Source organism: Buteo buteo, chromosome 1, assembly GCF_964188355.1.
Source record: "Buteo buteo chromosome 1, bButBut1.hap1.1, whole genome shotgun sequence".
Classification (NCBI taxonomy): Eukaryota; Metazoa; Chordata; class Aves; order Accipitriformes; family Accipitridae; genus Buteo; species Buteo buteo.
In genome coordinates this window covers 58,260,128-58,332,216 of record NC_134171.1, presented here as the reverse complement: position 1 = coordinate 58,332,216, position 72,089 = coordinate 58,260,128, and the positions used below count along the sequence as shown (strand labels likewise).

The 72,089-nt window shown below is 40.6% G+C and overlaps 1 protein-coding gene across 2 annotated transcripts; it reads left to right on the top strand.

Moving 5' to 3' along the window:
• Positions 1-22,990: 22,990 nt before the first annotated feature.
• Positions 22,991-71,101, top strand: DKK2 (dickkopf Wnt signaling pathway inhibitor 2). Of its 2 annotated transcripts, XM_075032514.1 has the most exons (5): positions 22,991-23,163; positions 24,185-24,393; positions 64,953-65,103; positions 65,765-65,914; positions 66,446-71,101. In XM_075032514.1, the coding sequence occupies exons 2-5, from the start codon at positions 24,259-24,261 to the stop codon at positions 66,694-66,696; spliced, it is 687 nt and encodes a 228-aa protein (XP_074888615.1). In that variant the 5' UTR covers positions 22,991-23,163; positions 24,185-24,258; the 3' UTR covers positions 66,697-71,101. The 2 variants fall into 2 exon arrangements, with proteins under 2 accessions (XP_074888615.1, XP_074888607.1); XM_075032506.1 differs by lacking the exon at positions 22,991-23,163 and having other exon boundaries at positions 23,680-24,393.
• The last annotated feature ends 988 nt before the right edge of the window (positions 71,102-72,089 follow it).

Here is a 72,089-nt window from a genome sequence, read left to right as displayed (position 1 = left end):
CTCCAGTCTACATCTGAGAGTAATCCTCTTGTCTCAGGTATTAAGCATGAGGCATCACTTGATACCCAAGATATTTCAAGCAGTAAAAAAATATGTTCCTTGTTTCTCTCCCCATTCCGCTAGAGTGTTAGATTTTGAGGTTACTGAGTTTGGGGAGGATGGTAGGAACGGAACATGCCATCTGTTGCTTTGTTTGGTTAAAGAGATGGCTCATGCATTTTACCTCCAATTGCTGAAGAGATGAGTTGCTGCAGTTGCGAACATCCTGTCATAAGCTGGCGCTAAGCTCTGGGCAAAATTGCTGGTATTGTTAGTGTTGCAACTTCACAAATCATGAGACAAATTCATTTTTTGGTTTCTTTTCTGATACTTGAAATTACAGAGGCAGTTGCTGTGCTGTTTTTCTGTTTGTACATTAAGAAACAACCAGTTTGCCTACACGCATCGTAGAACATGTCATGTGGTGTCACTTCTGGTTTTCCTCCTCCCTGTTAGGAAAGATGGTATGTTCCCCAGCTGTCTCCTGCTTTCCTCTCTACAAGAGCACTCAGCTCCCATCCTATACCTTGGAGCAGGATGTGGCTGAGGCCAAAACCACCAGGGGTGATTTTGCACCTTGGAATTTCCCCATGGCTGTTGTGTCCGTCTCCTAAGTATAGCAGAAGAAAAGTGTTTGTCTCAGCAATTGCTTTTGTTAAGGGCTGATTTTAAATGGTGAACGCTGCTGCTGTGAACTCAGTTTCATGACATTGAAATGATGCACCGTGGTTTGATTACTGAGCAACTGCTAGCTTTGTTGCCTTTTGCCAGGAGTTTTTTGTCACATGTGTCTTCAGAAGAATAAGATGCTGCTGTATGCTATCCTTCAATCTTCCGTGGCAAATAAAATGCTTGTTAAGCCACAAGTGCCTCTGTTAGAATGAAGTTACACGTGGAGTTATGAGGCAGCATTTACATGATTTCTTAATGTGAATGAATCTGTTGGTGACTTTATTCCAATACCAAATAAAGTCAAGACCTCTCAAGTGTCAGTCTTTGCACAGAAACAGACCTTTTTACATTAGATTGTAGAGGCTTCAGTGTTAAATTCTTGTAAGTAACAAGGCAAAAGCATTTTCAAGAAGATAAGAAGAAACCTGCGTCTTTTTTTCAAGCCTCTGTTTAAGTAGGATTCTTACTAAGAGAAATTATATAATTCTTGGCTTCATTAGAAGAAAGTCTAGTCAAGTAATTTTATTTTAGTAGCCAAGTGAAAAAAACCCAAAGTTAATGCTCAGTATTTAAATAATGTGCTTACTGTTGGTGAAATTGTTCCTGCACTGCAGCAGGCTCCAAAATTGTTCACAATGCCAACCTGGCAAATGATAGCACCTGGGTATGGTCAGTTCTGGTGCAAGTCTAACACACCTTAAGAAATGCATTTAAACCTTTTTCCTGCCTTGATTTTTCTTCTGTAATGGATTAAATGTAGTACTGGTCTATACATGCAGCTATGACTGGGATGTGATACAGCAAAGTGTGTAATCAGAGTTGCTACCAGCATGAGGAACCATCACCTCTTAAAGTTAGAGCTGTGAATTTTCATCTTTCAAGGTATCTTGAGTTTTTCCTAAGCAGTGCTAAACATCAGACCTTAACAGCACCCCCAGCTCTGCTTTCAGTGGTATTCATGGGACTTGATTTATCAATGGGAAACAAGTATTAATCTTGCTGAGAGCCTGTGATTGCAGACAGCCTTCCCTGTGCCATCCATTGCTTGTCCTTCTGACTCTAGCAGTTTGTTCCAGTCCTGTGCTGGCCCACAGTATTGCTGATGCTGCTGTCGTGTCGCATGGCAAATGAGATCATTGGCCAGCTCTGTGTTAAAATAACCCTTTTTGCTTTCATTTGTGTAAGATTATGTTTGTAAACATTTGTGCATGTTTATGCTTGTGTAAGATTAATTCCTTCCCCTGGTTTTCCACACTAGCTCAGCTGAGAGGTGGCATGGGAAGAAGGGAGCAAGAGGAAAGAATTGTCTAAGCTGGCCCTGATGCTAACAAATGAAAGGCTGGAATTGGAGCTTTGGTGTATAGGTCTACAGCACATTGGCTTTGGTCACAAAGCCAATTTCCTTGTTCCTGCTTTGTCCCACCAACGTTCAGTGACTTCCTGTATCTCATGTCCAATCTGAGCTTATTTCCTAGTTAGTAATGACATTGCTACTGTGCTTGTAGAATTTTAAGTAGAGCATATAAAACATATAAAATTGGTCTACATTCTTATAACTTTTAATATGTGAATTCCCTGTCTTAAATGAAACTTTTATAAGTATTGGAATTCAAGGGGGATAATACTGGAGTTTCCTGGATATTATGTGTCTAGCAGTCATCTTTCTAGCTCTATTTATTTTACATATCAATGATTTTACATCAGAAACTTGAAAACAAATGTATGCTTTGACTGCACTAAGGAGAGCAGCAGAACGTACCTGAGCTATAAGAAGCTGTTTAGCCGTTGCTGTGTGGAGCCCTCAAGGAACTGATTTACCCTTCACTGCCCCAAGAAATTTGCACTCTCCTACCTACACCCTATGCTTACCTTGTACTACAGGACTAAATATTGACCTTATTCATTTCTGCTTTTTGTCAGGCTTTGTTTATGGCTCAGAAGCAGCACATGGAGGTTGGAGGAGCTTACGTTTCTTTATGCTTGTATTAGCCATTGGCTCTAGATGAAGAAATATGTGAGCAACATTTATTAAACATGATCAATTGCAGATCTGTAAGTTCATGTCACTTCCATGAACATTTTTCCATTTAAACTCTTAATTCTCCCTCTTGTGACCTCAAAATGGTAATTTATCACAATCTGCTAGCATTTGAACATTTCTGATGTTATAGACAGAGATTTGTGAATGTCCAGGGCCTAGATGATCTCAAGCCAGGTCAGCAGATCCCAGACTCCCAGATCCTTGAACATGAACTTCAGGGACTTTTTTTACAAAAGGGAGCATTCAGTTCAATAAAAGCTGACTATTTTCAGGGTTAGAGGCTGGAATTGGTGCCTTTATTGAGCTGAGTAGGAAACAGAGGGTGTGGAAACTCCTATTGAATAAGCCAGAGTGAAGGGCAAGGGAGGCCTCTGCTCTAGCACGCAGACAGAATGCTGATCCAGCACAGCCAGTTCTCTCTCCTGTGCCTATTTTATAATAACATGAACCATATTATGCCTGGTGATTTGTTAAATTTGCATTCAGATTTGAGTCCAAAGCTGAAACTGTGGCCAGGCTAAAGTCATCTGGAGTTTTTGCCTTTGATTTCAAAGGGCCATGCTTTTTATCCAGGTTTACAATTGCATGAGTGATTCGAAGGAGCACTTTTTTCAGCTCCTCTGCAGACACAGGGGTCTATTTGATATACAGCTCTCTGCCATGGCAGCAGAATCTTTTCTCTATGAGGTTTCTGGTTTCTGTGCTCCCCTTGCTTATTCCTTCTCCTGAAGTCATAAATCTCTGTTTAGGGCACCAAAATCCTTCTCCACAACAGCTGGTATTGATTTTAAAGATGCTCCAGGTAAAGAAAAAAAGTCAGTGGAAGGAATATAATTTCTGTTGGCAGACATTTTTCCCTAGATATTAAAATAAGAGAAATGGATCTTTTTCTCTCTGTCATGCTTGTTTGTTAGAAGAAAAAGCATGCAAGAAATCTCACCTCCATCCCCAGAGCAGTGACCAGAGGCACTTGCCATCACCGCTCCATCCTGCAGTGCAAGAGCCCCTCTAGGGGAACGTAGGAGAGGTAGGAGAACTGCAGAAAAAGGTAGCGGGAGAGGGATGCAGGACTCTCATAAGGAGTGATGGGGGAGATCCCTTTTTATGTAAGTTTTAAAAGTCACTTACAGTAACTTTTAGAACCATGTGATCTCCCCGCAATCTCTGTGGCTGAAATACCCAACTGTGCAAATAGGCAGGACATCTAACAGCTTTCCTTCTTCCTTCCTCCACTCCCCAAATTATTCTGGAGGCCCTGGCTGTTCTCTTAGCTCAAATAATGTTTGACAGTTCAGTAATAAGACAAAAGCCAACCTTCTTTTTTTTGTCTTTTTTAATCCAGATAATTTAATACAATAAAGAAGCAGAGACATCAAAGCTAAGAAACTATATACATTGTACAAAGCATTGGGAATCTGTTCTCTTTTCAGAATTTTGACATGTGCTATGTAGTGTGGTTACAGCTATTAAGAAAATACAGACATCTTTCCATGCAGTCCTCCTGCTATTTAAAACAATCATGTGAAATCTGTTTTGATGCTGCACAGAGACACATACAGCTTTATTACTAGCTTTCAGTGAAGGTGGGTAGAATATGTTGGCCTTGTACTTCATTAGAGCAAGAACACGGCAGTTAATTCTGAATGAGAGATGTAGATTAGATTTATGACACAGTATAAGTTTTGTGTATGTAGACTGCTTTCTTGTTCCATCTTCAGAGCTGTGCTTAACTTCTTTTGAAGCACATTTGATTATCGTTTATTGCCTGGGAGGGTGTTTTCAGAGGCTTTCCTGTCCTACACTGTAAGACTTAGGTAGGACTGCTATTGAGACCTACTACAGAAATACTCAGGATCTGCCCTTACAAACTTTCTTATCTAGAGGGTAGAGTGTGAGCCTGCGCCAGCATCACCTCTAATCAGCACAACAGTTCATGAAAGAGTTGATGGAGGGGACAAAGGTTCTAACATTGCTTTTAATTTTTCAGGAGATGTCTCTTTTATGGACCAGGTGATGGTCCATAAGACCCCAAAACCCCTATGTACCTTCAAGCAGTTAAAGTACATACAGAATTGAATGCAGGAGGTGACATAATTTAGTGATCTCAGGCGGAGAGGATGAGCTGTAAGCTATGTCTTCTACTGGGACTCCAAATGTAACATTAACTCAGGTTTGCTGTTATTATTGCTCTCCTCCAATGTGTTTATGTTAGAGCTATAGAAAGACCTTCTTGAAGGCAGGGTGAGCTGCAGGGGCTCAGTAGCTCGGACACCTACATGCACAGTTCTTTAAGTTGGGACGTGGACAAACAAAAAGAATTGAAAAAAAAATAACACAATCATTCAGAGAAAACTGTCTAGCTTGGGTTTTTTTGAAAGTTGAGTCCAAGTTATGTTAGTTACCAAGATGATTATGCTTATTAGGCTCAGGGTATTTTGATAATTATCATCCCTAAAAGTGTTTTACAACAGTGGGGAGACAGTGCTAGAAGATTACTAAACATTAAATTAATGAGGAGGGCTGGGATACAAGGTTTTAGATGGGGGAGAGATGAATGGTAATTGCCGTGCTGTTTTATTTAGCAGTTTATAAACAAGTTATTTTGCCATATTATGTTGCCTGTTTGCAGGTTTAGGTGAGACTATTGTCCTGAGTAAAGCCTTAAGAGCATGGGAAGAACATTTTCATGTAGAGTTAATAAGGAGACAGAGATAAATTCCAAAGCTCTGCTTCTCGCTTAGGTGGGAAGGTGAGACAGCAAGACTGATGTTAAAAACAAATACAAATTTGTAAAAATGATGTGTGCACACACCAGGTCAAGGGTCTCTTGGCAAGATTTCCAAATGCACTGAGATATCTTAGGATCATGAACTTTCTAGTTTGGTAGAGATACCTGGTAGGTAGGGAAATTCAGCAAACCATTGTCAATACAGAAGAGATGGTATTCCTTCCTCTCACATACAAATGTAGTTGTACCTCCCCCAAACACGTTCTGATCTCTACTTCTGGGTGAAGGCTTTGGAAATAAACATTCATCCATTACGAAGGCTTCTAATGGGAATAGCAAAACTTTGTGGTTTTTTTTCCTTTGGTTATGACCCATGATGTGCTACACAAAGAAAGGACACTATATTTGATCAGAATCAGACTTTGTTGCTAACAAATAAATTTTATTCATACAAATAATGTATTTTGTTGCTATAAAGTATTGGCTAAAAAGTCAGGCTAGACATTGGCTAAGGAGATAGGCATCCAACAACAACAAAACTGTGAACCAGACCAAGGGTATATAAGCAAAGGAATGGGCTTGTTTTCATCTTGAATCTTTAGATGGATTCCTGAGATTATTTAGTGCTCTTTTAGCCACTGAAGTTCCCACTGGATTCTGATTTGTCTTGATCTGGTCCAGTCCAGACATTATTACTTAATCTGTTACATATTCCAAGATGTCACTTGGATTACTAACCAGACTTAGTTATGCTGTCAGCCATAATTTCCCCTGCAATAACTACCTTGCTGTACCCAGATAACTATCTTCATATGAAGATCATTTGTTGTTGCCCAACATGGAGAAATTCCAATTACTACTCCAGTTGGGATGACGAGGTTTTCAGACAGCAGTAGTAACTCCTACGTAAATGCCTACGTAGAGGAGATAGACTTACATTAAAAACATATTTATAATCTGCAGCTATTCCCTGTGGAAAGGGCATTTTGGGACTGATGCATCTCTTTAAGTAGGTGAGCCCATAAAATCAGGCTGAAGTACGTTAAAGCCACCAGCCAAGTGCACAGCTGAAGCTAGCATAGCTGAAGAAGGACTTCATGGAAGTGTACAGGTCAAGAATTAAGGCTGGAAAATATGCCTGAGCCTAACGATTGGAAAATATATTTGCTATGCTGCTTTTTGGTATAAAGCTGGTAACATGGCAAAGTAGTGAGTGGCAGTTACTTGTACTGCATAACTTAAATATAACAGTTCCTCATTTGTCACAAAACATTTCAAAAAGGCATTTTATACTTTTCAGATGAGACTGACATTCCAAATGTAATATTTAATCTGTATGTCAGCAGCTAATTTTCCTGATGTATTACATCACTTTCTGAGCATATATAGAGAAACAGGATTAATACTAAACTTCTATTTTTGTTGTTGCTTTAGGAATAATTATAGTGCAATACTTATTAATTGTGGAGAATGATAATCATTATCATAAAATAGGAATCACATGTTCTGTGCATCTGTAGCTTGTATGAAGTGAATAGGACACGTTGTTATTACCATTGGCATATAGCAACAGAAATGCTTATTCTTTTCATATGAATCAGGCTTTATTAGTATCAGGCCAACTATTATGTATTATGACAGAGTAAGACTCTTTAAGGATGTGGGTAATGATGCATTGCGGGGGCACAAATGAACGAAAAGGAGCTGTGGCAAGCTTTGGGTAATCCTGTGTTTTAATCCAATCCTGCAAACTTTTAAGCACATGTTAAACTTTACTCATGTGAATGGCGAAGCTGCTGATTGAGACCTGAATTATCTAGCCAGAATGAGAGCATCGCTTTAAAGTGGGCGCTGCCAGCCTGTGGCGTAGAAGGCACATGTGGCCCATGAAACATCTTGATGTATTTAATGAGAGCCTAGTGAAGAGGAAGACTAAATAGCCTCTAGCCAAGCATTAGCATGGTATAAACCTCCTGCGAGCACTGATTCCTCAGCACCAGCAGGGCTCCATTTCCAACTGGCTGCTGCCTGAAAGTGGACAGATAATCCAGTCCAAAAGGGCATGATACAGAAGATCCTTGCCCAGGGCCTCATGCTAGGAGATGTTCAGAGACGCATCTCAGTCCACTCAGTGGTGTGTGGATAGAAAGAGCTTATTTCCAAAACACAAAAAAGCACATTCAAGCTGTAACAGTACTGTGTGCATTAGGACAATTATTACAGCTTCTGGATCAGTATCATCCCATGCATTTATTTCTTAGGTTAGGATTTTTTTTTCCCCCAAGAGATACGAAAACTTTTATGAAGATGTTCTTGATACACTGAGCCTTTGATATTTAGCTGGACCAACAGGACTTCTATAGTTCCAAAGTCTAGCTTTGCTTTAAATGTTGCTCGCTGGATTAAGTATTTGTGTTCCTTAATTCAGGACATTTTGTTTCCTGTCCTCAAATAGGGACTCGCAGAGAACTACGTGATTCAGAAGGCTTGAGCTCAAAACATGCTGAATACCTTTGAGAGATAAGTAGCACGTGGCACTGTGAAGAAGCATCTCTTAAATGATATGACAATTCTCCACCTAGCACGGTGCAGTTGCTGTGTAGCTCGCTAGAGGGCATGTGACCATGCTTTATAAGCCCGAAGATAAAGGAGTTCTGATTTAAGGGTGGGGGCGCGCTATAAATCAGATATAGCTGCGTTGCAAATAGAAAATGTTAGACTTGCACCCACTTATTTCAGTTGCTCATTCGAGTACGTTGTTTGGAAAGGAAGTTTAGGTTAGTCTTGTAGTAGGTGTATGGTGCCTTTTCATTACCAGGGAACTGAGGCAGAGGTATGCTCTGCAATTTAGTCTGAATTCATTTTATTCACTTTGTTCTTACTGGTTTTTTCTTAATGTTTCTTTGGAAAAAAAGATGTAGATATCATCTGATCCCTTCTTATGGAAGCTGCCAGAATAAGCAACTCAGATATTCACTATAAATATTTCAGAATAACTAACATTTCTATTTGTAACCACTTAATCTTGTACACATGTTAAAGGAAATCAATTTTTAAAAGCAATTATTTTAGATTTAAGTTTTCTGTAGGCAATAGAACCTAGAGGACCTGGTTATTTTTAATATATAAACTATGCCCCTACCTTGAAGCTTTAAAATATAGAGGCATTTGGGTCAGTTGTTTTTATCTGCTGTATAAACAACCCCTAAATCTCCTGAATTTCCTAAGCATTTCCAGTTGCTTTCAGTTTTGGGGGTACAAAAAGGCATAATCCAAATAAGTCTAGCAAAACTGGTTTCCCCCTCATTTTTCTGTCATGTCTCGTATTACGCCTGAGTGCAAAGCCATTTATGTCATTTACAACTGTACAACTTTGCTGAAGTGAGAGGACACAGGTTATAGTACTGGTTGGTTAAGAATAGGTGATGAATGAAATATGGGAGAGGACATTGCTTTGGGCGTCCTGGGCCAAATTCCAGACTTCTTCACTTAGGTTTACTTTTAGTTCAAACTCTTGCTGGTACAAAGGGAACGTCATTGAGTGGTAGCCTGTGTTTTTCCAAAGCATTGCTCCTCTTCGTCTCCTAGCTCCAAGAGCTACATCTAAAAGCAAGCAAACAAAGTCCAGCAATCCTCTTGGACTTGGCAGTGAGGAGCCCTGCGTAGAGACTCTAACTTCATTGTTTGCTGAGGTTGGTTGTTGCAGCCCCCTTCCATGTCTAAAGAGGCAAGAGGTGAAATGTTTGTGTGGTCCACGAGTGGCCTCTGAAACTGGCCAGCTCCTCTCTGGAATGCAGTTCAGTTGAAACATATCTGCTAAGTTTTTCTCCCTGACCCATGTCACCAATCGTGGCGTTGCTCTCTCTCTGTTTTTCATTTGTGTTCTCTGAGTACCAGTGTCTGGTCAACATCCAGCCTCACCTGAACTTCCAAAGCTCTTCACTTTGGCTTCTGCCCATGATGTATGCACTCTTATTTCTCTGAGCTTGCTCCTCTGCTCAGTCACTGAGTTACCCTGGATCTGCCTTCACGCAGCTCACGTGGCTTTTCCTCCGGCACTGCTAGTATTCCCTGCGTGAACTGACAACCATACGGTTTATGGGGGAAAAATTGTAGTCCATCTGTGCAGAGAATGTTAAAAACAGAGGGGAGATAAAAAGCAGCACTTTGGACATGTAATAGCTAAAAATTAAAATAAGTTATCCTCCTTAATTATTCCTCGAGGTTCTCTTTTGCAACAGTGCCTATAAAAAGCTTCTGAAAGATGATATGGCTGAGTCACAGAGAAGACTAGATAACGCTGTGGCTTTAATTATAGTGCAAAAAGATGTAAAACATAAGTATATGAAAACTAAACATCGGTGGCTATATACTCCTCTCATGCTGTTTGCATGACATTTTAAATGGTCTGCTGTTTGGGCCAGAACCTCTGGTGATATCTGCGTTGCAGGCTGCAGCCTAGTATGCAGGGGTGGCTTTGAAACGGCGAGCGTGAGCATCGGTCTGGTGCTGGTAGCAGTCTGGTCGGGCAGCTGTCAGCCCAGGGCAAACCACGAAACCACTTGAATAGCAGGGCAGGTTAACCTGCTGTCTTCTGCAGCCAGCACCCAGCCAACTTGATTAAAAATAGCTCTTGTAGCTTCATATGACGCTACTGTGTGTTTGCTTGGTCACATCCACTGTCCGGAGAAGGGACGCGAAGCTGGCCGGTGCTGCCGAGTGGCATAGCCACAGCATCATTAAATAAAAATCTGCTCTGGGAGATGGGGACAGTTGTTGCAGAGCCTCTACAAAGCTCATTTGTCAAGTAACAAAAGTCCTTGGATACATTCTCTGTCTCATCTGCATTAAGATGGAAAACAGCTGGGGTTAAGCTGACACACTTCAAAACTGTATTTTAAGTCAAATAATTACATTAATAAGGGACTGATACCAACCGTCCCCCTGCATTACCTTACATTCTGACTCAGTAAACACAACAAACTTAAGTCTGTTCAGCCATAATTAGGAAAAAAAAAAAGGGGGGGGAGTAAAAAAGCCAGCAGCAGGCTCTTTACCGAAAAAACAAGCTTGATGTATCAAACTAGCAAGAAACTTTTTTTCAATATTGTTTTCCTTATTAAAGAAGAACTCCATTCTGCATCTGCCATGAAGATTTGGATGGTGGGTTGAGATCACACTGAAAGTCAGGGTGGCCTACATCAGAAAAGTTGCATTTCACAGAACATTTGCTATTGATATGTTGGGAAAGTGTCAGACTTGCGGGAGGACTGGAGAGTATTTGCATGATACATTAATAAGAAACAGTTTAGTATGCTGGATTACTAAAGCATGGTTAATTTTGAAGCCAAAGCCCACACATTTTTAACTTTGTTTCCCAGCTGAAGAGCCAGTATACTCATGTATTGTACAGGAACCGGGGCGTTATTCTTTGAAAGCAAACCCAGTGTTTAGAAAATCCAAAACTGAGCTAACAGCACAGCATATAGGCATCACACAGGATGTTATTTTAAGCTGTAATGCAGAAATGTCAGCACACTTGATATCTTTATTTGCAGTACGTGTGTTTTGAGAAAGCAGCTTACATACATTCTTGCTTTACAAGTCTGTGAAATGAAGATAGTTTCATTTGTCTTGGGAAGCTCAGTATCTGACAGACTCACAGGAGGTCTATTCAACAATTCTGAGAGCTTTTAAAAGATGCAGGGACATATGCCTCTCTCCTTCAGTTTTGAGAGGGAGCTGCTTTTTGAGACTGCTCTCCTCATCCCAGAAGCATTTTGAAAAACAAGTTCATTTCTGAACTGAAGACTTTAACTGTATTTAACTCAGTTTAACTGAGCTTGCTGTACAACATCCCCAGCTACCGCACTTGTCTGCTGAAAGCATTGATCACCTTCCCCACCTTGAAAAGAGCAATGGACCTATAGGAATATATGTTCTGTAGAGCTAGTTTTAAACATAGTATTAACAAAGTAGTCCTATACCTAAAATCATATGAAGAATTAGAGTAGATTAAGTATATTCTCAGTTTAATTAATCAAAAAGTAATACAACCTCCAAGTCAAAACCAGGCATGGCATCTGTGTTGCTGCAGAATGAAAAAGCTATCAAATGCTGCTGTAATTGGCTGCTCATCTGTAAATTCAATGTTTAGGAACTGAGCAGTAATTTTTATAATATTAAAGCCAGAGTGACAGAGAGTGTGTGTACATGCAAGTGAGATTCTAATCATCTTGATCTTTTTTTGGGGGAGGGTATTTTCTCTCTGTGATAATGAATGCATGGTAACAGGCAGTGGCTTTCACTGAAGCAGCAGAGCTCCACATCTCAGCCACTTTGGGTTGGCCACTTGCCTTACGGTTAATTTCACCATTGCTCCAGTGAGAAACTCCTGAGTTGTAGATGGTGTCCTCTGAAAAGTGCCCTAGATTCTCACTCTTTTTTTTTTTTTTTTTTTTTTCCTCCTTTCTGAAAAATACCTAGCTCTGACAGTAACCATCTGGATTGCTTTGATGGTTTGTTACTGACAATGTGGGTTGTGTGTGGTAGCAAATAAAAAGAGTAGTCTTTTAGCCTTTAACTGGGTCACAAAATAGTACCATGAAATTGGGAGGGGGTTATTTCCAAAAAGATACTGCCAGCTCCTGCCCCAGTGATGCTGAGTTGATGATCATCTGTAAACCAGTGGGGACAGAAATAACAAAAAAGACATGTAGTTAGCAATATGTATGTTAAAAACATTAAAACAGATATTGTAACAGTAAACCCATATTAATTTCCCTTTAATTACTTATAGAATTCCCATGAAGAATCTTCCCTTGCTCAGAGTTTTAGGTAAAGTATTATGGTTTTATCACAATAGTATGCTTGTAATGTATGGAGACATGGATATAAAAGATTTTTTCAGTGAATTTATACAGAGTTTAAAAATGAATATCAGAATTGATGCTTTGCTTCAATAAGCAGTACACAGAAGTTAGCACTTTATTTTTCTTTCTTCTTCACTCCCCCCATTTCAATATTGCAGACTATTTGCTGTTATTTTGTGAAAAGTTTCTGAAAAAGAAAGATTAAGATTTAGCATGTATCAGTAACAACTTGTTTTTGCTTGGTACGTAAAATTAGGAAGATTCCATGGCTCAGACGTGAAGTATGGGGTAGAAGTGAGGTATTTTTTGCACATTGGCATTCAGAGCCAAGTCAGGCAGATACATAGAAGTAAAAAATTTGAGATTTTAAAATACAAATGAATGTTCAAAATCAATCAGACTGGTGAATGAAAAAAGAGTCAATATATTAAGTTGCAGATTTGAAACCTTGGGTTGAAACCTATGAAAAAACACCCCATAAAACGTTCCTATATTACTATCTGATTTACTTCTTCCTATTGACTCTCATAGTATTTGTTCCCTTGCCCTATTAGATTTTACTCTCCTCCTCATAATGTGAATTCCACTGTTTTAATAATTTAATCGTTCATTCTCTCACTACTGGTACTTTATACAATTTTGAGGTGGCTAGCAGAACCTTTTGTTGCAGTCAAGTACTGCTATGTGGATTCAAAATCCATCATTATTGAACTGAGCAATATGAGTGATTTCAGTATCTACTATGTCAGGATACAAGTTAATATTTTGGACTATGAACTAATGCTTCAAGCCTTTAGGGAGGCCTAAAAGATCTAGCCTGGGCTGAAAGAATCAAAAGCATGAAATGAGAATCATTCTAAAACCTAACATTTCCATGTTTCCATTAATTCATTATGTTTTGCTTTGAAAAAAATGGAAAATCAAATTCAAAGATCAAAGTCCACATAGCTTTCTACACACAAACCAGCATTTCATCTAGCTTATACATGTAAATAAAGTTGCAGCTTGCTCCTAAGACATAAAAAGCAAAGGTCAGATGATGGAAATAAAGGGAAAAACATGCAAGTCTGTTTGTTCTGCATTTCTTGGCAGCCAATACATTCAGTATTCTGGTACTTGTTATGCAGAAAAATAGAGCTGCCTATTGTGGATAACAGCAAAAAAGGCAAAGGACCAGTTCTGTTCCTCTTCTAACTCCATTGGTGTCAATGGACTTAAACCAGGAATTCTTTTGGCAGGGGTCTTCGAGTCACCACTTGAGGTTCAAGCGCTAACTTCTTCTAAGACCCAGAAAAGTTATGCTGAGTGAGGCTGGCAAAAAGGTTCCATTAACTCTTTCAGCTGGAAAAATCTGAGACAGAGCAGGCCCTGGAGCATAGTGCAGGAAGAGCCAAGCTTTGGGAAGGAAGCTTAGGCTGAGGTTTACATAGTTATTGTCTTTGAATTACCAAAGGCCAGAGTGGGGCTGAGTTACCAAATGCCAGAATGGGAGTAAATTTAGATGCTCCCTCGGGTATTTGTGTTTGATCAGTGAAGCAAGCTCCCTTCTCTCTATCGCGCTGGGCTGCACACCAAAGAGAAGAGGCTCCCCTTCCTTCCCCTTCTGATCATTTTTATGCCTTCTAATGCTGAGAGAAAAATGGGGAAATGACTGCAACCAGGGAATGGAGTGTAAACATACATGCAGAAGAGGAAAACTGCAACATGTTGTTCTTACCTGTGACTATTGAGCTTCACAGTTGCTCTCCATCAGCTGTGCAACTAGCCAGGAATGCAGCCTGCATAGTCTGTTGAATGGCTATCCTAATTTTACCCTCTTCAAAGATATTAGGGGGAAAAAAATTCCAGATTTTGCTGCTATTTTATTTAGCAGCCATATAAGCAGTGTCTTTAAAACAGTATGGATTGAACCTCTTTTTTTCTGTCCACTTTCAACAACAGGTATAGCAAAGAGATGGGATATCTTCACTGCTAGCTTGAGGTTCTTCTCTGCTATGCAAATGTGGAATACTAATTTGTTCTTTTCCCACATTTGCAAAAATTGCATATGGAATGTTATTTTTCTTCTTTCACAACAAACTTCATGTCCCCTGCAAAGTACACCTTTGTAGGTGGTCAGAAAGCAGTCATTAAGCTGGCATTTCAATGGAAAAACTGTTTCAATTGAAACAAATCAAAATTAAAAAAAAAAAATCCCAGAAATGAAATCCATTTGCAAACAAAATAAATGTTGCAATTTTTTTTTCAAAATTACTTTTTATTTAGACATTTACTTTTTTTATGTATCGCTATTTATTGCAAGCATATTGGAATGAAAAGACTGAGGTGATCAGGAATGACATTTAAACCATTATTTCATTAAGAGAAGTGTGATGTCCCTTTTTTTGACAATTATTTATAAAGTTTACATTTTCTTAAGAACATAACCCAATTGGAGAGGCAGCTCATAAGAATCACCAGATTCTTAATTTATCAAATGAAGTCATATAAGCCTGTTAGTAGGACAGATTTTGACTCTATTTAATGAACTAACCATTCAGCATAAATTCTTATATTGCAGATAAGGAATTTTTGCCATGTCTCTTTATTTCCTGATTCTACAGCAGTATACTTGTGCTAAAAAAAACTGCATAGAGGTTTATGTTGTAGAGCTTATCTGTTTATCTTTTAGTTGTTTGCTCAATTTTACTCCCTATCTTTATTTAAGAAATCACACAGAGAAGGAAGCAACCTCCCTAACTCCTTTTTTTTGCAAAGCAGAGGCTCTGCTCTTTCTCTGAGAGTGGGATATTTATTACAGCCTGTAGATACACCATCCTAGCCCCAAAAACATTTGTTTAAGGTAGGTTTGCAAGCTGAAGCAAATGATTGAAACTATTTTTACATTTGCTGTTTTATACAGTCTTCAGATGTGACTGCATTTATCAGAAAACACGAGATAGATGTAATAAACAGCAATCAGCTTTTTCAGTACTTATTATAGCTAAGGTTGCACAATGGTTTCCATTCTAACCCCCTTTTCAGCCTCATAATTTTCTGCTGCTTTCATTCCTGAGAAGGGAATTTTCCTTACGGTTATTTTTCTTTGGAAAGTTTGAGTAACTTGGCTCCAATATTGCCAAGAATATTGCAAAGAAAATGGGTGTATGTAGACTTGCTAATTATAAGTATTTTTATTGTTTTAACAACTCTTCAACATAGGCAGCTGAAGGAGGGAGGCTGAGATTCCAGCTATTTCCATATCAAGTGAGCCGTCTTTCTGGGCTGCCGCGGATCTGTGTTTTGGTTTGTGCATTGCGATCCTCTGGAAAACCACGTGTTGTGCACACACAGCGTACCTCGCGTACGTCTTCCTTGTGGTGCTTTGTGCTGGGGAGGGCTCCGGTGGGGCCAGCAGCAGTCCTGCATACGGACACGGGAGGAGAACGACCAAATACTGCCTGACCATCGCTGCTCCTCTCGCTCTGCACGTGCGGCTCGCTCCCGTCAGGGACACCAGAGGGTTTAACTTGTGGCCTCCCGGCCATGAGACCCACACCTCTGCTGCATTTTGCTGAAACCTTTCCTTTTGGAAAGTACTTCTTTCTCTGATTAACACTGAAACGTATACCACTTCGAGAGCATGGTCAGGCTGGGTTCAGTTCAGTGACGCAGTGAAGATGTTTTAGAGAAAATAATGAAGTGGCTTAAAATAATTTACATTGACTGGTTATTACATTTGGCTTTTGAAGCAACGTTTGTTGACAGTTATTAATTTTGGTGGGCTGGGAGTGTTTCCCTTTGCTGCTGTCGTCCTCCCGAGAAATCGGTGATTCCCGCTCCGAAGGGTTAATTGTGGTCAGAGGGGCTGATTCAAATCCTGAACTGTGAGTAACCAAGCCAGTCGCAGCACGCTGTGTCGTTAATTAACTGTGACACCATCCTGGGCTGTTTTAATCAGGAAAAGGAGTTATTTATGAGGAATAACAGTAACATTCAGTACTTGTCTTTTTGAAAAAAAAGTCAGCAGGAGAAAAATTGTAAGTATGGATTTCAAAACAGTTCTATTGCATCATTTGCATTCCTGCTCACGAGGAGCATGGCATTAGGAACTAGATCCAAAAACACAGAAATCAAAGGACGAGATATTTCTTCTCCTGTTTCCGTGACCGGGGTTGCACGCTGTGAGCCTGCCTCTCTCTGGGCTGCGGTCGTGCCTCCTGCTCCGGCTGCAGCCGGGGCCGCCCGTCGCGGCTCAGCTGGGCCAGGCAGCAATTACACCAGCGGCTGGGCCTGCTGACAGTTTTGGGGCGAGGGTAACCTTTAGAGGGAGAGGTGAGCCGGGACCTCTTGATGTGGCCTGGCTAGGCGGGCGCGACGTCAGCGTGGGGATGCTCTGCAGCCGGCGTCGAACCCCTGCCAGGGGTTGTTTGCGGCGGCAGCCCCCACAAGCGCAACGCTGGCTTCTTCCAATTGCTGGCTATGCCGGCCGGCCTGAGGAGCAACGCTGAGCCGCTGCTGCCGGCACCTCGCTACGCCATCCCCGCACTGCACCGGCAGCGTGTCCGTACCCCGCAGAGCGGTCAGGGATGAAGGCTGAGGAGGAGGAAGAGCTTTAGCCACCTGGCAGCCTCTCTCAGCGGCCGCAGAAGGGGGTCCCCGGGCACTTTTGGGTCGCGGGGTACGGCTGCGGCTTTCACACGTCCTCTGTCAAGAGGGAAAGAGGAGGAGGAGCGGGCCAGCTCTCGGGGCAGTGGTCACACCTACGGACTTCAATGCTGGTAGAAACACAGCATAAGCTCTAATGAGTGGTTCCCGTAATGCTAATATAGAAATATTATCTATGGAGCAGAGTTCTGTGGTGGCCACAGACTGCATTAGCGTGGATTTCTGGAGCTGACACCCACCTGTCATGCTTGCAGGTATCTCACTCCCCAACCTGTTCTCTTGGGTGCTTTGCTGGGGCCACAGTCCCAGGACACAAAGCATTTGGTGAAAATGTTGGAGCGAGGGGATCCCCTTGCCCTTTGTCCCCATCCTACAACCAGTGCCTGCACTCTCTTGCCCTTGTACTGCCATGCAAAGCCTCCACTACGGAGGGGGGAAAAATTGGTTGAGGGGGGTTGTTGTGAGCTGAATAGAAAAATGGTGAAAAAGGGAAGAAACAAACCTAAACCACTTCCCCATAGAGAGCTGGATGACAGAGAGGAAGAATGAGCTCCTTAAAAATGCTTTTTTAAAAGAAAATGTATTGTTGAGCTGCAGCTTAACAAAACTAGGTATTGCTCGACACTGATTGAATTTTTTTAGTCAGAAGTTAAATAAAAGACAGAGTAGGCCCCAGGGGCAGTGCTAAGGGAGATTTGGCCATATCCAAGTTGTGAGAGTTGCTGTAAGGGGCAATGGAAATTCAGTGCAGCTGGTGAACCTAAAAAATAATAACAAAAAACAATACACCTCTCTGTTATAGAATGTCTTTCATACGACAAGGATCCCAAATTGCTTTGTATAGAATTAAAAACAGATTTAATTTGAAGAACAGGTAATTTTGTTTATTTAAGGGAAAGAAAAACATAGGATATTAGACTGAACTAAAGCTGGTGTAAATCAAAAACGGTTCAATTGAAGTCAAGTGGCTTAAAATATAGGTGCTGTAAAATACATAAGATTATAATCTGGCCCATAATATTTTGCATTTACAGTGTGTAATTTTGGCCCATTGGAGGAGGTCAGGTAAAGGATCTCCCCATTTTCATTGTATTTCCTTTTTGTCCTTAAACTGAATATATTAATTTCTTAATTTCCTTTATTTCTTGCTTTTGTCTTGATTTCTGCTAGACTCTGCTTTTCCCAAATATTTCCTCTTTTAAAAAGTTTCAGAGACAAAAGGGGAAAAAAAGGCAAGAGGAAAAAAGGTTACTCTTTTCTATGTCTTTCCTGCCCTCCTAAAATCCTCTTCTCCCCCATGAAAAATGAAAAAAAAGGCTACAATGAATCTAATGCAACTCCCTGGCAAAGAATGTAAAGGGGGGAGTTCATACAGAAAAATAGAGATAGTAGAAAAGCAATTAAAATGTTGGTATTTTTCAATGAAAATACCAACAAATTCAACTTTAATTTTTTTTGCCATTTTTTTATTTTGGCAAGACTAAGTAGCGAAACTGGAAAAATTCTACAAAACCTTTGTTTGTTTAAGGCCACTCAGTTTTTTCATTAAATTTATAAACAAGTGTAATTAAAAGAAACACCAAAGCATTTGTAGAACAGAAATATGTGTTTGGAACATTTAAACCTCCAACATTTGTTCAGGGTATGAATATGATTTAAAAATAAATGCAAGCTCTGTGGCGTGTCTCCTCTCTAAGGGAACAAATAAGGCAAAAGAAAAACCTACTTTTTAGAAAGCATGCTAATTTAGCCCAAAGGAGATACAAATGCATATTTCTATATTGAAATACATATTTTTAACATTAAATGAGAACTAAGTACTTGTGGCTCACTGATGTAGTTCTCAGTGTTTGCAGCTGGAGGTCTCACTGGTGTTTAATGAACATTTGCCCTCTTGACTGCGGAGCTTTTGTGCCTGGGTTGTAACCAGCATAGCCTCTCCTTCTGCCTACTGGAAATCTGCAGGAAGAATTAGCAGTTAAAACTGAGCATGGGGGTCTTTGCAGAATCTGCCCCCCGTGCTAGGGCATAAGTGGAGGATTCCAGGGAGATTCGTGGTTATGTATGCAATGGTCAGGAGCGGGTTCGGTCTCTGCAATATGATACTTGATGAGAGATTCCTAGTGACCATCCCACATGTTACGTAGCATTTTTGCCACTGACTGTGGTTTTCAGGGTAAGGCTTCTTCCATTACTCTGCATGGTTAGCTGCAAAACGCCATTCTGGGCAAAAGACTGTATTGCTCTGAAATGTTTGACTAACCACACATACATACACAAAGTATGTGGGCCTTAGCTTCTCCAAACCAGGCATCCAAACTTAGTGGTGAACTCAGTAGTAAACTCTGCCTGATCTTCAGTGGTGTGACAGCCTCTGCTTAGTGCACTTCATGCACTTAACAACCATTGGGGTTTTTAGCTGGTTCCTCTGGTAGATCCCCCATGGCACTTAAATGTTTTAGAAGTTCTTGGTATCTCTCAAAATCTAGGTTGTAGTGGCACAGACATAAATCTGCTTTTTGGTATTTTTGCCTCCATACCATGTTACTTGAGCAGATATTGCGAAGTAAATCTGTCTTCAAAGGACATAAGAGTTGCTGCAATGAGAAGCATAGGAAATCCACACCTAAGTTTGGAAGTTTGTATTTGACCAGTTTGAAGTACACAAGACGTGGGCTGAATGCTAGTTAAAAGTAAAATACCAACTAACTTGTTTGTCTCTAAGTATATCTATATATTATGCTTCTGTTAAGAAGGAAAAAAAAAAAGGCTTCTCCCCAACACAGGTTTAGTGTTCTGTCCATCTACTTCTCATTTCTTTGGTCTTGAGCAGCATGTCGGTCTGGCAGCAACTGCCCTGCCGTGAAGTGGGTTGTTGCTTGCTCTGGAGGGAACTGTCTGTCAGGGTAGCAAAGCAAAACCTGTTTCCATTTCCTCAGAGATGCTGCAAACTATCTTCCTTTCAGAGCAGTGAGTTACAAGATAGGTCTTGCTCTGTTGGAAAGATACCCATTTCCATTCCCACTAAATTTAACTTAATGTCTGGAAGCTTAGTTGAATCCAGCTGACTGATGAACTTCATACTTAGCTGAATCCAGACTGATTTGAAAAAATGAGTTTGGGCACCTGTTCTTAAATATCTGAAAAGTTTTGAGCATTCCTCCCTAGTTTTCTTCAAATTTCTAGAGGTTATGAATATAGGGGGACTTTGTTATTTACATTGAAGGACTTGGAATGTGGCTTGCTTTTTACATTTATTAATTTAAGTGATATTTCTAATAAGATATTAATATATATATATTAATTTAGACAGAGTCTACTTACAGTCTGGTCCTTTAGGTGCTGCGTGCCTCTCTTTAATACCACGCATGTCCTTTTATTTCAAGAAGAGCTGAATGATCCTCGAATGAAGTCATCGTATTGTGTTTCTTATTGTCATGGATTCTCTTTGCGTGCCTCATCAGTTTATTTTGTTCTCTTTGTAATCTTCCCTTATTCAAAGCAACTCTGGTGGAGAATACTTTACCACTGACTTATGAATTTCTCTTCCTTCCTGGTTAAGAGAAACACAGGTAAGATAACATCCAAAAAAAGTTATAAATTGAGGGGGGTTGTTATTGCTGTCACCAAAGTTAAACAAGTCAGGTAATAGATTCAGAGCCTAGTTAAATATACCATAAATTCTCAGTTGTGTAAAGCATTTTGGAGAAGGGGGCTGTTTGAAGTGTGAATTAACACAGCCTCCCATATATTTTGATCAATAGCCCAGACACACCACATATATCAAATGTCTTAGAGGTAGGAAAATCACATTTTGCTTGTCCAAGTTTTGTGGTAGTCTCCCAAAACCTGTTGACTTGATATTTTTACAAATTTGGTACCATCCACGTAGCAGGACAGATCAGGGCTAAGGCTCCATGGTGGCATATATGGGGAATACTGGGAAAACAGATGTGAATTGGAACTTAAGTGTATTTATCCCCAGCAAGAAAACAAAATGTGACTAGGGCAGTCCATGGTAATAGGATGAGGAAATGCAGGACTTGTTATTAGAAATCAGGGAACTGTTACGAGGTTGTGTTTCTCCATCTCAGCTTGATCCTACGTGAATGGGTGGGTGGATGTCAGCCCTCCTCTGTTTGTGGCATGAGGCTGTCTATGCACATGTGTATATACACTGTATATGTCTGCTGGAGTGGATTGTGTGTTTCTCTGTGGCTGTGATTTTACTCATTTTGTGTGTGTGTGGTGTTTATGTGGCTCTCTGCCAACTTTCTATGAAATTTTCTGTTAGAGCTTTTCCTGTGGCCCTGATAGCTCTTTGGTTTTGGGTTTGGGAGGGATGGATGAAACACCAGGAGGGCTGGGTGTTGAAAGTCAAGTCAAAAATGATCAAAAAGGACTGGCTTTTATCACTTTCTTGTGAAATTGCAAATTGCTTTCCGATCTTTTAGAAATATTTCCTTACAAATGTCTTCAAGAATTATCAGGGATGAGGACAGAAATGTAATTTTAGTTTATTTAAGGCTGCACAAAGACAGAAAAAAGGAAATGCTGTGAAGAAGGCAAACTTTTATTTTCATTCCTTACTCCTTACAAAGCTGAATGCAGAAAAAAAGTGAAATTTTAATTCTGAACTTAGTTTTCTGAAATCAAGCACTAATAAAATTGCTCCCAGCTTCAAAACCAGTAAATGTGAGCTCATCTGAAGCCCGAGTCAGAGCAAATGTCACGCTCTGTAGAACAGTTCAAAATCCAGTCTTGGGGGCTGATATGTCATTTCAGTTGTTACTTAAAAAAAATAAAATAAAAATTAAAAGATCAGTAGTAATCCCCTGAAGTGAGAGGTCATTAGATAAGAAAAAAAAAAAAAAAATCTGCCCTGTGAGATAGGATTAAACCTATGAAACAATTCTAAGGTTTGAGCTGTGGAAAAAGACGTAAATTAAGCTACTCTTCATAAGATGCTCTGTTTAATATAATACAAGCCCTAACATTAGGACACACTGCTAGCAGTCACACGTCAATAGGCAGACAACATTTTGAAAAACTTACCCAAGGTGGTGTGGTTCATGGAGTATTCCCTGCAGAGAGCTCCTGAGCCCCCAGGAGGGCTTCCGCTCACTGAGAGGGAGCAGGAGCACTGGGGGCCAAAAGAGAGCCTGACTCCTCCTTGGTATTTCTTGCCTTAGCAACTTTTTTTTTTCACAGCTGTTAATTTAGAAGAAATGAAATTTCAGGTGAGCATTTCTTCTTCTTCATGTCTTCTGCCGTGGAAAGAGGTAACCAGAAAGGATTGATAGCTCAGAGAAGGGGAGGGGGGAAAACATGAAAATTCTCTGTACTGTTCCCAGACAAGGTAGTGTTTGTGCATGAACATATGGGACAGCAAGAAGGCTGCTCCTCTCACCATCTTCTGTTCCCTCCACCCCACTTTCACATGTCCAGGGGAAAGACAAGGGCTTGCAGCTCTCCACTGCAGTACACAAGTGCCCCATGGTGGTGTTCTCTGCACTAAGCCTTTTGCAGGTAACTGGGAAAAGTTAAGAGCTGGGTTTACCCCAGTTCTGCTAATTTTTGCACTCTGTGCCCCTGTTTACCTTCCGCTTTCTGAAACGCAGTGTTTTGGTGCAGCGGCGGGGGGATGCAAGGGCCTTGGAGCGTGTGGGTGTAGTTAGTAGCACCTGGATGCTCCACAGCACTCGGGCGTGTGCTCATGCCAAGGAAACTGAGCAGATGAATGCAAATCCAGTCTCTCGAGTTGCCAGTGGCACTGAGAAGCGTCACGTTTAGGAGTAGTGCAGCGCACCGTTAGCGGCTGGACATGCCCTTTACCTGGGCAGTGGGCTTTGCAGGCTCGGGCATAAGATTTGGCAGGATTCGCGTGCCGGCCCCATACTTCCACAGCACTGCAGGACTAACGCGCTTTGCGCTTCTGAGCGTTTCAGGGAGCCGGAGCACGCTTCGGGTTCGGCAGCGCAATTTGGGGACCCCGCGCGGAAAGCCTGCCGGCACACGTCCCCTTCGGCGAGACTTCACCTCCACCTCGGGGCTGGATCACGGAGCGGCAACGAGGTGCCACTGAGAGCGTAGCACGCGTGTCCGGGGCTGTGCGTGGGAGAGGGGGAACCCCCCAGGCTGGGGAGAAGGTGGACTCCGGAGAGGTGAGGACCGGGGAGGGGGGGAGGACGGACAGACGACACGGAGGGGTCGCAAGTCGCTGCGCGGCGTGTCCCTCCTCCGGGCTGGGGGGGGACAGGGGGCAGGGATACCCGCTGCCAGCGGCTGTAATGATAAGGGGGGGGGGCAGCGAGAGCCTGCCGGAGACCCCCGAGTGCGAGGGGCAGCAGCGCAGGAAGCCCGCCCGGGGGGTCTGCCCCTCTGGCCGTGTGCTGGCGTTCCCGCGGGGCTGTGGGGGGGTCAGCCCCGGGGCTCCCTCCCCCGGCCCGGCCCGGCCCGGCCCGGCCCGCCGCCGGATGCCCAGAGCCCCTCGGCCCGCACTGGCCGGGCTGGAGGAGGAGGAGGAGGAGACGGGGCGCTTTCACTCCTGCTGGCTGCAGAGGCTGAGGCAAAAGACAGAAAAAGGAGGAGGGGAATAAAAAGTAAAGGGGGGGGGGGGGGGAGAGAGAGCAAGAAAACTAAGCCCAGCTTTTGCCGGTGCTGCTTGGATTGGATCTGGTTTGAGTTTCCTCTCTGCTGGCTTGTGCAGCAAGGGAGGAGGAGTGGGGGGAAGTCACTCTCTCACTCTGCCTCTGAAGCTTAAGCAAACGTGCTGGTGCCTGCACTGGTGGGGAGCTGCCCTGGGTGCAGTTGCCTCGTAGCTTATTGCTCTCAGTTACTAAAGAATTGCCTGGACTTCTCGAGGACCTGGAGGAAAAAGCCATCACTTCACAGACCCGATAGTTGCTCAGTGCCTATAGACTTGACACGGTTTTTTCCTAGGGGATTCTTTTTAAAATTATTTTTCTCCCGTATCTCTCAGAACAGCAGTTCCTTGAGTGTGTGGCGTTGAAATCCATTGCTTTGTTAACAACTTTGGGAGATATTTTTAAAAACTTTTTTTCCCTCTCTTTTGTTTTCTTTGCTTTAAAAAAAAAAAAAAGAAAAAAGAAATAATCCTTTTGGGGGGAGGGGAGATGATCGTGCTGATGTGGAATAAGTGCTCCTGCTGTCTCCTCTTACTAGCCGCGGTCCTGATCGTGGAGAGCTCCCAGCTAGACAGCTCCAGCTCCAAGGTGAACTCCATCAAATCCACCCTGATGGGGGAGGCTCCAACTCAGGCAACCAACAGATCTGCAGGCATCCACCAGGGACTGACGCTTGCTAGCAGTAAGAAGGGCAAAATGCTAGAGCAGATGGGAAAACCTCCCAAGCACTATCACCGGCAAGGAGAGGTAGGACATCGCTTCATTGCTCGAGTGTCTGTCCGTCTGTGTGCTATATGCAAATAATGGCTAGTCTTCCCCTCACGTTGTTTTCGAAGCTTTACTGTGTTAAATTAATTAATTTATTTCATTGGGGATGTCTAGGACGATATAATCTCATAATTGGTGTTAAGAACTGTACAAGTGGGATTTGGAAGGTTTTAAACATTTCATTTTTCTCTGTAGGAGTAATAACTGATGGAAGAAAGAGTTATCTAAAAATATATCTTCAGCATTTCTTTGTTTGACTCCTTCAAAGGGCTGCTAGAAGTAAAGGAAGAAATTTCTTAAGTCTCAGATAGTAAATGAATTGAACTCAAATAAGTGAGGAAAATTTGAGCATGAAGTGAAAACTGTGTTTACGGCAGTGAAACAAACTTGGTTTTAAAAATCACACCTAGCAAGCTGATGTCTGATATCTTTCTCCATGCTGAGAATAAAAAAGCATACTGTCCTGGAGCTGTAGTTTAAGGCACATTTATTTGCTTAATATGACAGAAAAGAAATTCTAGGTTTCTTGTCCAGAATTCGCTCCAGTGGTTGTGGAAGTTTTGTTTGGTTATGTCCAGTTGAGATAAGCAGGGATTGAAAGCCCTGAATAGGAAATTTGAGTGTTAGGAGAAAGAAAAGGTTATAGAAACTTTATGGGGAAAAAAAAAAAAAAAAAGACCTTGACTTGCGTATGCAGTCTTCTTTCTTCTATACCCTGCTTGGAAGCTTGGAAGCCTGATAGAAAATTATCTTTGCTCAACTAGCCATCAGTTCTCTACTTCCCTGTCAAGTCTCCATGTGGATGGTATGAATGTTGCGCATTGTGGCATTGAAGGAGGTAGACTTCTTCAGAAAATCCTGATTTTATACCACTGGGTATTATTAGTACCTCCAAATACAGCTGCTTTTCATAAGCAACAAACACTGTAGCAGCAAGGGAGCTGCCAACATTCAGGACTAAAAAGGCAAAATACTCAAAGCCTGAAGGGTCTGTATCTTGCCTGCATTTTCCTTAAAACAGCAGAGAAACTGCAAATTCAAGCAATCCACTGAATTTGCTAAAGTGTTTTACATCAGCTTCCTAATAATTGAATGTTATCATTTGGGTTTGTGTGCAGGCGTAATAACAGTGGTGGTAGTTTTGGTTTTGTGTGTCAGAAATTTGTTTTTAACCTCTTCTAAACTTTCTTTCCCTAGCCACTCAATTGTTTTATAATTTACCCAGAATTTGGTCGCCTCTCCTTACCTCTGAACAAAGTTTAGTAACAGATGCTGTGCTGAAGTTTCATGTTACTAAAGTACTGTGCTCTTTCCTAGTGCACATTGTAATAATTACTATGTTAAATCACCTTGAGGAAATACAGGAGCATGATACGCTTTCTTACATGTTCTCCTTGGGTTTTCTTTTGTTTTCTGTGTTCTCAAAAAGTCAATATATAGGACCTATTTTCCCACTGAGTGTTATCTCAGTCTCATGAGTTTCAGTGTGGGTACTTGCAGGGCTGTGCTGTACAGCTCCAACCATGATATATAATTTTTGCCTTTTGGCGAAATCTTGCCACCTTTCCCTGTGTACAACATCCTTAGCACTTCAATGTGTATTTAGCGCAATGTTGAGAATGATTGATTATAATTCACCCAGTTCCTGGAAAACAAGTTGCACTGTCCACCAGTTGTATTTGCAAGATTTGCCCCTTACTTGCCAACCCCAGTTGTTGGCTGGGGGCTTCTAGTTACTGGCATGAACTCACAAGGTACACTTCAAGTCAGAGACAACTCCGTAAGTATCTGTAATGGTAGAAGAGGTGGCATGCTTTTTAAGGTGTCCCGTTTGTATCACAAGCAAAGACCCCTGGAGAATCGGTGACTTTGGCTCCCAGGGAGCAAAGCCTGACCTCCTTTCAAGGGTTGTGGGTCCTGATTTCACCCTTTCTCCCTGGGACTCCGTCCCCGGCTCCTGCGCGGTCTCACGCAGATGTAGTCTGTGCAAATGACTCAGATTTGCTGCCAAGAATTGTAGATGCTACTTTTGGCCATCCACCTGAAGCAACACAATTAACACAGAATTGCAATAAAAAGAAGGGGGAAAAGAAAAAAAGAAAAAAAAAGTAGTACCTTTTGTGATAATGCTTTATCTTTGGTGATACTTCTAGTTGCAGGGCTGGTGAGCTGCTGCATTTTTTAACAGCAATGTCACACATCTCAACCAATTAAGACATGACATTTTCATAATTTGTTTTAAAGTACTCTCTTATTAGGTTAGTACTTGATTTGTTTAGATTATGGGACTTTGTGCTTAAGTTCTGGATGCCATTTGCTAAAAGAACAGACCTATGCTTTTCTTTCTAAAACATTCTGTTGCATTAGTGGTATTTTTAATGTGTCAAAAGTAGGAGTACCTTTTATATCTTGGTAACGTTAAATGGTGAGTTGAGTGTCTTGTTTAAAACTAGGAAATAGTTTTAGTAAGGACCAAGGATATGCAGCTTAAGGGAAAATTAATAGAATGTTGCTGCTATGACAGCTCGAAGCTGTGCATTCAACTCTCTGCAGATATATGTAGCGGAAATCAGAGGACTCTCACCGAAACTGATGAAAGGACCATCAACCAGCAACCTATGTGCTTATTCAGCTTGGTAGACTAATGCACTTTCAGAATGTTTCTCTAATATGTTAACGTAACATTTTCAGTTCTGTTAATTCTCAGGACTAGGAGCAACTTGGGAGTCTTTAATCAGCAATAAATCAACGGACACAATAGTTCATGGCTTATCTAGAGTGCTGATGTATTTCAGCTGGTAGTTATAATGCTTCTGCCCAGAAAGGGAAGATCCAATGCTCCTTCGTCAGGCAAAGTTCCCATTCAAATTAATGAAAATACTCGCATGAGCAAAGCAAGCTGATCTATTTTGCTGGAGGGACTGGCAGGGCAAATGTGTTTTTTAGTAAGACTTACACTTTTATGTTTTTCTGAGGAATATTGTTTATTTTCTGTTCTTATTCCCTTTACTGCCTTGGATCAGCAAAGAATGAGGAGCACTAATGTGCTAAATGGGTGAGATTTCACTGTCTTCACTGTTCTTCACTGTCACTCCTGTTTTCCCCTTTGCAAACTGTTAATGTTTTCCAAATTTCACAAGGAAACAGAATGTATCTATAGCATTTGCACAAGGGAAAAATATGCTCAGAAATAGGACTGTACAGTGCATGTTAGACTAGGTTACTTTTGGGGGGGGGTCAGTACTATATACGGTCTGCCATCAATTTCCTTTCAAAACTTGATTTAGAGAAATGGCTTCTAGAACAGCCAACACCTCAGTAGGGTAGCCTCTCTGGGAAACCGTTCTGGATATGTCATCTCTAAATAAGTACAATACAGTGAATAGAGTCATAAATGAAAAAGGCCAGATTAACAATGATGGTGGATTAATTTTTCTGCATGTTAGCTATAGCTTCCACTGTGTTAGGACAAGCTGTCCCACCAGAGTGCTCTCACTCAACTATAGAGATGCAGCTTGAAAGGGAAAATCCCATGTATCGTAGCTGTGATTGAAAGGCATAGCCATTCCATAGATTCCTGGATGATGGCTCTGTAGCCTCTTCAATTCAGCATATTTTTGATTTCTTGTCTCAGGGTTATGGTCCTTGCTCTCCTCTGAGGCTTATCCCCTCCATCAGTGCTGGGGTTTGCAATCCTTCACACTCAAACACTTTTAATGATCTGGTAGGCTGAGACCTACCAAACTTTATTTCCAGCTGTTTTCCTTCTTTAATCCGCAGGCGCTATTATCTTCTGCCCTTTCTGAGTCCTGGCCGCAAGCTATTGTTTCGGCTCTTTCCCCAGCAAGTTGTGTGTCTCATTCCCTTAGCTGCTGCGTAGCTGGTTGGGTTTGCGCTTCCCGCTGGGACTGTCCCTCCCACTTCCCTCACGCGCACGACGGGAGCAGCAGCAATGAAGGGAAGAACTGGGATGGCCAAGAGAGGGGACCAGCACAACTGTGGGTCTGAATCAGAGATAACGAGGCCTGGAAAAGCGAGAGAGGAGTGAAAAGCTGGGACAAGTTTTAACAGTGCAGAGGCACAACACTCAGATACCAGATAAGCCTTTGTATTCCAAATGTACTTGGTTTAATTTTTAAAATGTTTTGGGGTTTGGTGTTTTGTTTTGTTTTTTTTTTTTTTTTTTTAAAAAAAACTCTATCACAGCTTGAGCTAAGAGGCTTGAGGCCACAGAAGCCAAACCAAAAGGCATTAATCCAAATGGCTAAGCTGACGCTGATCTCATACCTATCAGCGCATAGACATACATGTGTTTCCTGAACAGGACATAGTTACCCACAAGGACTTGCTAGAAAATGCTTGGATGATGCTTTGTAGCAAGTAAAACAGCATGAGATGTAGTAATTGACTGCAGTGCCCTGAGAATGTTACAATAAAATGTACCAAAGACACCAAAAATGTAACCACAATATCTTGAATAGCTAGCAACCAAAGCAGTATAAATTATTTCTCCATGGGATTAAAAATAAATTAATTACAATACCTAGAAATTACATCCAGCAACAGCTGCTTTATTTTTTTTTTTTTAAATAAAAAAATAAATACAGAATTGCTAAATCCACAGAGGTCACCAGAGAACGTATTCTTTGCTCTTGCTGTTTGCTGTTAGGAATCTGGGAGACATACTGGTTTACTGGCAGCAGTCTTGCTAAATAGTCGAGTGGCTTGTCTCTTGATTGCAAAAATGGGATGCAGAGTATTATCTCCTTCCTGGGTCATGCTTGGTGTCCCCTTCAATTTGTTATTATTATTTGACTTCTTAATATAGAGCAAAAGCTTCTATAAAGTGGCTTTACTACAACTATTTCCTATTAACGTTGCAATAATACCTATAAAACTTCCTGGACTCTGCTGTGCTATTGGGTGTGCAAATACTCAAGAAGAGTTAGTTTCTGTCTGGAAGGTCTGTCAGAGTCTAAGGACAACACAAAAGATGATGAAGCATGATTACATTTTGCCGTCAGAAAAATGAGTCTGATTAACTCATTATGTTTGATTAACTGATGCTTTGCAGATGCAAATATAGCACAAGTTTAATTTTGATTTTAATTATCTCAACACCGGATATATTTTGCAAGCACTTCGTATCTCATGGTTTGTCAGTTGAGCCTTTGGTCCTTTTACAGTTGTACTTACAAATGTCTCACCCTGGAAATGTCACTTAGGAGGAATTTAACTCTGCAAAGGAGGAGTCCCATGAAGCTCCTGCTTCTGTTTGTTTTTCAAGCATTGCATTCCTTTTCAGGTTTTGTGTATCTGAGAATTTTTTTAAGTATATCCAATGAAGCTTTACATATACGTAAAAATGTTAATTTGGAGAACACCTTCAAAGCAGAGACCTTCCCTTCCTGCTTGGGTTGCTGAAGTCCCTGCCAAGCTCATGCTGCCCCCACATGCACACACTGGTCGTGGCTGGGAAGAGTCAGGATGCAATGGGCCAGACATGGAGCCAGCAGCCCCCACCTGGCCCATCACTGGCACATGGCTTGTCACCATGTCCCACCACTGTGGGAGCTTTGTGTTGGTTTCGGCACTGCAGTCGTTATGATAGATTTGAGGAGCTGAAGTTTGTATGGCGCTGCACAAATGGAGAAGAAAACCAGAAGCCACCTCTCTGCTTTTCCTGCATTGGTGAAACTCCAAGTGTGTTTAGACTTTTTAAATTTATTTTTTTTAATTTTTATTTTTTTTTCAGAACTGAGGATAATTCTTTGGAAATCCTTGTCTTTCAGTGCTATGTTCTAGGCTGTGTTTCTGGTACCTTTAGGTTCAAACCAGCTTCTATAAGCTTCATGTCCATGAATGTGAAAGGCCATACAAAAGCCAAGAAGATCAGAAGGTTTGTTCTGTTACTTTTTAAAAATTAATTTTGCCTGCAAAAGTCTTTATTTTCATTGGAGAACATGAACATTCTTCTCTTCTTTTTTGATCAAGCATAGGATGTGCAATGACCATATGTGTCCCCAAACCATCACTTTTATTCAGTATAATTTTTTTCCCTTTTTGTTTGAAGGACAGATTTATTTTAATGGAAAATTTCAAGAACATAAAGCAATTTTCAAATTACAATGAAATGTGAAAATAGGTGAATTTGTGATACTTGCAAGCTCATTGCAGAATCCTTTGCTCTAGAATGAGCTACAGAAAGTAGTGTTGGAGAGAGAGAGATGGTGTAAAAGGATACATATGGTCATACTAAATGACTAAAGCACAGCAGTTTTCAAATAAAATAATGAGGTTTGTTCATCTTAGTTACAGTTTTCTTGGGATCGGCCCTAAATCCATCTATGATTTATACATTTGTGTTCACACAAACAGAACTTGAGTTATGAAAATGAATGGATATAAACACACAGCGGGAATGTGGAGTTCACTCATTCAGCAGCTATTTTGTCCTTACAAAAGGAAAGACCGGGGCAATGCTACAAAAAGCTTAAGAATTGTTGGTTTTTTCCCCCTCAAAGCACATAAGTACACGGTTCAGCCCCCTGAGACTCTCTTAAAGCTAAGCTTTGATATGATTGAATTTTCATATGCACAGTAATGAATCTCGGAGACATGCATGTTGCACATATGTAGTGCAAATGGCACTGGTTTAGCATTTTTAGCAGTAAGCGAAGGTGGACTGTTCTGCACATGCTCGGGAATGAGGTGTTGCTTCACTCTGCAAGCCCTTTGCCTCATTCTCTGTGCATCATGTAAGTGTGAACCAGTCTGTGCATGCTCTTAAAAGCATATTTATCGGTCCAGTGAATGAGAGGACAGGGTTCAGTTCTATGCGTTTTGGCAGCCTGCATTAAGTGAAGCAGTGACTTGCTGTTAGTGTGATCTCTTCCCTGAAAGTCTGAAATGCCTAAAGCAGAGATCTCTTAAAAGGGATTGCAAACAGAATATGTTATGTTGCATCAGGAAACTTTTATTCTTGGAATCTCATTCTTAACTAGAACAGCATCAAGAAAAGTAATGCATCTGGTGGGGGAAAAGCTCCTTTATTTTCCCTTTTGCACAGAGTGGGGTAGTTTCCAGAATTGTTTCTTTTGCTAGGTGTTCCTATGGAAAATGGTGCACCTCTTCTTGACAGCCTGCAGAGATCCTAAAGCTGGACATTTTGCTGTAAAACAAGGTCTCTGGAAGCAGGGGAGAGAGCTGTATGTAAAGCCACTAGCAGAAATGCAAAATGCTAAGTCTAACTAATGTAGTCGGCATTAACTTAGTTCAATTCATTTTCAGAAGTATCAGAAAGATTTAGGCTGTGTCAAAAAAAAGAAGGTACTGACAGATGTGCTACCATCTTGTGTTTAACCTTTTTACTTTCATATAACTTTCTCCCCTCCTTTTAGTGTTTGGTTGGGTTTTTTTTGTTTTTTTGTTTTTTTTTTTTAACAGAAGAACTCTAGTGTTTCATGGAGGTACAGCCATGGTACTCTGGATGGCCAGTGTCAAGTATTCATGTCAACTCAAAAGAGCCATAGAAATCTAGGTCCTATGTTTAACTGGGGCTTGGGTCCCATCTCAAATAGCTTACGTTGTTTTCAGAAATCACTACAGAAAATTGATTTTGGCCTTCCCAGTGCTGCAAGTTCTAAGGAAGACTCCACCTGCCACTCGCTCTTACAGCTAGATTTGCTGGTGTGCCCGAGTGTTTTCCCTGATTTTCTTACTGTGGCTGTGTTCATGTGGAGTATAACACAGAGGTGCTTTAACTTATATGGTCTCTGTTCAGGGTGAGTTTTCACAGAGCATGGATTTAAAAGGAGAAAAACCTCTGTCCAGTAAGACAGAGAGCTGCAAGCAAGAGATGGTGTTAGGGAGCCTTGGGCTTGGCAGGCAGTTTGTCTTTGTAGTGTGTCTTCAGCAGCAGCTGAGTGAAAAATGGCCAAATGAAGTTTCTGTTGGCCTGACCTGGCAGGGCTAGTACAGACTGCAGAACTTGCCATATTTCTTTGTTTCTTCTCTTTTGGCTTGAAAATGAGAGAGCAGAGCCTGCCTCCCATCCAGTCCATTGTGAATTTCCTGGGACACTCAGGATCCTGTTTTCTGTCTTAAAAAAGAAAAGTTTGTGTTTTGCTCTATCTTATGGGGCATTAGCCTGTTCAGGACACAGAGCCTGAGCTGTGTGTCTCCTACTTCTCCTCTTTGGTAGGAGGAGTACTGGGTGGGTACTTAACTTTCTTTTTCATACATGATCTCCCCTGTCATTCTTCACACGGGAAAGAAGGAGAGAGGAGATGTCAAATGGCCATTTTGTCTTTTAGAGGTAGACAGGAGAATGGCATTCCTTACCAAAGAAAAGAGTTGCAAATTGTGATTAAATAGTTAACATATCGCTTTCACAGAGAGAGAGACCGTCTGGTGAGTAACGTGAAGGGATAATAATAATGGAAGAAGCAGAAGGGAAGAAAAAGCTGGCTACGATCCTGTGTTTCCATCAAGGAAAAGGGTAACCATTTGGCAGGCTAGAGAAGGTGGCATGGGTGGGGTGTTTTCTGATGATAAATTCATGAGCATTTACAGAGATAAACAGCTTGTCATCATTAGACTTCTCTTTGCGGGGGGATTATTTCATTAACTCCCTGGGATGATGGGAGCCACCAAGTAATGTGAAGACTGTTTCATGTATTTAGTATAGGCTGAAAGTTTTACCAGACTTGTCATTCTTAACTTTCAGTTTGTCACCCACTCAGGTAGTAATAGGGATACCATCTGACCCGCATAACCAACTACATGCCATAATGTGTGAGCTGAACACTATGGGGTTGCCCAGTGAGACTGCAAGTTGTTCTTCCAGACCCTCTCAGTTCCTGTTACTCCCAACAAAGCTAAATTTGCAATGTATATTATTCATAACCAAGTAGTTCAACCAGCTCCTGTGATGGGGAGAGAGTGGGTGTGGGTCAGAACTGAAGAATGGAGATCCTGGGAGCCGTGGAAGGACTGGGAAACCAGGAGGTTGCCATCCTCTCTCCACACCTTCTCCAGGGTGGAGCCAAGTGTTTATGCTGCCTCACGCGTTGTCTGTGTTGTCTTAGCGGTAATGAGGAAATCTGCCTATCAAAGGTTAGGTTTAAAAGTCTACTTTATAGTTTGGTGGAGGGGCTAAACTACTTAGCTGCATAAAATGTTTTTGTAATTGTTTGAATAAATACAGGGTTTTTTAAATGCTCTTCAGGAACGCTTGTAAACTTCTGTGCTTGGTTTTGTCCCTGTTGCTATCTTCCAGACATCCCACTCCTCGCCAAGGAAATGGCTTTTTAACAAGAAGAATCCTCTGGAAATTACTTTCTGAGGGGGTCCTTGCCACAGCAGCTGCAACAAATTGCAACTGAATTTCAGTCCCAATTGTTTTTTATTGCTAAAAGGATAAGTGACCAAGTGAATACTTGTATTATAGCTCCACGACAATTTATTAAGTATCAAATTGTAGTGTGTGGTGTTGTCTAACCAGAAGATTAAGGTTTTCTCTGTGGAGGGAAATTTCTCTCAGACTTTGTACCAGTGCCTAAGCTGAAAGAGGTTGGGAAAGTCTTGCTGATCCCAAACTGTCCTGTGGTTAGGCTGACTTAGGGTTTTCCTTCCACTGAGACCTGGGCGCTGGCGCCCAGCCAGTGATGTCAGCGCAAGCAGAGTATAACCATCACGAGGCAGCCGAAAAGAGGAGTCATGGCACTGCAGTCTAATGCGTGCTGATCCGCTCCTTGCTGTGTAAACAAGTCTCCAGGGGGCATTTTCTGAGCAAGTTGTTTTTGAGTAGCAGCATAGCTTTAGCATAGCTCAGATTATGCTAATTGGGAAGCATTTTCGGCACAGTTTTCCAAATAAGCAACGCAGAGTCCGGGGAGGTCAAGGAATGAAGTAGCAGAACCTTGGGATGGTGCAGGCTGCTTCCTTGTGTCTTTGAGCAGGGTTTCCCAGCTGGAAAGGAGTCACAGGTCTGCTTGCCTTCCCCTCAGCCTTTCCGCTCCAACTTCGGGGCCAGCAGGGAGGATAAAGACTGTCCCTTCGTAACTCTAGAGGACTCTAGAGTCCCTCTAGGGACTAGAATGGGAAAGAAGATGCATCTTTTATTACATGGGAAGTAGGAGGTTCTAAGTTATGGTATTGCACAAATATATAAAATATGCCAGGTAGTGCAAAATTTTCAAAGGATTTCAGAGGTAGGAACTTGGGCTTTCTTAGCCTATGTGTTTGTCTATAAGCATATGAAAATCTTGGTTTAAGTATTGTCTAAACAACAGTAGTAGACAGAGATAAATAATAAATTAAAATGCATTATTATTAACAATGCAAGAGCTTTTTTTACCTTTAGATTTCACTGGAAGTGTAGAAGAAACAATTGGCTGGAATGCTGAATGGGGATGGTTATCGGGTGGTTGGAAGAATGAGTGTGAAAGTCAAAGTTTCATGTTTAGCTTTTCCCTGCTTGCTTTCCTGATTTGCCAAACTGGGAAGCGCATATTTGGCCCTGTGCTTGACAGGGATTTTGGATGGCTTTAGTAAAAAATATTTGTAAAATGTTTAAAGACCTTCATGCATAGAGGTGCCTGTTAGGCCGAAGACGTTCATTTGAAATGCAATGTCTGTTATTGGTGCACTTGAATGAACTCAGGTTATGGAGGGTTTAAATATGGGACAGCAAAACTAGAGACACTCCTTAGTCCCTGGGAAAGCAGATTTCTACTGAGCTTTTTGGGTCAGGTTACCTCCTTCCCCAGGCATGCTGGCCTTACTGTCACTGCTGTAGGTTTGGGATTTAGGTTTGGTTTTGTTCATTACAGTCACAACGATGGTGTCTTTTCTTAAACACTGTCCTCTTAAGTTCTCAGTGAAGGATAGATAAGAGTCTTTATTACAGCCACACATGTGCACCACAGGTGTGAAGGGAACTCTTAAACTGTTTATGAGCGCACAAAGCCCCACGAACAAAGAGGGCAGAAAAGAATGTTGTCATTTTAAGGAAAAATATGTTTTAAGGCCCTGTTAAAAATAAAGCCAAAAAGGAATAGCAAATGGGCTGCAGATTGTCTGTGTAACAGGGATTAGCACTGTGAAAATCTTTCATTTTTCTGAAGAGGCGTGTACCACAGACAAGCCCTGCTAGCCGAGATACGCCGTCCAGTGTAGAACGGTGTCCACTTTCAGGCTCTTGTCTCAGTGAGTTACCCACAAAATCCCCCTCCAATAGGAACAAACAGACGAAGAGTAGGATAACGCTGTCTTAACTGTGTTTTAAATGTTTTAGATGAATAGAAGCCAGTGCCTACATTGTACGAACAAGTATGATAGCAGTGTATGAATTCCAGGTCTGGGCTGCAGTTGTCACTCTTGAATTTGGTGGGACTGAAGTGTATTTTACAGCTAAAAGGTCAGAATGAAAGGGTCAAGGATGGGGAAAATGAGAGAAACCCCATTATCTTGTATAACAGCTACATGGCAATATCTTCACTTGTTCAGGAACAGCTTTCAGGTCCACTGAGGGGAACGTCTGTAATGGTGGTGACAATTCAGTACCCAAAGAAGTGATGTAACTTGGTCCCCTCCAGCATTGTTTCCCAGCAGATGCACCAAAAAAATGTGGCCACAGACACAAGTTCTTGCTGCCCAGAAATGCCACGCTTCAGCTCCTTACTCTGCAAAATGTGCTGTCTCATTGCCCATCTTATGCAAGAGGTGCCATACACTTACGCACAGAAAACCATCTCAAAGGTTAGGCCCTGTTTATAGATAGGATGAATTTGAAGGGTATTTATGTACCTAACTCCCTGAATGTTTTCAGCAAGAATTAGGTTCTGCATGCCTTGAGGGAGCGGGATCATGGCCTTTTCCATGCAGGAGAAAAATTCAGCTCAGAGGAAATAGTCTGGCGGAGACTCCCCCACTGCAAAGCGTGCTCGGGGACAAAGAGCTCTCCTGTCTTTCATCACCTATGTAAGATTATTCTGATGAACAAATTCAGAGTATTTGTTGTTATTACAGAAAAACTTAAATCAGAATAGTTTACACTGTCCTCTCAATGATGAAATAATGAGATGAAAGATCAATGATGGATCTGTATATAATGTACCAGACACAGCTCCTCTGGCCCTTCTGTGCGGGTTTTGATCTCCATCCAGAGTTACCCTTTTCTTAAAGCAGTGTCACTTTTTTTGGTGTAAAACTGGACAGGGATGCAGAGATGTTGCCAGCAGAGCTGTAGTGTTTCTCTTTAATGAACCTCTTCCTGACCCACCCTATGTAAAGCAGTTGACACATCATGTGTTGTGCAGCTGGGACAGCTACCCTGGCACATGTATCTGACACATGAACGTATTGACTTTAGCCTTTTGGAAGCGCTGGACCCATGCTGTTCTCCAGAGATGTGTCTAAGTCATTTCCCAGATACCATGGATATAGTGGCAGTAGGAGCAAAAGCTGAAGTGGAATTCACTAATTCAGATTTAGCTGATTCTGTGAAAATAGATTGCACAACAGAGACTGACACTCAGTTTCTGGTTTTGATTTCCTCTCTTCCCTGGTTTGACCTCCAGTGCTCCTTCTGGCTGTTGGTTGGTATTCAGGTCTCAGGTTGTAGAGTGAGAGAGTGTGTGTGTGTGCGCGCGTGTTTTATTTGTGGTTCTAGGGGGATTGTTGGGGCTTGGGGATTTTTTTTTCAATTTTTTTTTTTTTTAAGTGCAAGACTTTTGCGATGTAGCACTGCAAATTTGAGTTTTAGTCCTTGTCTGAAGGGCAGACTAGTTTCTGTGAGATACCAGCTGCGGGGCTTGAAGGGCTGCTTATGTGGAGCAGGGCTGAATTTCAGCCAGGGTGATCCATGCTGCTGAAATAGTATGAGCAGACAAGACCAGCCACGAACGCGGTTTGTGCGCTGTCAGTGGTACAGCATGTGTCTGCGTTGCTGCAGGACAGGGAGTTCGGCTGTGCCTGGTGCTGTTGACTTCACTGGAAGTCTTTGTGCTTGTATGCTTTGACCACTTGTTAGTAAAATATCACAGTGCTTTTACTTTTGATCCCCTTCTGTCCTAAATGACCCTATTGGCAGGAAATTAATTTAAACAGTAGCTACTAGAAGACATTTTGTGAACATTTGCTTCTTCTAAAGTTTATTTTCACAGTATGTTTCACCTGAATGTTTTCCAGAACAAAAAACCTCAAACGTTCTGCTGTCCTGGTAACATGTGCGAGGCTGAGGCTTCCCTCTTCCTTCTAGCCTACCTCTGAAAACACTTTCTTAATACTCAGGCTTAATCATATTTATAAAGATAATATTAAGGTTAATGTTTCAAAACAGTACTCTCTTACCAGGCTAATGACAGATCAAAATCAAATGACACCATTTCTGGCAAGTAATTTACCACTGCTCTGCAAATACTTCTGTGAAAGGAGCTATAGCTCAAGTACAAAAACTTAAAATAAACTGAACTGCCAAGGGATAACCCACTTCATAACTGATTAGAATAACTAATAACTGATCAGTAGGGAGGAGAAAATAAGCAGGACTAAATGGCCAGCTTTCACAATACAGGAAGGCTGTAAGCAAAGTTTCACACAAATATTTTAGAGACTGATGTTCAACTTATTGGTAAATTATCTGGAAAACAGGGGATTAGTGAGGCACAGAATTCTTAATGAAATGTATTCAGAACAGTAAGAACTTAAATCGACCACAAAGAGTTGCAGTAAATGTCTGTATCCTGAGCATCTGAGAAATAAAACCCACAGGTAAAATTCCATTTCTGTAAGTATAAAGCAATGTACATGGCATAATGTGATGTCAGTTAGGCACATACAGTGATAACTTCTAAATTAGAATCACTTTAGCTATCAGTTTATGGTGAAACAGCAGCAGAGACAAAAATTAAATGTTAAAAAAAAAAAGGCAGAAGATCGGGAACCGAGAACAAAACAGAGTGTATTTTTACACTTCTAAGTTCATGGTGCTGAGTAACTGTTAAAAGGATATAGAAGCAGTCAGGATTAGATGGTGGAGGAGGACAGCAGGGGTGATCAGAGCAGCAGAACTGCTTAAACACAGGAGAAATTAAATAGGAGACAACACATCAATTTGGAAAAGGGACGCCCATGGGAGAACAGGACAGAGAGATACAAATAATGAAGAGTGAGGAAAAGGTGAATGGGGAGCAATCACTCAGCATCTGCCCTAGAAGAAGAGCCAAGAGCAGACAGTGTGAAATTATCAGAGAGCCAGGAACTACTTTTTCATGTTGTGTAGCTCATTGCCACATGATCCTGTGGGAGCCGTATGGAAATGCTCAAACAGAGATGAGGCAGATGCAGAGACAAGAGATTGCACTCGTAGGTGCTAAACACAGTGGTAAAACTTCCAGCTTCAGATGCATCTAAGCTGCTGTTAGCTGAAGCTGGGAGAGTGCATCTGGGAGAAATCCTTCTGTACTTGCCTATGTTCTTACTCCTTGGAGTATCTGCAACTAGCAGGACACTGGCCTGACCACTTTGCTCTGATATGTTATGGCAACTCTTATGTTCTTATGTAGTTTCTCAAGAATTTATTATTTTTGTCAACATAAAATATAAATTGATATTTATTTATTATCAGTATCATAAATAACCCAGCTTGTTGCCTCAGTTTATTGGGAAAGTTAAGCATATGTGGTTCAATGGAAGGCATTCGTGTTGTCTTCTGTAATTCAGTTAGGATGTGCATATATAAATATTAGTCAGGCAAAGATTTAACTACTTTGCTGGACTCGGTCTTTGGGTCTATGACAGAGGGCACTGATTTTCATATCCTCTCCAGTGCCCATGGACATCAGTGTGAATAATCCCACGAGCTTCCCTGTGGGTTTGTTACCCAGAGAGACTTCTAGGCAAAATGTTAAATATTCCAAAGAGGTTGCTGCGGAGAATGGAAAACATGACTATAATGAAAAGGAAATGGAAAAACGAAGAAATAGACAAAGAGGCTTAGGACAGATTTACAAAGTATGTAGCATGCACAAGCCAGGGGAGACTTTTCAAAGAATTTTGCTACCATTTAGTCAGCTACAAATACTCTCAAAAAAGGGTCAGATTTTCAAGTCATTCATCACTCAGAATGAAGCTTTTTGGCTTTGAAGGTTTTTCTTTTTGCTTTTCTTTGTTACTTCCTCAAGCTTTTTTTTTTTTTACTCATGGGTAAATTCTTCCCTCCCAAATTATCATTGAACATAGGGCTGAGTATCTTCGTACTTTATAGAAAACTTCATAAATACATCCTGTAATTTTGTAGTGAGCTTCTATGGTAAACTCTGTATAACTCAGTGGATTGACTTAAATTTACCTTCAGAATCCACCTTCTTTTTTCTGCTCAGACCTCTCAGCCCTTCTGTATGCACAGTTATCTTTCAAGTCAGAGTTCGCTATAGGCAAGGTCAGCAAACGTGGACCTGACAGCAGAGTAAGCGTCACTTCCTCGAGAGCTCATGGCAGAAGCAATACGTCAATACTTCCTCCTGCCTCTTGGTGAAGTATATTCTAAGCTGATGAAAATATGCAACTCTGGAAGACAAAAGTGAGATTTTTTTTTTCTCCTTTAAATATACTCTGTATTTCAGTGATGCATTAACAGAACACTTTACTAGTGCAAATTATATTTATCACTTCTGCTGTTAGAACAACCTTACAGCTTTTTGAAAAGTCTAATGTTTCCAGAGTTGCTAGTTTTGATGGAAACTACTCTCACACCAGGGAAGTACAGGGTTGGTTGGCTCCATCTACAAATAAATCAGACATCTACAAATAAATAGGACAAATAAGGACAAAGCAACTCAGGATTACAGTCAAACAACCCAAGAATCTCCTACTTTACGTTTCAAATGTATTTGACGGGAGATTTTAGGGAGCCTCAATAAAAGTCATGGTGTTATAAGTGCTGGTGGGGAGGGGGGAATGTGTCTTTCCCTGCTTTCACTGGATCTCCCTCCACATCAGGCAAAAGTGTGAATTTGCAGTCTAAAAAATATTGTGTTCCCTCTGCTGCTCCCCCTAGCTGCAGTCTCTGATTACCAGCTCTAACTTAATGAATATCGATAGTATAAAAAAAAAAATTAAACCTCCTCCTTTGGTCTCCTCTTCCACCTGCAAACTCCTAACACATGTTTAAAATACTTTGGCATTCAAACCTGGATTCCAACCACCCAGGTTCAGTAAAGAGCTTGGCAGAGCTGCTGTCTCTCCACTGCACTTGAGAGAAAGATGTGATGTCTTGTGACTAGTCGATTGACATGATGAGTCTTGTCACATTTATGGCTAATGCAGTATGTGATTTTTTGATAGATGTGACCAAGTCCAGTCTGCTCTCTTCTTTAAAGCAGAAGTGGAAAGGAATTTGCTACCCTGAACTTGACTGCTTGTTAAAATCTCTGATTTTGACACGGTTTTGCTAGGGGAAAACAAAAATCCAAACTAATGGCATGTATTTGTTCATTCTGCTGGTTTTGTGCATACAGCATATTGCTTATCTGAGCACACTGTATTTAATGGGCATGTGATATAGTATTTACAATGGCCACAAATGCTTGGTTGGTTGGGTTTGGTTTTTTCAGACTAGTGTGAGGCTGCCAGGACCCTTTTACAGTTTTAGGTACGTAGTCTGATTTTTCAAATTGAGCTTCCAGCAATACTTATAGGTTGTAGATGGAAGGTATTGGGTGCTTAGTCACTTTTGAAAGTCAGCCCACTTATCTAGATGTCTAGAGAAAGCCTGGGTCACAGCTCCACTCCATTTTCCGTGTCGGTTGTTATTTCAGCATTTTCAAAGATTAATCAAAACCTCCAAATTCTTCCCTTGAGTCCTCCTCTCAAGACAGTGGTATTATGCCTTTGCAAGACTGTATATTTAAAAGCAAAGAACTGCTGTTAAATAATTATAAAATTAGAGTGCATGGACCAACACTGCACAAATGTGTTCAAGAAAAAAATAAAGTTCGTATTAGACATCTAATAAAAGATAATTTATCTCCTCTATATTGATGGGCTCATGAATGGAGAAGTTCCCAAGTCCTTTCTAGCCTATGCACTGTCAGCCACCCAAACCCATACAGGTCTGCATGATGTGGTAATAAAAACATTGCTTTGCTACTTGCATCTTGATGCCACAGCATTGCTGTTGCTGATAGAAATGCATTGGTAAGACCAATCTAGATTTTGGTTTTGGAGATTGTTTTTGGTTCTGCAATGACATTTCTTTGCTTAAAAAAAGATAATTTAGAACTGGTTTTATGACACAGAATTTGAAATAAGAAGTAGGCACTAAAATTCCCTGGATTTGGAGTAGAATCCCACCTCTCCTTTTCCCAAAGACATCTATCCAGGCCTAAGTCTCTTCCTGTGATTCAGCAACAGTTCCTACATAGGCAAAAAGGAATATTTTCAACTTCAGTGTTGTATTACCTTCAAAGCATTGCATTAATAGTATTAAAGGGTGCATAAACAGAAGTTAAGCTGAAATAGAAGAACTGAGTCATTCAAACAGTTCTAAGCGCACAAAGTATTGGAGAAAGAGTGCAATTACCTTCCCAAGATGGTCCACTGTTACGTAAGTGTAAATTAAACTGAATACAGAGAAACTTGGTCTAAGAGCTGTATTCAATAGATGACCATCTCATTCAAAAGCATAAAGGGACCACTTGATTCACCCATGAGTTGGAAGCCTATCATTTTGAGTGTAATGTTTGGTTGGCTCAGTCATCAGTTACGCTAAACTTTTATGGCATTGATTCCAAAAACTTGCCATTGTATGCCATCTGAATTTCCCCATTATGTAAAAATGGTCTTCTCTGAAACAAATATATGATATTTTAAGGAACTCAAAATGTTTGGAAAATGATAAGATATAGATGACCAATCCAAACATTTATACAATGGGCACTAGAGTATTTTCAGAGAAGAAAGATACAGATGAAATTAATAAATAATGGCCTTAAATGTCATGAAGTTTAATAGGAAGTACACAGGTTGAAAATGATACTGTTTAAATCAATATTCCTTTAAACAGTAGTTTTTCTAAACTTGCCTTGGAAATATTTGTTCTTAAAAGATGCATATACCTAACATATTGTCTACTTTTGGAACTCCATTTTTTGACAAAATATTCTGGTTCTAGAATAACTGGAAACATCAGAACTTAGTGAGTGCTTTTAGTGCTTAAGAGGAAACAGAAAAAAATGTAATGGAAACTGCAAGACTTCACTGGGACTGCTCCATTTTCCCATAAAAAATTCTTGGAATAAAAAGCTGCTTTTTTCTTTTTAATCGTTCAATGAAAAAAATGTGCTGTATTCACAACTTGTACAGATTCTAAGCAGAAGAATATCACAATTTATTGCAGATAGGGAAAGTATTTGCTTTGGGAACCTGCATTTGCTCTTGAAATGGCAGGTTACTGCTGCATTCATTTTCCATCCTTCTCGGCTTTCATGCTCACTCGTCCATCTCTTTGCGATATTATATTGTTCAGTTTAGTAAAGTCTTGAGTGTATAGAAATCTACATTCCCAGAACTCTGAATTAGACTGGAACTCAATTCATCTGACATACTTTTGAAAATGGGGCTGTAATTCCCAGTTCATTTAGATACTTAACGATCATTTAACCTCCTGTCTGTATTTGTACTTGCTTACTTGCTTTTTAGGCAGTAGAAGTCAGTCAATCTTCAGATCAGAAGCATGTGGTGCCCCTCCAGCAGACAAACATTTTCCACCAACATTTTGAAGAGAATAAAAACCTAAATAAATAACCCCCAAGGTTGAAAAGAGCCTATTCACCAAGCATCGATAAAGTAACTCCACAGGAAAAATAAATGTTCAGCAAAGTGATCTTTCATTTGAAAATTGGATCCAGATTTTACAAACTGAGAAGGGTGAACAACTGTGTCAAATGCAGGGCAATGCAGTTTGTCTGCAAAGTGTGTTGCCACAAGGTACTAATGTTCTGCTTATGGAGAAGTGCAATCTGGACAAAAATTAAATGGTTTGTTTATCCGTGAACTGTTGAAATCACGGTACCATGAAAACTGTGCCTCATGAATTATATACAGTTCATGTGTATGTACCATCTACCAGCTAGTTCAGAATGATACAATTCAGGACAGATTCATCTGGCAACACATCATTTTGAAAGTGAAGATTTCTGTTCTTTGAAGAAAGATGGTAAAATCATTATTTCCGGAAGGCAACAAAAATAGAGCACAAAATGAGATCTTTGAGAAAATCAAGCATTCAATTCCCTGTTTATCTTTTGTTCTAACACTCTTGTTCCTTGGTTAAATTCATCATTATTGCCTTTATATTCTCCTTTCACAATGAAAGGAATTCGCTTCTACCATGGAGCTAACTTTAGTAGTAGTAGTACATTATTGAGGAAAGGAAAGGAAAGTAGTGTGGGGACTTAATGGCCAGTTATCCTATTAAAATGCAGTGCTATGACTCTGCAGCTTCTTCAAGCAGCCATGTGAGTTTGAAATCCAAGGTTCCTTTTCTGAAAAGAAAAATCACTGTAAGCTATTATAACTTGGAAAACCTAATTTTCCCTGAACTGCACTGATTTTATTCCACCTGGGCAAGTCCTCTGAATTGAAAGGAAATTTCAGCAGTACAATACTTGTAAGTTTGTGATATTTGTAAGGGCTAAATCCAATATCTTTATACTCTAGACTAAGGTAAATTTGTGCTGCAATTGACTTAACAGGTGATCAGTTAGGCTATGGAAAAAGATCTTCCATAAGGTAACTAAAGCATTTCTATCTTTAAAATCCCTTCAGAATTTTAGCCAAGAACATAATTTTAGGGATGGTATAGAAGAAGAGTGTCCCTGGCTTTTCCACTGTAATAGCATATCCTAATTTGGACCTGTATATTATTTTTTACGTTATATCTGATTTACCTATTTTTACACATACACATATATACGCTAAGACTATTTATAGTATGTGGATTAAGCAGGAAGGTTATAATTCACTTTGTTTTTTACCAATACTCTGCTGTTATCAGAACTGCTTTTGCAATCTCTAGTACAAGAAAAAGGAAAAATGTCATCAAAGAACGTTCTCTCGAGAAGTGTTGATAAACACATAAACCCTTCAGTTCTTGTTAGGAAAAAACCCTAGACATTAGGTCATGATTCTAAATTTCATTATTCAGTCTTATTCACTGCTCAAAGCATAGCAAATTTTCTTTTCTAAGTAGCTTTTGAAGGTAAGTTTGAAGTTTGGAATTAAAGTAAAATTATTGTGAAATAGGTTTCTTAAAAAATGGCATAATGTGCATTCATGTGTATTGTTTTCCAATGTTTAAATTTAGTCAGTTCCCAAACAGGATGAGGACGATTTTATGTGTTGGAGATTAAACCTTTCCTGGGATCAAGCTGTGCACTTTTTCTGGTTCACTCATGACCAGTAATAATAATTTTGTGATTGTCTTGTGCTCAAGAATTTTGCTGGTGATGCACACACTAGAAGATATTTCAGTTATTTAGCTGGATCCAGGTTAACAGGAGTGATAAATGGGGGTTGGGGGGGGGAATATTTACTGTATTAAGGAAATTCAGAAACTGGCTGATTCTAGATGGATCTGATGGGACAATTTAACATAATCCCTTACTTCAGCAACCTGATTTCAGGTGGAAAGACTATTTAAGACTCAGAGTTTTTGTAGCGCAAATCTAGTGTTTCTTAGGTTAAAAAAATAGGTGTGACAACAGTTGTGTTTTTCATCTTGGAAAATAAAGTTTAAAGAGAAAAACTTCGTTGTTAGCCCAGTGCCAGGAACCAAAAATAGTATTTGCCATCCTCTTTAGGCTAACACTTTTGTCTTTTGCTGTTTCTCCTAGTTTTGTGGGCTGGGCTTGTCTTGCATCTGTAAGGTGGAGTTCCTTCTGTAGTATCTTCAAAGCAATGGGCACCTTTTAATTTTCTTCTGTCATAGCAACAGGGCTTCAAGTGAAGAGACACTTATATGGGACTCATTGGAGAACAGAGCATTCTCTTTGCATTAAGGCTTTGAGGAAAGCCAGAAGCAGTAAAAGACTTTCCTGAGCATTACTGAATCAAAATATGATTTCTATAGAATTGCAGCTCATCACACTGCCTTCTGTTTTGGAGGAAAGCTAAAACAGGTGAGACTGAAGATGGCTAAAATATATATACTCTGCCACAAAGCCTGTTGAAGTTAGCCTAGTGTGAACTGATTTCAAGTTGCAGGGACCACTTTGACTTTGACTAAGGTCTCCCAAAAGAAATAACCACAGTAATAATAAATGTAACGTAGATTTTGTATAGCTGTGCAAGAAATCTGGAATGTGAAGTACAATCTAACTACTTCGTGCAACTTGACATATTCCTGTGGAAATCGGTAGGAGATTGCCAATTTCCACCAACAGAAAATCTGGCCCTGCAAGTAACTTTATCTTCTTTTAATTCCTATTATTCCTGAACTACAATGCCACAAAACAAACCTGCATTAACTATTTCCTCATGTAAGTGTGTATTTTGATATACCTGACACAGAACAGTAGTTAGGGATATCAGCTGGTCTTCCAAGTCTGGTTTTGTAGAATTGTAGTTCAGCTGAAATTGTCATGCAAATACGTGTTGTCTTTGCCCCACTCCTCAGCTTCGGAGCCAAATTTTAAGACATGGCTATAATGCTTGTTTGCTTGTATAGATCTGCTAGCTGGTGTTGTTTATGTCTCACATTCATCATGAGAATGCATTGAGAAACACAGTTGTCAGTTATACAGAATTACTTCTAAAGATCTTCCTACTTGGTAAGGTAAGGATGGGATTGATAAAACAGAGAAATGTCCATTTGACATGCAGTGTTGTGACTCACTGGGTAAAACTTTGCGCGGTGTGATATCTGTAGGTTTTCAAACTACATCAAAGAGATATTTATCAGCACTGCTGTTTTTGTGACACTGAGAAAAGAATAAATAAGTGTAAAGGAGCAGCTTTTTAAAGTTCTTCTAGGAGAATTTAAATCACATATTTTCCAACAATGTGAATGTGGCTGTATTTGAATGCTAAACCAGAAAGGTTTATAGTACATATGGTACCTATTTGAATTTTTTAAATGTCTAATTTCTGCTGTGGAAATGGAGGCCAGCTTGAGTTATTTATTGTGGGATGCAGAAGGAAATCACGACCCTTTGCAGGGACACGTTAGAATCCCTGCACCATTCAGCCAGTTTTCTCCTGTCACACCTACTTAAATTTTCAAAAAGACGCTTTAATGTATTGAGTGTGCTCTGGATCATACTAGTTCCTGAGCACTTATGACAGCTTTCAGAGATTGCTGGTGGCTCCCAGTAGACTGTAATTCTAGAAACAGGAGCCTGATGCTAAGCATCACCACCTGTTCTCCATTATTTTCCTTCAGAAGAAAACAATGCAAGTATACGATTACATACTAATGGAACCCATTTTCACTAAATAGGTACATTTAGTCACATGTAATTTGGTGGCCCATAAAAGAAAAAAAGAAAATAGTAAGCTGTTTTCAAAAGGGAGAAGCAAATAAAACTTAAATGAAGAGTTTCCTAACTACGTTAACTAAACCCAATTCTTACATGGCAGGTATACCAATATGCAGTATGTAAGTACATGCAGATCCCTTGTTGGAATAGCTGTGTTTTCAATTTGATTTGTTGACATATCCTAAAAGACTTTGGACCTCATTCAGCTCTTTGTAAATCCACTACAGAGCTAGATTTGAACCCTTCTGGCATTTACACTGGAATTCTTATTTCTACTTTGCTTAGAACAATGCAGGTCTTGTCTCTAACTGAGGTTCCTCTGCTGCCTCCCAGTAGAAAAAAAGTATAAGCGTATATAACATTGTTATAACAGTACTTGCAAATTACGTTGTTGTTTGTTATATTCCGTTATCATTTGCCATGCACCAGCGTGGTCCCATGTTATGCCTCTGCTACATATTCATGTGACATATATCTAGATAAGTGATTTTAAAAATGAAATCATCAGTGCATTTCTGTATAGGTTTTAGCATGCATATGTGGTGCAGGCAGTACATTTTTCAAGAATGAAAGCATATGTGTGTCTCCCTCCGTTGAAATCCTGAACATGATATCATTCATATAGAGCCTGTGACAGCCTGGCTCGTGGTCGTCACCAGTCCTGGTTACTGATGCAGAGCAGTCTCTAAATGGTACCTGTATCTTCTTCTTAGCACTTTTTGTTTTGGTTTTTTTTTTTTTTTTTTTTTTTCCTTTTGCCAGTATATTATTCCTAAGGCTGTTATAAAAAAGCAGATTATCTTTTTTTAAAGAAAGTTTTTTCCAGCTTGTGCTGCTTGGTGATTCTCCTCTGAGAGTCCACATCAGACTGTTGGTAGCCTTTCAGTAGTATTGCTTCTCGCAAACTCTTTGGTAAAAGGTGGTGGGGTTTTTTTGCTTTCTGAAGTGTGTTAGTTCCTGAATTTTGAAAATGAGATTCAGCAGTTAATTGAAAGGCAGCAAATGAAGGGTCACAGTACTTTACGCACAATTTTGCACTTTGGGGGAGATGAGGTGTTACTAGCAGTGTTTGTTTACTGTGTGCTTGCTTGGGAGGTGCCACCAGCCTTGTGTCCTAGCACCCTGCTCTGAGGGAGCTCCAGAGCTCCCTTGCTGGCAGGCACCCTGTGGGGGGATAAGGATAGGCTTAACTCCTCCCAAACAATGGTAAAAGTTTACCAGTCATTTTAGGTCCCTTTTTGGGGGACAAAACTCAGGCAGAATCTGAAGAACTAAAAGGTGTGTAGTCCAGGCTTCCTGTGTGATCCATGGGAAGGCATCCAGCAGGGACCTGTGAAGGAGCAACACCATGCACTGAAGATAGAGCTGACAGTCGATGGTAGAGATCCACCACTCTTCTCAGCTGGGGCTTGACTGCAAACCTGCAGGTCTTTTCTATTTTGCCACAAGCAGCCTGATATTCAAAGTACAGAGCTCCTGTACTCCCTCATTTAGGGCAAGACCTTCAATCAATAATCCCGTCATAATCAATGGGCTCATGCGTATACGGGAGGTTTTGTAGGTACTTAGGTCATTTTCTAGAGTAGGTTTGGTGGCTGTATGGAGCAGCCTAAATGTAAGCGCTGTCTTAGCCATAATTACAAATGGAGAAAGGCTTAGGATCAAAAAGTAATCTGGTTTATTCTCTCAGATGTGTTTGTTCTGTAGTATTGAACTGGAGTTAACTCTGAAATTGGAACAGGTTTTGCTCAGAGCAAGCAGAAAAAGTAGATTTATGGAGTGCTCTACAGCTGCTTTTTCTGAATACAGTAATGGTTTTTAAAGTATTTTTAGATTTGCAAATGTGTCTAATGATTTAAATATTTATAGACTTGGTTAGTCTACAAAAGCAGAGTAGCTAAGCTTGAAAGAGTTTTATTTCAGATGTACAAAATGGATTTTTGAGGACACTGTCAGACCATGACATTACTCTGCGCATAGATGAGGGGTTGTGGTGTTTCAGAAAAATTGACACACACAGTCTTAGCTTTTCTGTGAACAAACCAGACCATTTGTATGCCTCTTCAAGAGTTTGTCCAAGTTGCTCTAAAATAACTTAAAGTGAATGCTTCCAACTAACACATAATATTTTTCATAATATTTTTGTGCTGTCATGTATTGATGACTTGCTCTTCAAATCTTTACTCAAGTGCTAAGCCTTTAATGAGTAAATCCATTGTGAAGCCCAGTGAAACCCTGGGATTATATATCTCAGCGAGGACTACTCGCATTAGGGAGCAATTGCAAGATCATGCATTTTAGCCTTTTGATTTCCTAAATAAATTAAAACCTTTGTTCTGATTTTGGCTGGGAAAGCCCCTTTGTTGGCCAGCCACAAAATTTCCATTCATCTGCATCATTTTTTTTTCTCACAGAGCAGATAACAGCAGTGCTGGATTGAACATCTAAAAGACAGTACTCTGGCAGAGTGGGAGCCTGCACCCGAGCAACAAGCAACGAGCACTGTACAAATAGCTTTGCTGTTATTCATGTAGCTTGCTAATGAAAACAATGATCCGGGAGAGTCATGAACAGAGTTCTGCCTAATGGAGTCTCATTAAAACAACAGTTTGCTGCTTTTCTTTTGAACTTTCTGAAAGTCTTTCTTGAGTTACACCCGATAGGAATGATAAGGGTCCTACTGCACGTTCCTCAGCAAATCTGTAACACGCAAGCGTTTTTCTATTCAGATGTGTGTGTGTGTGTATTTACATGAAAGACAGGCCTAAGACAGACTGTCATTTCCAAACCAGATGTACTTTGACTTGAAGACTTTAAGATAATTAACTTGAATTTTTTGATATATGGTAAACAACTGTGGCTTAGCCATGAGTAAAAAGAAGCTGACACTGAAAAGAAATGAGGAAAGAAGGTTGGCAAAGGTTTGTATAAATAGCTGGAAGAGGTGCTAGGGAGGATTCAGGCATTTGTATTTTGCTCCTAGCATGCAGTCCCTACTGGCCATCACTCTTACAAACAGCTGGGTTTTCTTGGTGTGATAGATTGTTGCACTGCTGCTAATGCTGATATTTGTTGGTGCCTTTGATTTCCTTTCACAGAGTTTTATAATGAAGACTTAAAAATACGGGAGAGAAATATTGAGGTCAATGATTGCAAAGGGGTGTGTGTGTAGACAGACTTTGTCCTCTGTTTAAAGGAAAAATGAGCTAACTGCATTAGCATGTGCTTCTTCCTTCATTTTTCCAGATCTCATGATCAAGCATGGTAAATCTTGTTAATACAAGATGAGGAAAAATGAGAAAAGATTTGGAGAGGCATGTTTTGGAACAGAGTGGTTATGTTCTCTCACAATGTTGTAGAAAAATGTCAAAATAGCAATGTAGTTGTATATGCATGTTCAAATAATATTCTGAAGTATATAAAGTCCTAACTGATGAGCAGTACTTGTATGATGCGGCTTATTGAGAGACTTCTTTCAGTATTTACACTGATATCAGTGATTCCAATGCTCTTTTACACATTCAACCTGTAGGCTTCAGCACTATCGCATTGGTTTAATTGAGGGGGAAAAAATCTCTTCTATTGAATAAACCTGGATAAAGGTACTTAAATTAGATGGAACCTTTTTAAGTTCACTATGTGCTATCTAAAACTTAAGCTAATTATTAAGTAATTCATATGTCCTATTTTTGCAGCTCAAGATAGCCTGACACCCTCAAACCAAGAATGTTGACTGATCGTTTTAATTATACTGATAAAAATGTATGTTTTTCCTTTAGTGACAAAGCTTACCTCTCTACAGTACATATCCTAATTGTTAACCCTTTAAGGTATAGCACTGTCTTGCCCTTGGGCCAAGTCCTGAAGTGTCACGTTTAAATGAGGTTCTGTTGATTAAAATGAGAACAGTGCACCAAAGGGGCCAAGAATGGGTTTTCAGGAATAAAACCAGTGTTTGCTATGCACCATGCCTATATATGTCCAAAAAACCCAAATTTGTAACAGCATCACTTTAGCATGGCCTCAGAGAGTCCAGGCTTTGGAGTGGGCTTTACAGGAGTGTTCAGAGGAGCAGCTTCCCACAGTGGGAACTGGGACTCTGTAGCAGCTCTTCCTTCCCCTGCAGGCACTGGGGGTGGAGGGACTCATTCCTCCTTCCTTTAGCCTTTGCATTCACATTCAGCACGTAGAGCATTAGCGCATGTAAGCAGGCTCAGTAGAAGCGGATAGCTTCTGTGCCACTGATACAAGGGAAAATGAACAGCAATGAAAATGGCATTTCAGCATTTCCAGGGAGGGGCATTTCTATTCATACTCGTCTGGACAGGGGTCAAAATGCCAAGTCGTAGCAGCAAAACACTACAAAGGTCTTGTGCTCTCTCCTCTCTTCCCTTCCTATGCATGTAAAAAGGCTGGCAAGAGACCGGCTTAGGAAATGATAGCAAAACCTGATGTTTAGCCCCTCTCCACTGTGTTCTGGTGACCATTTTGTGTGACTTCCAGGAAGCTAAATTCCTGAATTAATGAGGCAGCGAGTAGCTGCAAGGCTGTGTCTCAGTGCCTCAGTTTTGAGAGATCCTCTTACTAGGCAGTGCTGTGTGCTCCTATCCCACATGATCCTTTGAATTGGTTTTAAGGAAAATGCACCAAATTTAGAAGACACTCTAACATTTTAACAGGGATATTTTGTTACTTTATGGGCTGATTTTCCTACTTGGGAGAAACTTCTGAAGCCAGTGGGAATTGTGCCTGTTTGGGGACTGAATGGTCTGTGGGAAAGGGCACATTTTTCTGCTTTTTTTCTGCATGTTTTTGCAACACATGCAAACACTCAGCTGAATTTTGACACTTAGATACACAAAGAGCTGCCTAGTGGTTTTTGCAGGTTTTTCAGCAGAGTAGGTGTGTAACTACCACTGATGTAACTGTTGGTTCAAGTGCAGGTGGAGGGAAATCCTCAAGCCTGAGTGCTCAGTTGGAACACAGTGCTAAAGACATGGTGCAAAGGGCACCTTGCCAGGGAAATGCGCTGTCTCACTTGTTTTGAGTGCAAAGTATTCTGTGCAGTCCTGTCTCCTGGAGAATTAGAAGAGCAGGAAAGTTAAAGGGAATTGATTGACTGGGGAAATACCCTTCTCACAACTGAGGAAAGCCTTTTAGTGTTACTTCATTACTTTTCTGTGATGAAGTACTTTTTATTCATGTCAGTCTAGTCTGCTTTTCCACCTCTGTTGCCTAAGGTGAATCATGCTTTGTGTAAACTATTATAAATATGCTTATGTTCTCACAAGCATAAACACATAAATGACATCAAGCATTTGAACAATTCCACTAGTTGAACTACCCAAGATTTAGTTATAAACATTTTTATCTGTCTTAATAAAACGTCTTTTTATCTCCGCCCCCCCCCCCCGCTCCCCTCCCCCAGAGTGGCATGTGAAATACAGGGAAAACAATAAATCACATCTCTTTTACATCTTCCAGCAAACACTAGCAAAAAGGTGAGGAAGGAAATCTTCCTTTGCCATACTCACATAGCCATCATCAATGGTTCGTTTCAGCATGGAGTTTAAGGAGAGCTCTGCACATATCCATGCTCTAAGAAATGTTTGGCAGTTGTTAAATAGTCTAAGTTCATCTGTAAAGTATGCTTTAGGCAATCTATTTATGTCTATTTATGTAAAATATGCTTCTTCGGGTATCTCTAGAAAGTAGGACTATGTTTTTTTATACTTGGCTGGTAAATGTGGCCACTTTGATTTGTGTTTGTATCCCTGTATAGAGGAGAGAATTGTTAAAGACATAGTCACTTATATTTAGCACATCTGAAAGGAAGGGTACAAGTTCAGAAAAAGGAAAGAATCATACAGTTAAATGCATGAGGGTTGAAGAAAATTACTTGTGTACTGTGGTCCTCTTATGTGGCCTTGGCATAGCCAAGCCATTTAATCTCCACTACCTTGGGTCCATCTATTTAAAAAAAAAGAAGGGGGGGGGCGAGCAAAAAAACCCAACCAACCAAAACCCTTAAAATCTTTTCTGCCCTTGTTTGGTCTTGCCTATGTGGACTATCTAGCAGTTAAAGAACTGATCATGTAGAATTATAAGAAAGCATAGCACCTGGACACTTCTGGGCATGGTTATAATGCAAATAATACCAACAAGAGGAGTTTAGATATGGGTTGACTCTGTGTTTGCACTCTGGGGCATCTAAATGCGAAAAAAGCTTGCTAATGAAGCATGCAGTACCCTGGAGAATCCAACTTATGCAGAATAAAAGTTGTCAAGAAGGTGGTGCAATATTACCATGGTTCCTGTTTCTTTGGCTTTCCTAACAAGTATCAGGTATACACGGAAGTTTTCACTACAATAAAGTTGCGTGAACTAAAAAGTAGTATCAGGTTGCTGCATCTGGCTTAGCTTTAGAAATGGAAATATAGTAATGGGTAAACGAAAGGGCCACCCACTATAAAGTGTGGGTGACCAGTATAAGGAAAAAAAAAAATCTTTAATGGTTATTTATTCCAAAGGCTGTTACAAAGAAACTGCTCTCAGTCTGATGTAGTGCCAAGCATAGAGGATTAAACTTTTTAATGACTTCTTGTTGATCAACATCCAAGACATCTAGGAACAAAGAAGAGATTCCATAACTCCACATAAAGAATATTATTTTCAGACAAGAAGAGAGTGCTTGAAAACATAAATTCAGAAGATACAGTAAAATGTAGCTGGGAAGAGGATAAATGCAAGCCTCAGCTGCAGAACAGCTCATTTTGAGTGTGGAGAACAAATTTATAGTTAATTCAGTGTTAAATGCCAGAATCCTAGGTAACTGCATGCTGACAATGACTAGAATAGGACAATGTCTGTTTTGGCTTGATTCAGAAATGCATAGGATTGTTCCTATTTCTTTGGATGGGGTTTGGTGTGTTTGGGTTGGTGGTTTGGTTTTTTTTTTGTTTTGGTACCTTTATCAAGAAATTACTGTCCCCTGTGGGGAGTGGACCTGAGTCTGGATCCCACCCCACCCCCTCCCCCTCTCTTTTTTTGTCTTTTCTATGACATTAGGTATTTTTTCTATGAATTAGTTAATGTTTTAGATCCTGTTGTTCTGTCTCTTCTGTGTTATGGTCCCTAGCACTGAAAAAAAGTCTTGCTTGAAAGTGGAAAGGGGCCCATAAGATCGAGAAGAGGGTGTAGTCAGAGTACAACGTCTGGAATGAAAGATGGTCCCTTAGTGGCTATTGCAGACTGAAACTAAGAGCAGTCCCTACTAACTCAGGGGCTGCAGACATAAACGTAGTCTGAAGCCACCCTGTTCTTGCCTCCTGGACTGCATGTGCTCAGCTCTCTCTTCTGAGAATTGGGGCCTGGGTTTGTTTGAATTAATAGTGAAGTCATTACACTATGTAAATATGTTAGTGTTCATCTGGTTTTACTCACAAGTTATTCTTGCCTTGCTGTGTTGTTCCTGTTTTCTTGTTTGTGCAAAATTAACAGGAGCATTTTAAAAGAAAAGGGAAAAAAGGGTAGATAGTGTTGAAACCTTGATTGCTATGTTATTTACCACAGGCTGAAGTTTGGTAGGCAGCTCTAACTCAATTGTATGAGTTCAATGATTTTTTTTAATGATGCTGTTAGGGGTCCTTTCCTTTTCTGCCATCTTTGGCCTCCTTTGAGTAAAGTGTGATAATTTGCCTTAATAGCCTAGTATTATAATTTTTCCTTTTATTCTTACTGAAGAGTCAGCTGAACAGCAATACGAATCTAAACATTTCACAGAGGCTGCCTGTGCCCTCAGGGGGCTCTGACCAAACCCTTTCCCAGGACAGCTGCTCTTTTGCAGGTAGTCCCACTGCATGAGCACTGCTGGCTCCTCATACAAGCATAACTGTTCCTAGAATGAGTCAGGATAAGAAGCTGTGCTCTTATATTGTAATTCTTCCTGTTGTTATGAAAGGAAAAGCCCCAGGTTGCATTATTGACTCATCCTGTTTCTCAGTCTCTCTCATGCAGACCGAATGTAAGAACAGAAGAAGTATCACCTCCCCCACACCCCACACAACCCCAACCCCTCCGCCCCCCGTCCTTAAAACTCATGAATTTCTGTGGCCGTGTCTCTGAATTCTCTGTGGTGCATGAGACTGGAGAGTGAGAGCTGGTGCAAGTGCCACAGCGTTGATTGTTCTGATATTAAAGCTGGGCTGACTGATTTTTTATGTCTGATTTCAATTCTCTGTAAGTGCTTTGGAGTTCAAAGGACTTGGTCTCTCTCAGTTCCCCTCACAATGGAGCAGTCACAGCCATCATATTGTAGAGGGGCTCATGTAGAGCAGGAAAAGAGGGAAGGTGTTTTGAATATCAGATGACAATGGTGGTTTCTGATGCATAGAGAAAGAACTGGGGATTGAAAGAGGCGTATGAGCCAGGTGTTTTCCCATAAATGACCATCAGGGAGACAAACAATAATGCTGACATTCGGTAACAATGTTAGATTGCAGTCAGCAGTCTGCTGAGGTGGAGACTGCGGTTCATCCTTCTCAGACATACAGCATCTGGCTGTGTCTCCAGCTGACACGAACTCATGTTTTCAGGGCTGTCCTTTTAACTATGAGGGCCAGAGAAACTGCATTTTGAAAACTGGTGTCTTAAATGCTTTGTATTCTGCAATGCAAAGTGTATTCTGCAAGGAATACCTATGAGTCATTTCCAGGGTGAGGATTGCAGATGTGGCACAAATGTTCATAACCTGGATGCATTCTCTCCCCAGATGCTGTAGCAAAGGGAGTTTTTGCACTGGCTTCAATAAGGCAGGGTTCCCCCCTTGCTGCTTCTAGATTTTGTGAATATTTAAAAGCAAAGGAAGTTTACTTTCCTTAGTAGCTATACTACAGAAGGTAAAGCTGTAATTTCATTTTTCTTGCTGTGAATAGATGCTTGCAGAGATGGTTCCCAATAAAAGCTCCACCTTGAAAGTGCATCATGATTTGGGGATGTTCAGACCTAAGTGTTAGAACAGTAACTTACTGCCGGTTGCCAGCAGTATTATTCTACTCCCAACCGCAATATCTGAGTATCTACCTGTGGTTTAATGCTTGGTGCTTTGTAAGCGCTAGGATATGCTAGCTGTTTCCGTCTGGATAGTATTCTTAGATTAATAAAAATCTCAATACTTCTAGAGTTAATAGATCCAGAGGGAAAACTGTTTTTGGCAACCCACTGTTCATCCATCGCGATAAACATGTTGATCAAAAAGCCAGAAGAATCTCACTCTGGAACAGATGATAAATAGCCAATTAGAGACAAAACTAAAAAGCAAAACCATCAGAAAAGGGGTGGGGAAAAGGCAGAGATAAAAGGGCAAGAACAGTCTGCTGAAAAGGCTGGACATAGAACAAAGTGCATGTTAACAAACCTTTATTCTTCAAGCAGTCTTTGGTGATGCATTCGAAAATGAGATAAAATCAAGACCTAGAGGCTTCCTGTCACATTGATTTAGTACTACATTGTTGACTTTAAAGATTACCTAACATTGTTTTGATGCTCTCCGTTGTAATGTTGCTGCTGGTAGTTCACTAGACAATAGCAATCATACACATTGAGGCAAAGTCCATAAAATTTGAGGTCAAACTGACTGTTGCCCAAATTTTTGAACCTTTAATCATGTCTTCTGTAAGATACCATTTCTATGGAGCAGGAAGCCTCCTTCAAAATCAAGCAGCGTAGGAGCCTCATGGTCTCTCCAAATGTTGAGAAGGAAGCACTGCTGTGTAATCCCATGGTCATGACACAAGGTAGGGAGGGAAAACTTGAGCACCTATGTATGCACACCGTGCTTGGGGCAGGAAACACCGTATGCTTCCTTTGAGATGGCAGGATTCAGCAGTGACACCAGTATGGACCTAAGATTGATAATTTGCCTTAAAGGTGTGATAGAACAGGAAGACCTATAGCTGTGCTGCCTTGGGAATTACAATGTATATGCCATGCCCTGGTAATAGTTTTATGCTGTTCTGTGGTATAAACAACATACATCTGTGCATATTTTGGGCATAGTGTGCTACACTTTAAGTCATTTGGAAATATAACTCATTTCAGGCTTTACCTAGATGAGGAATTGAAGGTGAATGAAGTTGAATAAACTTGTAAGGTGGACTACTTCAAGTGTCTTAAAAGCCTTTGAGTTTATACTTTCATAACGCCTGTAAAATGTACTAAATTAAGGCCAGTTTAATTCAGATAATAGTATCTACCCAGGAATTCACTTGATCCACTTGCAGTCTTTCAGATTACCTTCTCTGTGCGTTCTCCTGAAGCCAAGGCCAGGTTTAAACAGATACTACCTCCTCCCAGTAGGACACAAAATGTAGGTAGTTCTGTAAGCAAGAGTGTTAAATTGCAAGCTGTTGAATAAGAGCTTCTGCTGTAGACCTGAAATGCTCGTTGGAATCTACTATGTGGGCCGGGAGGTCACATAGGGTCACAGTGTGAGTGAGATTTCATACGGGAAAAGTCTTTGGAGGTTTTCTGTCTGCATTAGAAGAGGCACCACTCACACTGGCTGGCTCTGCATGCAACAGGGCAGTACAGTTCCCAAGTTTATTTTAAGGTGTTAGACTCTCTTTCCTCCAGGTGCAGCTACATGCTCCCCCTAAGAACAGCTCCCCACACAACTGCCTACCGCTTGCAGAACGGGAAGTTGTTTTCCATGACATTTTTGTTGGGACAAGGAAAGCCTGAGTCAGAACCCACGTGAGTCCTGCAGCCTTGTCGGTTCAGAGGGACCTCAGTGAGGTCTGGGTTTTGGTTGTTAGGATCTGAGTTTTCTTTGGCTCTAGCAAATCATGAGAGCTGAACTACTGCACGTTTTAGAAATGTTCTTCCCCCGGTGGTCTAGCAGTGGATTGAGTATTACTTTGAAACATGAATATTTATTGTCTTAATAATGCAAGCTTCTGGGGCCATTAGCCACACAGTTTGAAGGAACGATCTTTGGAGGCTGCGGTATACGTATCCATGATGTAGCACTCTGTGAATCAGACCTCATGAACAGCAGTGTTGTTCTAAGTTGAAGAGTTAAAAATAAGTTATTGCTAGAAGAAAGTGCCTGTGCTTAATCTAGAGATGGAAGATGGTGCTTTTCTCTCTGGGTCTGGCAGACAAATGGGTCAGAGATGTAGTATTTTAACGAGAAGGAGGTTCGGTGAGAAAAATTGAATCGTTAAACTCGTCATGGCAACTGAACGGAGCAAATCTCTTTCATTGCAGTTACTGTGAGTTTTGCTTTTGGGAATGGTCTGTGCCACCACAGTCACTGAGAGTTGAGAGTTTCTGGTGAGATCAGTCTGAGACAGGATCTATGTCTGGAGCTGTCTGAGAGCACAGCATGATTTCCTCCATGGGATAAATTAACCATGGCTTTCTGCTTGTGCACAGTGAGATCCCTCGCTATCATCTATGCTTGTGTTGAGCTAAGAATAGAAAAAAGCAACATCAGCAGTGCTGTGGGAAAACTGCATTGCTCCAGATGGCTGCTGATAAACTCGATTCTCATTTGGGATTAAAAACAAAACAGTAGTAAATGACAGTCATTTCTCATCCACATCTTAATGTACATGTTTGCTTAGCAGCTAGGAGAAAGATAGGCTGAAATTTGTCAGTTAGACATGGATTCATCTGAATACAGTTAAGAAGCTATCAGAAAGTAGTTTAATTGCCTTGCAGGGAAAAAACAACCCACAAAGAGTTGGGAGTTTGTTTGGTTTGTTTGTTCATTTGTTAAAAAGCTTTGACTTTGCCCCTTATCCCCTCCATTTTGCTTTATCACATTTAGGTGGTTCTGAATAAAGAGTTCTTATTTCCATTGTTACAAAGGTTTGTATCCTGTGAGATCGAGTTGGGTCTTCTCCTTGACTTTCATAGGGAGGCTCTTCAATCTATCTCCAGAGAGGCGAGTGGGACAAATCCCATGTGTGATGTATTCAGCTAGCTCTACAGGCCACACGTTGCGTGCAACTGTCCCACCAATGTTGATCTGCTAAAAGCCAAAACAAATTTGAAATCCCAACTCAGAATCAGGCCCAAGCAAGGAGCCAAACAATGACTTGCATTCTTTGTAATTAGTCTTGACAGCAGGCTATTTGGTTAAAGCATATGTTTGCATTTCCTAATTTATTGGCATGCTTTTACTTTGGATTAACTAATTCTTCAGAGAGAGAGAGAAAAGCAAAAGTAGACCTGGCACCCCTGTGGCTATTTCATATGTTTGCTCTATGGGGACCAAGTCCTTGCACAGAAAGATAGATCTGTCCTGTCCGAAGCAGGATGGGAAGGAAAGGCTCTCACCATGGTTGAGCCAGTCAGTTGCGTCATTGTGCCTGATGGCTGTGGAATATTAAGCAATGTGCACAGTCCCGAGACTAAGGGCAAACAAGCTGTATTGTTCATCTCATGTGGAGGGTGGAAACTCTGTCCTCTTGCCTACAGTTCAGGCCAGTTTTGATTATCTAGTTAGCACACTGGCTGTAGAGAGGTCAGTTTCCACCTCCTTTACAGTCATTATTTTAAAATTTATAAAAGTATAATTAAAAGAAATAGAGAAAACCTTTTTTCCTTAAGTAACAAGTGAGTAATAGACTGAGTTGCAGGACCAATTCTTTTGCGGTAAGTTGTCTCACAGGCATGGTGTGAATATAAAAGATGATGTAGATGTGATATAGAAGAGAAGTCTTTTGACAGCAGAAAAAGACATTTCTGCTGGATGTGATAGCATAACCTAGTGGCACAGGTATTTGAATAGGATATTAGTAACTAGAGGTTCTGTATGTACAGGACTGTGGGTAGTAGCCTAAATCTGTTTTCTAACACACTGGTACCTAGAAAGCAAGACCGTTCCTGGGATAATGTATATGTCCATTTTCTTGAGCCACTTGTCTCACCTTTGTAATAGCTACTGCCCATTGCCAGGTGAGAGAGAGTGATGAAGGATTGAGCAGGTAGCTCTACCGTGCTCTTACTTTCTGGCTGTGGCTTTTCTCCTGTTCTTTGGCTCAGTCCTCAGTACCATCATGGAATGATTGTATGAGACAGAAGCTGGTGGCTGAGTGTCCAGTACAGTAACTGCAGTGATATTGTCATTTATGTGGTACATGAGACTTTAGTTCTCTTCTTGACTGCTGCTCAGCAGCCACAGTAAAATGGTAATGAATAACCTCCATGCCGTTTCTTCTGCTGGGAGTGGTAGTAGCCATGATCTCCTGCCAGGACTGACTCTGCACTTGGACTTTATGATGTGTTTTAAAAAAAAACCAGTTAACTGCTTCTGGGGGAGCTACTACTGATATCTGTTCCACCAAATCACTTATCTAGGCACAGGTCCTCTCACCGTTGAAGGTGGGTCTGAAGCTAGCAGTGTCTAGGACTGCTTGTGCTGGATAAGTGATGACACAACCCAGGTAAAAATGCCAGTGGCTCTTCCTGCCTTTCTCTGATATAGCTAGCACAGCATGGAGTAACTTCAGCATAAAAACAAATGAGACATCATAATATAAGCAAACGAGAGCCTAGTGACTAAGACACTGGCCGGGAGTATTGTCTTCAAATACTTGCTGGAGGCCATGCTGAAATTCAAGCCCTTATCTCCCAAAGCTCAGTAAAGTGTGTCTGCCATCAGTCTACTCACTCACCCTTCAGCACATTAGAGCGTCTGTCTTACTCTCCCCCAGAGTGCTTCTCCATTACGTTTTATAGTGCTGGACAGAGAGACTCAGACTGACTGACTCCATAGCGCAACAGTCCCACCACTTCGTACTGCTCCAGTTTGCGGTGAAACTCTGTGGTTCAGGATAACCATATAAAATATGTGGGATAGCAAATGACTCCAGCAAAAATATCAAGAAAACCTCATTGCACCAAGAAAAGGTGCTAAGTTAGATCTCCTCTGCCAAAAGGGGAAGACAAAGGTAGAGATAAACCTCACTCCTGCATGCTCCTCAAATCAAGGGAATGGCGTTAGCCACTTTAGTCAACTAAAGTTAGATAGTTAGTCCCTTCCTCAGCCTCACTGTGAAGTTAATACAAAAGGAAGAGTCTCAGTAGCCTGGAAGGACTTGTTCAACTACAAAAATCCCCAACTTTTCTCCTCTATCACTTGCATAATTTTCCTTGAATATTTCTGTCATGCACTCTTGGCATTTTGAATATGAATTCAGGAAGGACAGGAATGGAGATTCATATTCTCTCTCTCAAAAAGAAAAGTTTAACATTTACATGTTGCTATGACCTGGCTGGCAAAGGTTGGTCTTGGTGAACTGATGCAGGGGACATCATGGCACACCACGAGCAGCATCCACTTAAATATGTAGCCTGAATCCTCCAACATTGCAAAAAATCCAGTACATCTTTGCTGTACATTTTTGGACACACATTCAACACTATCTTTTATACAAGTATACAAAAGTAATTGGAATGACTGAAAACATCTAAGCAAGCAATGCTCTTAATCAGCCAACATATTCTGAAAACGCGACTCATTATCACAGGCAAATCTAGTTTATGTCATGCTACGGGTGACTTGGTTGCCTGTAATCTGGGCTAAAAAAATTAAATAAGTTTGTTTAAATGCAGCTTCAGGGAGTGCTACATATTTTATCTCGGTTTCATCTGGTTTCCCATAATATCAAAGCTGTGTTTAGTGGATAGAGATTTACGACCAGAAAATGATACGTATAACTGAAGAATGTGAAGGGATGATGTGCCTTGTAGAATTAGTTATCATTGCTGGGGAAGTAGAGCTGGTTTACAGCTTGCTTTTTGCCTCTCCATCTGGGACTGATCTGTGTCTTTGCGTTGTATATAGGAAATGTTCTCTGCAATTGTCTAAACGTTAAGCCTGTGTTTCAGGCACTCTGGTGTAGGAGATTTTGAAAACCTTAACTCATGCAGAGACAATTGTTAGCATGTATGTTTTTACAAGAATATTTTCTTTATCCTGTATTTTAAAAAATATATACATATTTATACCTAGATTGGCTCAGCTACTGTCAACAATGGGACAATTATGAACACATTTTCGCTCCTGTTAGCCAAGGCTATGTACACACTACATTGTTTTGTTTTATTTTTGTGTTTTAATACTGAGTGCTGCGCAGCAATAGAAATCACTTTGCTGGGAGCAGGAGTTACTCCAATGAATGTCTAGTGACTAGGAGACAGACATAAGGCTACGTAGGCATTTTTGTTTCAAGTTCCCTGTGATTGATAGCTAGGATATCAAATAGATGGTGGTTTTGGAAGAAAGATCAAGGCAATTGATGGCACCAGGCATTTGCAAGAGGGTTTTTAATTTAGCTGGCTGGCAGCTGGTCTTTTGGCATTTTGAATGGACTTGCCAGTTGTTTTCTGAGCTACATGTAACACAATTATTTTTTGATGTGCTGCAGTCATTTGCCTTAGGTAGGCCAACATTTGGGCTTATATTTTTCATTTTGAAAGTGTCATCTTTATTTAGGATGGGGCTCTAGAGTGGGACTAAAGTCTGAGCTACATCACTTTTCTTGGCCATTTTTAATGTCAAAATTGTCTTTTGTTGCTTTTACAGTTCTTAAAGACAGAGCTGGGAGTTGGTAATTAGATGTGTATCTTAAAGTATCTTTTACATGTCATCAGCCTAAGAGCCAAAAGTAAAACAGTCGCTAGATATGGTATGTGAGAGCATTCATTAGCACCATTCAGGATCAGGGAACTCTTTTTTTAAAAGCTATTTGAGGAACCAAAAGAAAACTGCAAGTAGGCTTCTTGCTGACAAGTTGCAGGTGTATACCACATGCCCATATTGGAAAAAAGATGCGGTTATGAAGGTCTTGATGACAGACAAGGGTCTAAAATGCCTTCATCTCCAGGTTTTAGCTAGTCCATCTGTTTTTTATTTGCATTTTCCCCAGCTAGCAGTGTTCCCCCAGCTAGCAGTGTTAGTGTTTTCCAAACTCAGTATAACCATGCACAGGTTTATACAAAATTGCTTTTTTGCATTCTAAGATCCTTAGTCTAGTGACGTCTCATTTAAGTCAGGGAAGCCTTACCTTTATGGTAACTATATCATAAATTTTACATCAGTGTTAATGATTTCTTTCTGAAAAAATGAGGGAAAGGATTGATGAGATTGAGGGGAGGGTACTTTGGTTCCGCTTTGCTAGAATAGGTAGAATCCACTTAAGAGTACCAAACAGGTGAGTGCTTGCATTTGTGTCTTATTGCTAGTCCTAGCTAAAAGATCTGGCCTTCTTTGATGTTCATCCTCTTGAGTTCATCCTCTCAAGGATGAACTCAAGAGGAAATGTTTATTCTTAAGGGAGAAAGACTTACACATATGTCAGGTTACTCCAAACAGCTGCACTCTGGAGTCATTCTTCAAAGACACATATTCAGAGGGCAGAAGCACTTGGGGAATGTCCAGCCAGCACTTTTGGTACTGTAGAGTAAATTTTGACAAAGAAAACAACTAATGAAATCACATGGGCTCCCCCTCCCACTAATGGCACTAAAGAAACTTGCTTGGTTTTATTATCAGATCTCTTGTTTCCTCTGTGATTCTCAACAGAATGGCACAAAGAGAAACAAGAAGTTATCCATCTAAAAGAACAATTTTCAAAGCAAATTCTCAACAGCCTCCAAGTTTTTCTTCTCTGGGAACAATATAATCAAGCCTTGATTTAAAATATTATTAGAAAAGTAATCAGCCTACATTCAAAATTAGTCAGTTGAGGTTTTTGTTTGTGGTGAATAATTAATTGCAAGAGTCATTTTGAAAACAGTAAAAGCAATACTTTGATTTATTGAAAATGCTGGAGAAAATTTGTTGAGGAAGTGTAAACATCATTTTCCAGAAAGTGCCCAAAATTCATTCTCATCTTTTTATCTAAACAAACTCCTCAAGTATAATTTTGAGGAATGAAAAAAAATTATGATTAATTTAATAGGCAGTAAAATTAGATGCAGACAGAGAGCATAGTTGTAGCTGTGTGGCATTCAGCAGAAAGGATCCTGGAATGTGGCAGTGTGTGTTGTTATGTCTCCTTAAAGCATCATGTCTTTTCCTTTTGTAGGAACAAACTTTTCTTTCTCTCTCTTTATGGGAGAATACAGTGCTTTCACACCCCTTTTTTAAAAGTCAGTTTTCCTGTAAAATAATGCTGGTTTTGATGAATATAGAGGAATTGTATATGTGTGTCTCTGCTTGCAGGGCATTATATGTGCAAGACCAGATTGTGCTCTATAATATATTCCATGCTGCATACCACAGGGTGTTGTTTAGCAGGTGGCAAGTTTAAGGAGCATACTAAGATCATAAGTGAAGTAAAGGTTATCAAACTGAAATGCTGATCAGTGATGTTTATTCACTTCCAAGGAGTCCAACTGGGACAGGCCAGTGGGGAGTGGTGCAATTGCAAAGGAGCTTGTACTGTGAGAACAGTGAACTTACTATATCCATTAATGTACTTGACAGCTATCAAAAGAAAATGCCTCCTTGGAGTTTAAATTAAAATTTTACCTATTGGAGGGTGTGTTTCAGGATTATTACTGACTGAGGGGAGTTTTATGACTCTGTTTATTCTTCACTGTGGAGTTTTAAGCTCTTGTCTATGAATTAGAGGCCTGAACCCACAAAAATATGAGTTCTCTTGTGCCAACATATGTTTGAGGCAAGAAAAGATGAAACCACTAGGCAGCTGGTTGTATCTCCCTGATCCTTTAAGCAGATATGTCTTCACCAGCAGTGTGAGCTTAAAGATTGTTATATGGCTGCAGTGAAGCATCCCTCCCCACAACTCCTAGCCCCAGTGAAAGGTATCTCAACTGTTGAGTTTCTTTGTTTGGGGGTTTCAGTGGTGTGGATTGGTGGTTTTTTTTGTTTTTGTTTTTGTTTTTTTCAAATGGGCTGCATATGTGCCTTGTACAAAGGAGTGCTTCACTGTAAACCTTTCTTTTACCCACCAGGCCTATCCTTGTACCAATGATAAGGAATGTGAAGTTGGACGATACTGTCACAGTCCTCATCAAGCAACGTCTGCATGCATGATGTGCCGGAGGAAGAAGAAGCGTTGCCACAGAGATGGCATGTGCTGCCCTGGGAACCGCTGCAACAATGGTACATCAGTCATTTCTTGATTTTCCTCCATAAAATCAGCATTTTGACAGCATCTATTTCTCTGAGTGCTCCCAGGAACAGTATTTTTTTCCTGGGCAACTGTTCTTCTTTTGCTAAACAAAGAAAAATTCATTTCCTACTTCATTCCACTCCATTTTCTTTAATAATATTTCTATGTTTAAGGCTACCAGACTTTCTTTCCTATTTTGGGGTGGGGAAACCCAAAAATGCTGCTGCTGCTGACTGATATCACAGCACTGCATTCAATGTGGTTTGATTCACTGGAAGACTGCATAGAACCCATATTTTTAAGGAAGCAAAAAAGATTGAATGAATCCTTGATCTGCTCTCACTGGGGGGGGTTGTAACCATACTGTCTGCATTCCCATACTCTCCTCTGGAGCCTGGAGAGACATGTCTACAAGGCAGTCTCCAGGTGCTCAGACCAGAAAGCCAGAGTGACAGTGAGACTGTCTGACAGTGAGTGAAGCAGAACTGCCGTGAAGTTAGGTGCTGGGGATCAGGGACAGAGGTGCGATTAGAGCTGAGCAGTGCTGAGGCCAAGACCCAGCACTTTCCTGGTCCTGGTCCTGGTCTGTGTGTGTCTCTTGGCTGCTTTTCCTCTTGTTCAAATCTTTGACTGATTGTCTTTTCCTTGCAGGTATTTGCATACCGGTAACCGAAAGCATCCTTACACCTCACATCCCTGCTCTAGAAGGGCCACGCAACAAGAAGAACGGTCATTATGCTAGCAAGGATATGGGATGGCAAAACCTGGGGAGGCCACGCTCCAAGCTGTCACACATAAAAGGTAAGATCACATTTGCACTACACTGCTTTGTTCCTTCATGTTATGAATCATGTTATTGCTGTTAAGATACAGCAATACAAAACAGAAGTAGGCAGTAATTTCACAGGGAATGAATGTCTACGGTGAGAATTCCCAGCATGACTCAAAAAGTGATGTAACATCAGCCAACAGTTCCTGTGATTGAAATAGCATCTGCTTTCTTCTCTGTATCAGAGGTGGACTGACAATCCATTTTTCAGTTGTGCAAGACTGCATATATCCTCCTCTTGTAACAGTCAAGTAATTAAGGACTTGCAATTCTGCTTAGAATCTTGTGGCTGAATTTCTCCTTAGTAAGTCCTATGGCAGGTCTCATTAACTACCCCTTTGCACCTTCCTAATTCATATCTTCCCTTGTGTTTACATCCTTCAAATAGCCACAGATGGAAATATCATCTCTCCTTTTTTCTGAGCTTCATTTGCATCAGTCTGCACTGAATCTGTACTTTTGCATTTTGCCATGAGGTAAAATAGTGTGGTTGATCTTTTTAGGACATGAAGGAGATCCCTGCCTACGGTCATCAGACTGTATTGAGGGACACTGCTGTGCTCGCCATTTCTGGACCAAAATTTGCAAGCCTGTGTTGCATCAGGGGGAGGTGTGCACCAAACAGCGCAAGAAGGGGTCCCATGGACTGGAGATTTTCCAACGATGTGACTGTGCCAAGGGGCTGTCTTGCAAAGTATGGAAAGATGCAACCTCCTCTTCCAAATCAAGACTTCACGTGTGCCAGAAAATCTGAATGAGGATTGGGAAGATAGTATTAAGTGACTGTGGCTTTATGTATTTAATGCATTACGGCATGGTGGGAAATGAGGACTGCAAATGAAAGCGGAATGGCTAAAGTAACAGTTAGGGTAGGAGTAGAAGTCGCACCAAATGCATTTCTTTTTGAGCTGGTGGTAAACACAAGTGCAGCTGGAGTTCTCCTCCTGTGCAGCTCTTCTGTAAATAACTTCTACAGTTTGTGGGAAATGCTAGTATGCAAACAAGTACAGTGGAAATTAATGTCACTTACCTTGCTGTGTTTGTCCTGTGATTTTTCAGGGGTTCAGTGTTAGGGCTACAGTGAGTTTCTGGCGTGGTAATGACTGCTGAATAAATTGTATACATTGTACTCCTATAGGAAGCAGTGGATGCCAGGAAGATTAATCTGTCAACACATTATTGGCCACATTGCAGGTGTGACAAATAGAAATAAAGTTACTGTGAATGTCCACATGCCCTTGTCATTCAGGGCTGACACTTCAGCAAAGAAAGCACTCCTGCAGGACAAGAGTGCTATGTTTTGCGGGCCCTCATGAAAGAGGTAAAAACTTGCCATCTCACAATTTCAAGGGAACAGCAGTTTCTCTAAGAGGAGGCATTTAAACAGGGTTTTGTTTCCTATACATAGGTAAATTGAAATGCTTTATGTAGTTCAATGTCATAGTATGGCACTTAATAGCTTGTATTTGCCTCCGTTTACTACTAGTATACATTGGGTTGAACAGATGAAGCAAATACGTGCATGCTGAATCCAGAATTATATACAGGCAGTTGCTAATTAGTCCTAAATATACTTTCCTTGCCTAAGCATACTTGCATTATAGACATTTCCAAATGGAGTGGTGGAGTGCCTAACATGAAGAGCTATGAAGTTGTTTCACTGTTGCTAACAAGTGATGTAGACATTTGTCAAGGTGTTTAGAGCGTACTGCTACAAACTCGAATTCTTACATTTTATTGGTAGCAATGGGCTACTGCTGGCACTCTGCAGAAGTATAACAGATTTGTTTCTTAGAGGCAGCAAAGAAAAAAGGAGTTGGCTCTTGTGAGCACCCTTTCTGCAGAAAAGGATGTAAGAAGATGGTATGATGGCAAATAACTTGTTAAACATCATGCAATGTCACAACATAACATATCCAGCCTCCAGCATGTATTCAGCCTGAACTTGATGTCCTCTCAGTCTGGACTGTTCTGCCAGGAATGATGGAAGTACATGGACTGTGGAAACAGCTGACAACTCTACATTGTTTGTGTACTGGTTAAAAAAAGGACAGTCTCTATACCTTGACTTGTCTCCCAGGTCTTTTCACTCTTTTTCATTTTACTGATTTGCAAGCACTCCTTTGTATAGACAGTGGTAAAGAGGCTGATATTTCTTTAAAGAAGTCTGATTCTATAACTGACCTACTGCTAAGTTGTAATTACCCATTGATAGTTACCCATTTTCATGTTTTGTAATACAAGGGACTTTTCTGTTTCATCAGTTCTGAACAACGTGGGTAGACCAGTATGTAGTTTAACTTTGAAGACCATGTCACCCATACCTGACACCTTTTTCCACCAGTGGTTGTTTTAAGGCTACAGCTTAGCTATACCACCTGACTCAGACATCCTAATTAGAACACAGAGCTCAGCTACATTGCCTTTATCTTTCATAAGAGTCTAAATAGGAAGAGTATTTCACACGCCTCTTTCCCCTACTGGAGTTAGTTTTTATTGACATAGAGGGATTGCTCAGAGACAGGGTCTTCTGTTTTTTAATAGTCTCAGAATTTTATCTTGCAGTCCTATCATTGCAACTCTGCTTATTTCAGAGTTTTTCCAGTGTAACTGAAACAGGAATAAGGCTTAGAAATAGCATAATTTCAAGATATTAAAAAAGTATAGGAACAAATTTTGCAAGTGTTATTTACAGTGACACAGCACATACTCGGCAGAGGAGCTCTATTGCTCTCATAGTGACTACATATAAAAGAAAATGATACCCAGCATCAGCAGGGGTGGTTGCAGAAATGGGCTCTTGACAATTTTTAGCTCTTCTTATCATTGGCCTACCCCACACCCCCCCCAACCCCACACCCCCTTTTCCTCTTGCAAAACATAGTTATTTGGGATAATTTATTTACAGGAAATGTTTAATGAGATGTATTTTCTTATAGAGATATTTCTTACACAAAGCTTTGTAGCAGAATATATTTGCAGCCTATTGACTTTAATGTAGAAAAATGTATAATAAGATTAAATATATTAAATGTCCTTTCCCATTCCTCCCCAAATATTTTCCCCATATTCTTTTCCTTACCTGCTGCCTAAGAAGAGTAGTCCTTTCTGAAAAGATATGCAAATCTATTGAAAAAAACCACCCATATATTTTAGCAGTACAAGAAAAAGCATCTGATTGATTGATTGTACTTGTGTCTCAAAGCACTATGTAGGCTGAGGTTTGGAGAAACACATGAAGGTTATCTTAAAATCCCCACATGTCATTTTTACAAAACCAGTTTAAGTAAGTGGCAATTATCTATATGCTTTTTGGGGGACAATTTACACCTAAACATTCAAGAATAAGTTTTGAAAATAATGTGCCTGGACGCATAATGTTCAGTCAACCAGGTTAAATAGGAAAGGTAAGCAGACACATTCCCTGGATAGTGATACATACCAGAGAGACTCACAGTGGGTAAAGCTGGTGTTCAAATTACACGGCATTTTGCTGTAGATTACAGCATACCAATGCACTGCTGCAAGATCTATAACTAACTGGTAATTGTGAAAAGGCCAATAACAGCATTCAGCTCTAATAACATGAAACGATCCATATGACACAACAGAAAACATTACTAAACCCAGCCAAGTTCCGATCCCAGGAAAACCCCTGCAGAGCTCAATACATATTGCAAAATAATGGCTGTGGTTATTGAGCAATGGTCTCAATATCCTTACTACTTGTTTCTGGTAACCCTTTGCTCAAACAGATGTATGTCTGGAGGATGGAATGGTCTCCAAGTCACACTAGTGTTTGTACAAAATGAAAAGGTTTTGCTACTGTTATTTGCAATATTTGGTGGGTAGGCCTTTGAAAGTTTTAACACTTTTAACAGCAACATACATAATAAAGTTGTGAGCATCTTCAGAGCCCAATGACTTCAGCAGAGCTCGAGGCTGCCAAAGCCTTCAGAGATTTAATCTGGGAACAAAAACAATAGGCACAGGCTGTTCATTGCACACCACAAATACTGAGCAGCTAGCATGCAAGCAGTTTCACAAGACTGAAGTTTCATTGTTTAGAAGCCATTCAGTTAATATTTTGGGGAAATATACATAAATTTGAGAATAAAAGAACAGCTAAATTTGGGATAATGGCTCTCACTCACTATGTCACTCATCAAGGGAATTAAGAGTGACTTTGGCTCAGTAACATTTCAGAAATCTGCTGTCATGACACAAGTACTGAAGAAAGTTTTGCTGAACAATTCAAATACTCTTCCTATTAGCCTAGAATTGCCTCAGCAATGCAACATCTCTTTGGAAATACTTAACTTTCCTAAAAATAATGGGTTTCTACTCTATAACAGCATACATTTGATTTACAGTATAAATGTGGGTGCATATCTATTACTGTACTACTTGTTTTATGTTGTTTGCGACCTATAGTATTTATGATTTTAAACATTTTTTTAAAGAAAGCAGTTCAAATAGATTTATGCACTTACTTGTATAACAATACTTTCAAAAACATATATCCAGCACCTGACACCTAAACCACAATTCACCGGAATTCAAGCTGTCTTCTGCATATTCTGACTTTCCTGCTTGTTGCCTCAACAGCAAAAAAACCCTCACCAACCACCACAAACTGTCTTGGGCAGAGGCTGAGAAGAGACATTCCTAAACTGTTCCTTGTCACCAACACACCACCCCTCTCTGCTTTCACTTCAAAGCCCTGCATCATCACCCTCAATAGAAAAGTTAAATGCTATCAAAGAAAATTTGTAGTTTTTCATCCCTTCCAGTTTCCTTTCCTTCCAGGAAAATAATTAAAAAAAAAGATATCCTGAAAGTCAAAGCTGGCAGAAACTCATATAGCAGATACTCTAAGCCAAGGCTTTTAGGAGTCTTGAGATCTATCCTCAAACGTTCCAAAACTTAATTACTAAGAGAGTTATGTAGATAACAAAAATCACATTTACAAAAAATAAAGAAACCTAGTTCGCTCTTTGGATTGTCAGTGGAGTGTTCTGAAAATAACTGTCCTCGGGGAAGGGGGATGGACACAGACAAGCCCCCCCACCTCCACCCCTCACCCAAAACAACACCCGTAGTCCCTGACACTAGGCAGAGTTTCACTCCACACAAAGCCATCATTAATTTTGTTTTAAATCACACTAATAATAAAGTTCTGCTTTCTTACCTGGCTCACCAGTCTGATGAATAACATCTTTCTGATGCATTAGGCAGGAGTGAAGGAACAGAGTTAGTCTAGAGGTCTGCGCTCCCTCATTTAAATCATAATATTTCACTGAGATGAACAGAAACTTTCTGCTCAAGCATCTTATTATCTAATAGAGTTTTTAACATGCCCACCGCTACCAAAGAGTGCTTACAGTTCAACACAGACCCTACACCAATTCTTACCTTATGTTTCGCCTTCAACTTTATATGATTGTTGTCAGTTGCTGAAATGTGGCAAATGTCTGCTGCAGCCCCCTCTCTTACCTTACTGCTCTGCCAGCTTTATATAGACCTGCTTAAGGTAGCAGTGCAGGATGTAAGGAGAAAGCAAAGCAAATGGCAATGGTGGGAGTGGGGAGGGTGGACTGGAGAGAGCCAGTCCAGAAGCTTGAAATGGCAGGATAGGGGAAAATCTATCTCAAAATTTAATTAGATGCTATCGCAAAACCCGTGAATGGTCATCACACCCCACCCAATTACCAAGAACAGAGGAAGGGCAAACGTGCTCTGTCTGTTCCTGAGCTGCATCCCCACAGCACTGACCCAAAGCAGGGAGGCCTGATTGATTGAGTCATTCTGGTCCCTCAAAACTGAAGTGTTGAGCCTATGTCCCCCTGACAGTAGCATGCTTCTCACCTTGGTCCTCTGTGTATCCAAATCCCAGTAATTCCAGAGGCTTTAGATTTGTCACCAACCCTCAGACACATCGTTCAGACAACATTGCTATAGCTCGCAGCCTGCCTGTGCCTAGGGATCCCACTGGAAGACTGCGGAGAAGAAAGGAAGAGACAAAAGCAGGGGACGGCTGCTGTGTTGCAGAACTCCAGATGGTCCCAGAGCTATTATTTTGACCACCACTGATGGGACTGACCCTGATGGATATACAGCATTGGATGGAGCTCACTGCAGACTTGT

What these genes read in the sequence shown, in the direction of transcription:
- DKK2 (XM_075032506.1), top strand. Translation starts at nt 24,136, where the DNA reads ATGATCGTGCTGATGTGGAATAAGTGCTCCTGCTGTCTCCTCTTACTA. An exon ending in ACTATCACCGGCAAGGAGAG is followed by an intron (nt 24,394 to 64,952) that starts GTAGGACATCGC and finishes TTTACCCACCAG; the next exon opens with GCCTATCCTTGTACCAATGA. An exon ending in CAAGCTGTCACACATAAAAG is followed by an intron (nt 65,915 to 66,445) that starts GTAAGATCACAT and finishes TGATCTTTTTAG; the next exon opens with GACATGAAGGAGATCCCTGC.